The following is a 72,089-nucleotide window of genomic DNA, read 5'->3' as shown; positions in this document are numbered from 1 at the left end:
TGTCAATAAATCTCATAAAGTGAAGCATCAAGTATTGATATTATTCAGTGAATTGCCAGCATTTATCAAAGCTAGGCAAGATTACAGATACTTGAATTAATGAGAGTAGATATCACATTCTTGCCAACATTTCTTGATGCTAGATTATTTCATTTTAGCTATTTATTATCTCTCTGCAATTTCCTAAGAAATAGTAACATTGAGCATTCTTGGACATTCATATATCGCCTATTTTGAAGTGTATTTTTAAGTCTTTTGCCTTTTTTTAAACTAGATTGTTTTAAAAATTACTACTGATTTGTGGATGTTCTTTATATACTCTGGATGCAAACTGTTTGTCAGATGTACCCGTATGTTACAAGTATTTTCTTCTAGTCTAAGTCTTGCCCATTTATTTATTTAAAAAAATTTTTTTAAAGCCAAATTTTATTTCTACTTAAAAATACTCAAGAGAATTTAAAAAGGGCCAAAGGTCCAAAGATGTCCAAGTTTAACATAAGAGCATACTGAGGTAGTGTCTGTCAGTTTCTCCATTACCAAAGAAGCAGTTTGATCCTTGTTAATGAAACACCCCACTAATTCTTTCAGTTGGGTTGTTGTGATTTCATCTGACTCCCAGTATCTTTTATAAATGCTCATCAGCTCATGAACAATGGTAGCTGTAGTAACAGAAATCATCATGAAACATCTGCAGATTATACCTGAATATATTTCCTGCATTGTTCTTCAACCAGGCCTAGTGATTATCAATTGGAGTATCATTATGACGAGTGTCATCTGCAAAGACTGGTATTAAATGCAGCTCTTTCACAACAGAAACCAGCAAACAGCCTTCAAGATGAAACACCACTGCTCATTTATTTTTTAATAATTTTTTGATAAGAAATTTTAAATTTTAGTAAAATCCAATTGATCAATTTTCTTTCCATAATTGAGTTTAAATGCAGGGATGTAGATTCCAAGTAACTATACCATAAACAAGATGACAGTTTTTTCTTTCTCTCACTAATGTAGAAAATACATTCCACAATCACCAGTAACTTAAATTTCTCCTATCATGTTGTCTTCCTGTCTCAATATGTGGCTTCCATCCTATGGTTCATAAATGTATACAAGCAAAAGGAACCAACAAATCCAAGAGAAGGGAGCACATCTTCTCTTTGTGGATGCTTCCTTGGAGCAGAACCACCATTTACACTTATATCCAATTGGCCAGGAGTTGTTCAAATCCTTGTACAGAATACATGAGCAAAATAGTGAAGACCACCAGGATGGAAACCCAAAGTATCTCCCCAAGGGGGCCAGCATGGAGTTATTAAAGAAAAAATAGCCCTGGCCGGTTGGCTCAGTGGTAGAGCGTGGGCCTGGCGTGCAGAAGTCCCGGGTTGGATTCCCAGCCAGGGCACACAGGAGAAGTGCCCATCTGCTTCTCCACCCCTCCCCCTCTCCTTCCTATCTGTCTCTCTCTTCCCCTCCCGCAGCGAGGCTCCATTGGAGCAAAGATGACCCGGGCGCTGGGGATGGCTCCTTGGCCTCTGCCCCAGGTGCTAGAGTGGCTCTGGTTGTGACAGAGCGATGCCCCAGAGGGGCACAGCATCGCCCCCTGATGGGCAGAGCGTAGCCCCTGGTGGGCGTGCCAGGTGGATCCCGTTCGGGCGCATGCGGGAGTCTGTCTGACTGTCTCTCCCCATTTCCAGCTTCAGAAAAATACAAAAAAAAAAAAAAAAAGAAAAGAAAAAAAAAAGAAAAAATAATATTTAATGACACTTGTCAGAGATGGTGTGACCGAGTTTATTCAGTATTATAGTGCCGGGTATAGGGACCACTGCAATGGGATTTTACAGTGGGCAAGGGAGATTGGGCTTGACTCCAAATGCAGCAAGGACAAGTGGGACTTTATAGCTAAGGAGCAGGATGAAAATCAGTGAAAGGGAAATTACTAAGAGGAAACATAAGAAGGAAGGGGGATTTTGGTTACACCACCTGACAGGATTCTTTGCTGAAGACAGGAAAGGGTGATCAGATATCATGTTGGGGATGGTGGAAAAAGTCAGTGGTCCAACATTGAAGGTGGTCAGATATTACAGATAGGGCATTCCTGTTAAACTGACTTAGCAAGGTTCTTGCTAAAACTGGATTTTACAAGGAAGTATACCTATGGGTGAAGGAGAAAGTTCAAGACCCTGAATGAATTTTGATCAAGCAAGGAATCTTTGTCGGTACCAATTTCTATCAATAATTTGGGGGAATAAACACTTGTAACTTCACTATTAACTCTTTTTTTTAAAGAGCTTTATTGAGGTATATGTGATATACAAAGAACTGCACATATTGAATGTATAGAATCTGATGAGTTTAGACAAATGCAAACACCTGTGGTACTATCATGACACTCAAGGTAAGAGGCACGGCCAACACTTCCCAGAGTTTCCTTCTGCCCTTTTATTTTGTTTTATGTGTTCAGAGGGTCCTTGTGTTATGACAGTCTCTACATATGACGTTTTGAGTTTTTATGGGAGTGATCCCATAAAAACTTTAAAAAATTGAGACGTGAGTGATTCAGCTTACATTGTTAGCGTCGTACTTACAGACTACGTGGGCAAACTAGTTTGATGGCATGTGGCAGAAGATCACACAGTAACATGGCATATGAGTGAGGGAGTTGGTGTCCCCGAACATGCTTACCTACGCCATTTTGGACTGTTAAAAGCTCAAGTGTTCTGTTTGTGTTGCTTTGTTTGTCATTTCTTCTGTTACTACAGTACAGTGTGCAGTACAGCATTATTATGTCCTTTTCCTTTTTCTGTGGCTTAGTTATGTTTTTATGTTCTGTATTATAATCTTACATCTGTGTTGGGATAGGTAAATGACTTAGGCTAGGACGTGTTTCAACTTGCACCAAAATTCAGATTGCATCACTCTCATAGAAACCAAACTGTGTTGTAACCCAAGAACATCTTGTATGTGTTTTTTTGTGTCAAAAACACCTAACATGAGGCCTACTTTTTAAACAAATTTTGAGATGCACAGTTCCACATTGTTAACTATAGGCATTATGTTGTACAGCAAATCTCTAGAATTTATGTATTTAGCAAAACTTAAACACATTGAATAAAACACCTTATTTTTCCCTCCCCCTCAAAATCAGCCACTAGCAACCACTATGTATTCTCTGCTCTATCAGTTAAACTATTTTAGACATCTCATATTAATGAAATCATTCTGTATTTTTCCTTCCATGCCTAATTTCATTTACTTAGCATACTGTCCTCCACATTTGTCCATGTTGTTACAAATGGCAGCATTTTCATAAAGGTTGTGGAGAAATTTAAACCTTTGTACTCTGTTGGTGGGAATGTCAAATTTTGCAGTAACTATGAAAAACAATATGGATATTCCTCACAACATTAAAAATAGAACTATTTATGCCTGACCTGCAGTGGCACAGTGGGTAAAAGCATCGACCTGGAACACTGAGGTCGCTGGTTCAAAACTCTGGGCTTTCTTGGTCAAGACACATATGGGAGTTGATGCTTTCTGCTCCTCCCTCCCTTCTCTCTCTCTGTCTTGTCTCTCTAAAATGAATAAATTAAATCTAAAAATAAATAAATAAAAACAATAAAAATAGAACTATTTATGATTCACCAATCCCATTTCTGAGTCAATATATAAAAGAACTGAAGTCAGGACCTTGAAGAGATGTCTGCACTCTCGTGTTTATTGCAGCATTATTGACTAACCAAGCTATGCGAACAACCCATGTCTCCATCAACAGATAAATGAATAAAGATAATTTAGTATATACATAAAATAGAGTATTAGTAAGTTTTTAATTGTATTATGTGGATGGTGTTTGTGCAATCATCTTGTATTACCATATTTCTCTATTACCAGGAATTGTTTATTTTTATCTATTACCCTAGGGAACCTAGTCCTAAGAAAATATTTCACTTCCATGCACACAGAGGTTTGGCTGTAAGGTAATTACTGTATCTATATCCTTATTCTAAAGAATAATGAAACAGACTCAAAGATTTTGTTTTGTTCCTGATGACATGTTGGAATTCTAAAAACAGATCCTCAGATTTTAAAATATTTATTATTATTATTATTATTAATTTTAATGGGGTGACATTGATAAATCAGGGTACATATGTCCAGAGAAACATCTCTAGGTTATTTTGACATTTGATTATGGAGATTTTAAATTCTATACTCTTTCTCTTATTCTGTGTAGACCTTAGATTTACCCAAACATCTGTTTGTCTGTTTGTTAATGCTGTTCATTGTGAATGACGTTCTATAGTTTTGTGCCAATAGGTTTTACAACTATGGATTTATAGCCTGTTTAGTAGGATGTATATTTTTCTCAGGTGCTGAGTTGGTTCATTAAAATAAAGCATGAATTCCTCTTCTCATCAGTAAATAATTTGAGGTCTCAATTTCAAAGAAAACTCCTACACAAAAGTGTGCTGAATAATGTGCATATATGATATTATCCATGATTACTTACTGATTGTTGGACAGAAAATGAAAATGCATGTATATACCATGTAGAAAATATGGGTAATTAATGGAGAATCAGGGGAGAGATGTTTGTTATTTTTTTAAAAAGAGGACATCAGGGACTGTGAAAAGAGCACAGATTGGAGTCAAACAGATCTTGAATTTTAATCCCGAGCCTACTATTTATTGGCTTTGGGAACTTGAACACAATCTCTGGCAAACAAGAGGCACTGAGTGTTTGTTAGATATTTTTACTTTTTCAAAGATCTTGTGGGATATTTATAAATTTAGTGTACCATGGACTGTTGTAGTAATATAATGTTATAGTAATTAAATATATAGAAATGTAAAAAACAAAAATATAAAAGATATATAAAGTAATTAAAATAATTATTAAAATTAAAGTTATGCCATTTGGATAAAAATTAATGTAATGGGTGCAGATGTGATAAACAGACTCTGACTTACAAGCAGGGTCCAGTTAGTATGTGTGTGAAGTTATACCTAGATAAAAAATGGCTTGGTGTTATTTACATTAACTTTGTAAATTAATGTAAATAAGAACGTCTTTAAAAGTGGTTTGATGTAAACATTTCAGTAGATTGACATAGAGGGGATTCCCTGTGAGGAACTCCCAAAAGGGAGGTTTGAGGTAATAATCTTGTAGATTTACACCTGTTAGAAGGCGTTGGCCAGAAACAGTACTAAAGCTGAGGGGCCCCCTGCTGTAGTAGTTGCCCAGACTCCAACGTTGATGTGGACTGTCTCCATGCCGCTCTGAGCTCTGACCAAGGACAGCTGAGAGGAGCATGCTGATGGAGCCCCCTTAAGCTGTACCCAGGCACGCCAAAAAGATTTGTGAGTAATAAATTGCCTGTGTGATTATTGCAACTAACTCTGTGTCGGTTGTGTATTTCCTCTGGTGGCAGTTAGTGTTGGCACTTAATAGTAGCATCCTCATAGCCGCCTCAAGAGTAGTCTCGAAGAGGCTGCCAGCCCTGCTGATAAGCAGGAGTGTCCCACTGCACGGAGAAGTTGAATCATGAACACCTGATCGATGTAGAGTTTGGGCTCTCCTGGGACAAGGACCCTTGTATGGTTTGAGTGTACAACAATTTTTCAACTATACTGTAGTAATAATCACCTAAAATAATCTCTCTGACTAAAAGTTTTCAATTCCATCATCTAATTCAACATATACCCAGTGGCAAGTGAACTCTATCTAAATTATACTTAACATTTATTGAGTATTGACTCTATTTTCCAATTCTTTATTAATCCAGGAATAAAAAAACCTTACTAAATTCTCTGAAGAAGAAATGATGAGGAACAAATTGGCTGATCAAGTGCCAAGAGAAGAGAAATTGTTAACAAAAGTACAAATAGACAAATCATAAAAACTTGAAAAAATTTTGAAGGAAAAAAATGTCAAACTTCTTCCTATGCAAATCTAAAGAGAAAATAAATCAAATAAAAAGTTAAAAATACTAAATACCAAAGACTATCAATAACATGGCAGAATTTATGGGATAAATAATAAATAATGAGGTTGTAAACAAGATGAATGCATATAAACTTTGGGAGGATTATGTTTATCTCAACACAACCAAAAGTTGTTTTAGAACTCTCCATCATAAAAATTTTATTTATTCAACTAGAATTTTATTTTATTTTTATTTATTGATTTGAGAGAGAGAAACATCAATTTTTTTTCTTCCCCTTATTTACTCATTGATGCTTGTAGGTGCCCTTGATATTGGTTCTGATGCCAGTTCTAATGTGGTTCAAGTATGGTGTCATATAGAAAAGCATTTTCCTGGTCCCACACTTGGAGAAACTTAGACTTTTGCCATAAGATATAAAAAAAGAGGTTTTATACAGGTATTTAATGTCTTATTTCCTTCTGTCTCACCTAGGAAAACGTACAGTCTTGTCTTTCCATTCTGACTTCCACCACACGCGTGAAAATGGAAACAGAAATACTTCCCCCATTGTCTGAGTTTGAATTGGGTTTACCCTGGGGAGGGTTGGAAAAACTTGGTACAGTGGGCTCCTGGAATGTGCAAATGAGCCTGTAACATTTTAGCCTTCTAGCAAATTAAGCTAAATAGGGTGTTGCAGCTTCTTACTGAAGCAGACTTTCCAAGTTTTATAGAACATAATGTCCAACTTTTGTTTCTCTTTTCCCCATTAATATCTAACTACCTGCTTACATTGATACCCTGACTGGGGATCAAACCTACAACCTTGGTGTATAGGGTCAATGCTCTAACCAATTGAGCTACCTGGGCAGGGCTCAGCTAGAATTTTAATTTTACCATATAAAGCAAAGTAATTTTTTTTCTTTTTTTTCAAAGTAGCTTTTTTATTAGACTAACATTCAAATTGTCATATCATTCCACACACCAAATTAATTTAGACTAAACTGAAGTCTTTAGTCTTTTTTTTTCTCTAATTTTTAAAATTTTGGTAAAAAATGTAATACAATTTACTATATCTTAAACATTATTTTTAAGTGTACAGTTTAATGATTAATTACAATCATATTGTTGTGACCTGTCACCATCTATCTCCAGAATGCTTTAGTCTTGCATCTTCCCCATTAAACAATAGATCCCATTCTCCTTTCCCACCAGTCCCTGGCTGTCACCACTCTGTTTTGTCTCCATGAATTTGACTGCCGTAGGTACCTCATATAAGTGAGGTCATACAATATTCTTTTTCTCACTGAGTTATATTATCTAGCATAATCCTTAGGATTTCTTTATGTCATAACATGTTTCAGAATTAAGCTGAAAAATATTATGTGGTATGTAAATACCACATTTTGCTTTATATGGTCCATCACTGGACACTTGAGTTGCTTCTTAAGTGGTTCAACTTAAGACTTTTTTATTTTATGATGGTGCAAAAGTAAAATACATTCAGTAGAAACCATACTTCAAATTTTAAATTTTGACCTTTTCTGGTCTGGTGATATGTAGTATGATACTTTCTCCTGATGCCAATCATTATAAATAAGATTTGTGTTAGATGATTTTTCCCAACTGTAAGCTAATGTAGGTAGTATTTTGAGCTCCTTTAAGGTAGTCTAAATTATGATGTTTGGTAGGTTATGTGTATTAAATGCATTTTTGACTTAACAATATTTTCAACTTCAGATCGGCTTCTTGGGATATGACCCCTTCATAAATAGAGGAGTAATATCTCTATATTTTAGCTACTTTTATTAATGCAATTATGAACACAGGTATACAACATCCCTTTGAGACCTTGTTTCATTTTCTTTTTGGATACATTCCCAAAAATGAATTTTCTAGATCTTATGCTAATTCTGTATTTAAGTTTTGCAGGAACCATCATACTGTTTTCCATAGAGGTTGTACCATTTTATGTTCCCACCGCAATGCACAAGAATTTCAATCTCTTCACATCATTGCCAACACTTATTTTCTCTTTGTTTTTTGATAGTAGGTATCCTAATCGGTTCTCACTGAGTTTTTTGATTTGCATTTCCCTAGTGATTCATGATGTTGAATATGTTTGCATATACTTACTGGCTATTTGTATATCTTCTCTGAGGAAATGTCTAATTCCACTTCTTTGCTCATTTTTTAATAATTTGTTTTGTTGTTGTTGAGGTTTAGGATTCTATATACTTTGGGTATTAATCTATATCAGCATATAGTTTTTTTCATATCATGTGTTGCATTTTCACTTTGTTAATATGTTCTTTTGATGCAGTTTAATTTTGATGTGGCCAAATATATCTGTTGTTGACTGTGCTTTTGGCATCATAACCAAGAAATCATTATCAAGTTTAATAGTCTAATATCCTGACATTCCCCCCCCCCAATTTTCTTCTAAGACTTTCGTAATTTTAGCTCTTATATTTAGGTTTTTAATCCATTTTGTTAATTTTGGTACATGGTGTAAAGCAAGTGTCCAGCTTCACTTTTTTGCATGTAGATATACAATTTTACCAGTACTAATAGTTCCAAAGACTCTCCTTTGAATGTCTTAGCACTCTTTGCTAAGATCATTTGACCATATATTTGAGGGTTTGTTTAAGGCTCTCTATTCTATTTCATTGATCTATATATCTATCTTTATGCCAGTCTCACATTGTTTTGATTACTATAGATTTGTAGTAAGTTTTAAAATCATGAAGTGTGATTCTTCTAATTTTGTTCCTTTTTTTCTAATATTGCTTTGGCTATTCGAGGTTACTTGAAATTCCATATGAATTTTGGGATGGGCTTTCCTATTTCTGCAAAAAATATCATTGGGATTTTTGTAAGAATTGCATTGAGTCTGTAGATTGCCTTGCAGAGTACTGACATCTTAACAATATAAAATCTTCCAATTCATGATCTCAGGATGTGTTTTCATATAGTTATGTCTTGTTTAATTTTTTTCAGAAATGTTTTTATTTATATCATACAAGTTTTTCATTTCCTTATTAATTCCTGTGTATTTTACTCTTTTCAATGCTATTACACAAGGGAACAAAATTTTTGTTGCATCCACAAAAACACTTGTTCTTTTTGTTATGTAATTCTAGTGTGCTGATATCAAATCTGACATTAGTGTTTCTCTGTAAGCTACAGTTTATTTGCAATTCAAGATTTTAGGTTTTCATCTTATTGTAAAATTTTCAACAGTTTAACATAATGAAGTAGAATGTCTTCTTGGGCATCATCTTTGTGAAAATATAATAATTTATATAATGCAGTAAATACACTAATACACTAAAATATATGACTGCATAAGAATTTGTCTACAATTTTAAAATATAACATATTGAAACTAATTTTTTTAATTAATTTTAATGGGGTGACATTGATAAATCAAGGTACATATGTTCAGAGAAAACAGCTCTAGGTTATTATGCCATTTGCTTATGCTGCATTCCCATCACCCAGAATCCAATTGTCTTTCGTCACCTTCTAACTGGTTTTCTTTGTGCCCCTCCCCTCCCCCATCCCCCTCCCTCTCCTCGCCTCTACCCTGTAACCCCACACTCTTGTCCATGTCTCTGAGTCCCATTTTTATGTCCCTCTTATGTATGGAATCATACAGTTCTTAGTTTTTTCTGATTTACTTATTTCGCTTAGTATAATGTTACCAAGGTTCATCCCTGTTGTTATAAATGATCCGATGTCATCATTTCTTATGGCTGAGTAGTATTCCATAGTACATATGTACCAAAGCTTTTAATCCACTTGTCCTCTGACGGACACTAGGGCTGTTTCCAGATCTTTGCTATTGTGGAAAAATGCTGCCATAAACATGGGGGTGCATTTCTTCTTTTCATACAGTGCTATGGTGTTCTTGGGGTATATTCCTAACAGTGGGATAGCTGGGTCAAAAGGCAGTTTGATTTTTAATTATTATTTTTTTAATATTTTTCTGAAGCTGAAAACAGGAAGGCAGTCAGACAGACTCCTGCATGCGCCCGACCAGGATTCACCTGGCACGCCCACCAGGGGGCGATGCTCTGCCCATCCGGGGCATCGCTCTGTTGTGACCAGAGCCACTCTAGCGCCTGAGGCAGAGGCCATCCCCAATGCCTGGGCAATCTTTGCTCCAACGGAGCCTTGGCTGAAGGAGGGGAAGAGAGAGACAGAGAGGAAAGAGAGGGGAATGGCGGGGGGGGGGGAGAGAAGCAGATGGGCGCTTCTCCTGTGTGCCCTGCCCAGGAATCGAACCCGGGACTTCTGCACGCCAGGCTGAGCTCTACCACTGAGCCAACCGGCCAGGGTCCGATTTTTAATTTTTTGAGGAATCTCCATACTGTTTTCCACAGTGGCTGCACCAGTCTGCATTCCCACCAGCAGTGCAGGAGGGTTCCCTTTTCTCCACATCCTCACCAGCACTTATTCTGTGTTGTTTTGTTGATGAGCGCCATTCTGACTGGTGTGAGGTGATATCTCATTGTGGTTTTAATTTGCAATTCTCTAATGATTAGTGATGTTGAGCATTTTTTCATATGCCTATTGGCCATCTGTATATCCTCTTTGGAGAAGTGTCTATTCATTTCTTTTGCCGATTTTTTGATTGGATTGTTTGTCTTCCTGGTATTAAGTTTTAAAAGTTCTTTATACATTTTGGTTATTAACTCCTTATCAGACACATTGTCAAATATGTTCTCGCATTGTGTAGTTTGTCTTTTTATTCTGTTCTAATTGTCTTTAGCTGTGCAGAAGCTTTTTAGTTTGATATAGTCCCATTTGTTTATCCTGTCTTTTATTTCACTTGCCTGTGGAGACAAATTGGCAAATATATTGCTGCGAGAAATGTCAGAGAACTTACTGCCTATGTTTTCTTCTAAGATGCTTATGGTTTTAAGCTTACATTTAAGTCTTTTATCCATTTTGAGTTTATTTTTGTGAATGATGTAAGTTGGTGGTCTAGTTTCATTTTTTTGCAGGTAGCTTTCCAATTTTCCCAACACCATTTGTTGAAGAGGCTGTCTTTACTCCAATGTATGCTCTTACCTCCTTTGTCAAATATCAGTTGTTCATAAAGGTGTGGGTTTATTTCTGGGTTCTCAGTTCTGTCCTATTGATCTATATGCCTGTTCTTATGCCAGTACCAGGCTGTTTTGAGTACAATGGCCTTGTAGAATAACTTGATATCCGGAAGTGTGATACCTCCCACTATATTCTTCCTTTTCAAGATTGCTGAGGTTATTCGTGTTCTCTTTTGGTTCCATATAAATTTTTGGAATATGTGTTCTATACCTTTGAAGTATGTCATTGGTATTTTAATTGGTATTGCATTGAATTTATGAATTGCTTTGGGTAATATAGACATTTTAATGATGTTTATTCTTCCTAACCATGAGCACGGTATATGTTCTCACTTGTTTGTATCTTCCCTGATTTCTTTTATCAATGTTTTATAATTTTCTGAGTACAAGTCTTTAATCTCTCTGGTTAAATTTATTCCTAGGTACTTTATTTTTGGTTGTAATGGTAAAGGGGATTGATTCCTTATCTATTTCTGACAGTTCATTGTTAGTGTATAAAAATGCCTCTGATTTCTGAGTATTAATTTTATATCTTGCCACCTTGCTGAATTCATTTATCAGGTCTAGTAGTTTTTTTACTGCAACTTTAGGGTTTTCTATATACAATATCATATCATTTGCAAATAATGATAGTTTTACTTCTTCTTTTCCAATTTGGATGCCTTTTATTTCTTTTTCTTGTCTGATTGCTGTGGCTAGCACTTCCAGGACTATGTTGAATAAGAGTGGTGAAAGGGGGCACCCTTGCCTTATTCCTGATCTTAAGGGGATTGCTTTTAATTTTTTCCCATTGAATATGATGTTGGCTGTGGGTTTGTCATAGATGGCCTTTATCATGTTGAGGTATGTTCCCTGCATTCCCACTTTGCTGAGAGTTTTGATCATGAATGGGTGCTGGATTTTATCAGATGCTTTTTCTGCATCTATTGAAATTATCATGTGGTTTTTCTCCTTCCTTTTGTTTATGTGATGAATCACATTGATTGATTTGCGAATATTGTATCAGCCTTGCCTCCCAAGAATAAATCCCACTTGATCATGGTGTATGATTTTTTTCATATATTGCTGGATCCGGTTTGCTAATATTTTGTTGAGGATTTTAGCATCTAAGTTCATCAGGGATATTGGCCTATAATTTTCTTTCTTTGTGTTGTCTTTGCCTGGTTTTGGAATCAGAATTATGCTCGCCTCATAAAAGGAGCTTGGAAGTGTTCCTTCCTCTTGAATTTTTTGAAATAGTTTGAGAAGCATAGGAGTTAGTTCTTCTTTGAATATTTGGTAGAATTCACTTGTGAAGACATCAGGCCCACGACTTTTCTTTTTTGGGAGCTTTTGATAACTGTTTCAATCTCATTTATTGTAATTGGTCTGTTTAGGTTTTCTAATTCTTCCAGATTAATTTTTGGAAGATTATATTATATTTCAAGGAATTTTTCCATTTCATATAGGTTCTCTAGTTTTTTGGCGTACAGTTCTTCATAGTATTTTCTTACAATATTTTGTATTTCTGTTGTGTCAGTTGTTATTTCTCCACTCTCGTTTCTAATTTTATTTGAGTCCTCTCTCTTTTTTTCTTGGTGAGTCTCGTTAAAGGTTCCTTGATCCTGTTTACCTTTTCAAAGAACCAGCTCCTGGTTTCATTGATTCTCTATATTGTTTCTCTAGCCTCTATGTCATTTATTTCTGCTCTGATCTTTATTATTTCTTTTCTTCTACTAGCGCTGGGCTTTACTTGCTGTTCTTTTTCTAATTCTTTTAGATGTAGCGTCAAGTTATTTATTTGAGCTTTTTCTAGCTTCTTGAGGTATGCCTGTAATGCTTCCCTCTCAAGACTGCTTTTGCTGTGTTCCACAAATTTTGAGTTGATGTATGGTCATTATCGTTCATTTCTAGGAATTTTTTTTTTCTGAAGCTGGAAATGGGGAGAGACAGTCAGACAGACTCCCGCATGCGCCCGACCGGGATCCACTCGGCACACCCACCAGGGGCGACGCTCTGCCCATCAGGGGGCGATGCTCTGCCCCTCTGGGGCGTCGCTCTGCCGCAACCAGAGCCACTCTAGCACCTGGGGCAGAGGCCAAGGTGGAGAAGCAAATGGGTGCTTCTCTTATGTGCCCTGGCTGGGAATCGAACCCGGGTCCCCTGCATGCCAGACCGACGCTCTACCGCTGAGCCAACCGGCCAGGGCCCGTTTCTAGGAATTTTTAAATTTCTTCTGTGATCTCATTGTTTACCCATTCATTATTTAATAATGTGCTATTTAGTTTCCAAGTGTTTGAGTATTTTTCAGTTTTTCTGTTGTGGTTGATTTCTAGTTTTATGCCATTGTGATCAGAGAAAGTGCTCGATATGATTTCAATCTTCTTCAATTTGTTGAAACCGCTTTTGTGCCCTAACATGTGGTCTATTCTAGAGAATGTATCATGAGCACTTGCAAAGAATGTATATTCTGCTGCTTTAGGGTGAAAGGTTCTGAAGATATCTATTAAATCGAGTTGATCTATTATGTCCTTTAAGTCTGCTGTTTCTTTGTTAATTTTTTTTCTTGAGGATCTATCTAGTGATGTTAGTGGGGTATAGAAATCCCCTACTATTATAGTACTGCTGTTGATCTCTCCCTTTAAATCAATCAAAGTTTGCTTTATATATTTAGGTGCTCCTATATTAGGTGCATACATATTTATAATGGTTATATCTTCCTGTTGGATTGCTCCCTTTATCACTGTGTAGTGACCTTCTTTATCTCTTACTATAGTCTTTGTTTTAAAGTCCATTTTGTCTGATATAAGTATTGCTACCCCAGCTTTTTTTTCATTTCCATTTGCACAAAATATTTTTTTTTCCATCCTTTTACCTTCAGTCTATGTGCATCTTTTTTTTTTAAGGCGTGTCTTGTAGACAGCATATGTATGGGTCCCGTTTTCTTATCCACGCAGCTACCCTATGTCTTTTGATCGGATCATTTAATCCATTTACATTTAAGGTTATTATTCATATGTAGTTGTTTATTGCCATTTTATTCTTTTAAATTGTATTCCTCTTTTGCTGTATTCTTTTACTCCTTCGATCTGTTTACAACAGGCCCCTTAGCATTTCTTGCAGCCTTGGTTTGGTTGTAGTGAATTCCTTGAGGTTTTCTTTGTCTGGAAAGCTTTTTATTTCTCCTTCAATTTTAAACAATAGCCTTGCTGGATAAAGTCGTCTTGGTAGTAGGCTCTTGTTCTGCATTACTTTGAATATTTCTTGCCATTCTGGCCTCAAGTGTTTCTGTTGAGAAGTCAGAAGTCATCATTATGGGGGCTTCTTTGTAGCTGATAATCTTTCTTTCTCTAGTAGCTTTTAATATTTATGATGTGTCTTGGTGTTGATTTCTTTGCGTTTCCCTTTAATGGTGTTCTCTGTGCTTCCTGAATATGTGAGATGTTTTCCTGCCTTAATTGAGGGAAGTTTTCAGCTATGATATGCTTGAACAAAGTCTCTATCCTTTGTTCTTTCTCTTTTTCTTTAGGAACCCCTATGATGCGGATGTTATTTCTCTTCATGTTGTCACAGAGCTCTCTTAGAGTTTCCTCAGACTTTTTGAGTCTCTTTTCTTTTTTCTGCTCTGCTTCCGTGCCTTTAATTACCATGTCCTCTAACTTGCTGATTCAATTCTCAGCTTCATCCATCCTTCTTTTAATTTCTTCCATTGTGTTCTTGATTTCTGATATTGTATTTGTCATTTCTGACTGATTCTTTTTTATTATTTCAATGTCCGTTTTTATATCTGCTATCTCTTTATTTAGGTGTTCATAATGACCATCTATTGTTGTTCTAATATCTTTGAGCATCCTAAAAATTGTTATTTTAAGCTCTGCATCTGGTAATTTGATTATATCTGACTCATGCAGGTCGTTTTCTGGGTTTTTCTCTTGACTCATTTGTGTTGCATTTCTCTGCCTTCTCATCTTCTCTGTGTAAAAGACAGTCTTGGCCACTGGAGTCCACTGGGTGTGGCCTCTGTTTTCTAGGTATGGTCTGTCTGCAGGCCCACCACCCCCTCTGCTGTTGCTGTGTAGGGTGTTTAGGTATGGGTGTTGCTGGTGCCTTCTCACTGGGGCTGTTGCTGTGGTTTCTGCATTTCCTTCATGGGGAGTGGCTGGATCACGTGCTCAGGTATACAAGCCTTGGTGGCCTTGGCCTTCGCCCCGCCCCTGTGGTTGGCATATGTTCAGCCTTGAGGACAGGGGTGAGCACCTTTGCTCAACTATGGGTCTCTGCCTGATTCTGGGCTTTCGTCCTGCCCTTGCAGGAGGAGCTGGCTCATGGGACTGCTACAAGCCTTATCTCCACAGGCTGGGAAGGACTGCATGCCCATGCTCAGTAGCAGGACTTCGCCCATTCTGGGCTTTTGGCTCCACACCCGCGGGAGGAGCCGGTTCCCAAGTCAGGCCACAGGCCTCTGTTCCCTGGCAGGGCAAGGCTGTGCTCCTGCGCCCTTGCTCAAGGACCTGTCTCCACTTCTTCCAGCATTAGTGCCCTTCTCCTGCAGGCTGGATTACAGGCAGCCCCGCAGCTGGGCTTGACGACTTTTGTACGCCCCCTCCTCCCCAGCCAAGTAAGACTGAGCTCACACCTGGGCCCAGTGGTGGCCACCTGGTTTCCACCCTTGCTGACAGAACTGTGCTTCCACATCCCACTGCTGCCTGCACTCCGGTGAGCCCTCAGCTGTGTTGATGGGGGAGCTGCAGCTAAGCCCCTAACACTCACTACTGTTTTCCTGCTACTCCAGTCCTCTCCTCTCTCCCCGTTCCCTGGAGGCCTGGGTGAGTGGTTGTGAGAGAGGTATTTTGCGCGGTCCCTTTAAGAAGAATCCTGGGTCTGAGTAATCAGTCTCTTTCCCACAAACAGTATCCTGACTTGTTTCCAGCTAAATACTGCCCATACGCCTCTTCTAGACTCTGGGGCTGCAGGCTGGGGCTTTGTTCCTGGGATTCAGAACCCTCCCCTCTCTGCTAAACTCACTTTCTGCCACGTGAGTCTCTCCCGGCTGCCATTCACTCCGGGGAGCTGGGCAGCCCTCTCCACATTTCCGCTTTTCCTACCAGTCTCAGTGTGGCTTCTTCAATGTTCCTTGGTTGAAGAGTCCTCTTAGTTTAGTGCAGAGTTGGTTTTTCCAGATGATAGTTCTTAAAATTATTTTGTAATCCACTTTGGTTCTGGAAGGTGGGAGTTGTTACATCTGCCTACTCCAGTGTTATCTTGTCTTCTCCCTGAAACTAATTTTAATCATAAAATTTGCGCAAAACTTATTTAAATTCTATTCAGGCAAAAGTTTGTTTGTAGCTCTTGTGTTTTGTGTACTTGTTCAGGACAATCTCATTTGATGCTCCAGTGGTAGCATCACTAACAGCTCCAAGATTTTTGGGAAACTTATCAAGGTGACTGTTCAGGAAGTGAATCTTTTTTTGTTGTTGTTAATAATTTTATTTTTTTAATAGAGCGACATCAATAAATCAGGATACATATATTCAAAGATAACATGTCCAGGTTATCTTGTCTTTCAATTATGTTGCATACCCATCACCCAAAGTCAGATTGTCCTCTGTCACCTTCTATCTAGTTTTCTTTGTGCCCCTCCCCCTCCCCCTTTCCCTCTCCCTCTCCCCCTTCCCCCCGTAACCACCATATTCTTATCAATGTCTCTTAGTCTCACTTTTATGTCCCACCTACATATGGAATAATGCAGTTTCTGGTTTTTTCTGATTTACTTATTTCACTTCATATAATGTTATCAAGATCCCATCATTTTGCTGTAAATGATCCGATGTCATCATTTCTTTTTTTTTGTGGGTTTTTTTTTTTTGCATTTTTCCGAAGCTGGAAACGGGGAGAGACAGACAGACTCCCGCATGCGCCTGACCGGGATTCACTTGGCATGCCCACCAGGGGGCGATGCTCTGCCCACCAGGGGGCGATGCTCTGCCCTCCGGGGTGTCGCTCTGTTGTGACCAGAGCCACTCTAGTGCCTAGGGCAGAGGCCAAGGAGCCATCCCCAGCGCCCAGGCTATCTTTGTTCCAATGGAGCCTCGCTGCGGGAGGGGAAGAGAGAGACAGAGAGGAAGGAGAGGGGGAGGGGTGGAGAAGCAGATGGGCGCTCTCCTGTGTGCCCTGGCCGGGAATTGAACCCGGGACCCCTTGCACGCCAGGCAGATGCTCTACCACTGAGCCAACTGGCCAGGGCCCGATGTCATTATTTCTTATGGCTGAGTAGTATTCCATAGTGTATATGTGCCACATCTTCTTTATCCAGTCATCTACTGATGGGCTTTTTGGTTGTTTCCATGTCCTGGCCACTGTGAACAATGCTGCAATGAACATGGGGCTGCATGTGTCTTTACGTATCAATGTTTCTGAGTTTTGGGGGTATATACCCAGTAGAGGAATTGCTGGGTCATAAGGTAGTTCTATTTTCAGTTTTTTGAGGAACCACCATACTTTCTTTCAGGAAGTGAATATTAATGCTCATGTTACATCCAATGTCACAGAAAGCCAACAGCATCCTTTGAACCAGAAGTTCATAGTTTTCTGCTTTTTTGTTGCCAAGGAAGTTCTTTGTAAGTGCCACAAAAGACTGCCATGCTGCTTTCTCCTCCTTATTCATTTTCTTGGCAAATTCTTCGTCACATATGAGGGTTTGAATTTGAGGTCCATCGAATACACCTGCTTTTTTCTTCTTAAAAGACAAGGCAGGAAAAGCAGAAATAATATGTTGAAAGCATTCACTTTCTCTATTAAAAACCTGAACACACTGTTTCATTAAGCCAAGTTTGATGTAAAGTGGGGGAAAAATGATGCTGTCTCGATTAACTACAGGTTCATTCACAGTATTTTGAATCCCTAGTTCCAGAGCTTCATGTTTCGGCCACTTCTTCTTTGTCTAGTGTTTCTCCTGATCTCGGCTGTCCCACAAACACAAAAAGCAAGGATACTTTGTCAAACCTCTCTGTTGTCCTATGAGAAAATTTACCATTTTAAGATCCACACAAATGATCCAGTTATGCTCCTCATACTTCAGAAAGTCGAGGACAATTTTTATGTCATTATAATCTTCTTGCAGATGAATTGAATAACCAATTGGAACCGCTGCATAAACATTGCCATTGTGTGGGAGAACACATTTCAGACTCTGTTTAGAGCTGTCAAGAAATACCCACCATTCTGTTGGACTGTAAGTGGTAACACCTAGCTGGCTGAGAAGACTACTGATATCATGACAGTAAACAAAGTATTTGTCTTTGGAAGAAAAGTCCACAAAAATTTGTTCACACTTCCTGAAATGGGATACTTTAGCTGACCGGTGAAGTACATTCTTTTCTTGAAGCTTGGCGGCTAATAACTCAGCTGCTTTCTTTGATAGGCCCAAATCTCTTACTACGTCATTCAATTCAGGTTGGATAAACTGCTGAGGGGTTAATGACTGCTTGGCATCAGAAGAAGACCCTTCAGATTCTAAAACCATTTCCTCATGCATCTTATTAAAATACACTTGATCACCGTGTTCACTTTCTTCATCCTTAGAAGAAATAAAAGCATTGAAAACTGGAACCTGGAGTGTCTCAGAGTGTGGGATAGTTTGTATTGCTGAAGGAATATTAGGATACATGATCATATGATGTTTTTTCTTGCCAATGCCCTTTGTATGAATCAGAGAGAAATAATAGTCACTGCTGTTGTCCTTAGGTTCACGCCAAACCATGGGAATACCAAAAGGCATTCCTTTGCATTTTCCTTTTATCCAGTCACGAAGAATTTCCTCACAATTGTGACACACAATATGAGGAGCCCAATTTTCTTTTTGATCCCCAAGGGGAACTTGAAAATAGGCAATATATGCACATGTCACAAATGATGAAATATTACGCCTTTGATGTTGAAGTGTGTAACAACCACATATATAACAGAAGGTGTCGGGACTATTCTTACATTTATGCCTACTCAAAGAAGCCATGATTTAATCTTAAAACAAGAGGTTGTTTTTATCAGATAATAATTTTTTACATTTAAGAAAAACTACAATTATGTAAAAGTGATGTTTGTAAAACATTAATTGCCTTGTGGTTACGTTCAACCTAAGAGTTGTTGCCCTTTAACTCCATTTTAAAAACCAATGCATGCCATTAACTGTAATAAAAAAAATTAAAATTGCATAAAAACTAGAGCATGCACCAAAAAACAGATTTCAGATTTGGAATCAGCGATGCAGAAATACATAGAAAAAGTTCTAAAACCTCATGGAACAGAAAATGAAAAAAAAAATTGTTCCCTAGTGTTATAAATGGAATGTTGTTTACATTTTCTTTTCTTTTTTAAAATTTTTCTTTTCATATTGTTTATAGTTAGTATATAGAAATGCAACTGATTTTTGGGTGCTGATTTTGCATCCTACTACTTGACTAAGTTCATTATTAATTCAAACAGATTTTTGGTGAAATCTTTAGCGTTTTCTGCATTTAACATCATGTAATTTGTGAACAAAGATAAATTTACTTCTTTTCAATGCAAATGCCTTTTATTTATTTTTATTGCTTAATTCCTCTGGTTAGGGCTTCCAGTATTAAGTTTAATAGAAGTGGCAAAAGTGGTCATCCTTACCTTGTTCTTGATCATAGAGAAAAAACTTTATCTTTCACCACCAAATATATTGTTTACTGTGGGTTTATCAGATATGGTTTTTATTACATTGAGGTAATTTTCTTTATTCCTAGTTGTTGAATATTTTTATTATGCCAGGGGTATCAAATTTTGTCAAATAATTTTTCTCCGTCAATTGAGATGATTGTGTGGTTTTTCTCCTTTCATTTTGTTAATGTGGTGTATTACTTTGATCAATTATTTTTATGTTGAAACATCCTTGCAACCCACAAATAACTCCCACTTGAACTTGATGTATAATCCTTTTATTATGCTCCTGAATTCTGTTTGCTAATATGTTTTGGAGAATCTTTATTATATGCGGCTTAAGTGTCTGTTTGTCGCCGATAGCTTATTGGTTGCTTGTGTAACTGTACTAGCCAATGGGGTGAAGTTGCCACGGCTGAAAGCAAATTGAGCAGGTCAGGGGGAAGGTGAACAGTGGTTTGCATTGGCAATCATCTGCTTTTGAAACAATTTAAGGCTGAATGCAAATTGAGTGTGTCAGGGGGGAGGTGAACATTTGTTTGCATTGGCAATCATCTGTTTTATATAAAAACTACGTCTTAACATAATTTCTTTTAAGAATGCCTCCTAGAAAATACAGCACTGAAGAGGAGAGAAAAGGAGCTAAAGCTGCACAAAAACGGCTTTCTCGACAAAAAGAAACCACTGAGCAGAGAAAGACAAGGCTTGCTTCAGCCACAGAGCAAATGCGTCTTTCTCGGCAAAATGAGAGTGATGAGCATAGAGAAACAAGGCTTGCCTCAGGTGCAAGACAAAAAAGCCTGTCTTGACAAAATGAGTCCCTTGAACAAAGGCAGGAGAGAAATGCAAAAAAATGACAGAGTAATGCTGACCGAAACGCAAAAAGGATTAAAACAGTTTCAAACGGAGAAACTTTAATTTTTGAGCATTCCTTGAGCTAGCGGTGGCTCTTAAGAAATGTACCACCAGTGGTTTCCTTCATTGCACTCTACTTTAAGCAATTAAGCAAGTAGAAGGGGGAAACCCCGTGGCACACTAAGCAAAAGGGTGTCCTCGCTGCCTGCCCTGGGTAATTCAGTTTGAATTAGCAGACACCTTTGCACAAATCATTTTAATTACAATTTATAATATCTAGAACAGCGGTCATTTTGTATGACCGCTGGGCTTTCTAGTTTTTGTATAAATGTTTATAGGGGATATTAGTCTGTAGTTTTCTTTCTTGTTTTCTCTTTGTTTGATGCTAGCATTAAGGCAACGTTGATCATTCTCTGTCCAGTTTTTCAGTTTCACATTACATATGTACTATTGAATAATCAGAAAAATTTCAAGGGTTTTTATTTGAAGATGTCTGAAATTACTTTTATTCATAATTCTCTTTTTTATGAAACTCAGCCTTACATCTTCCTGCCACTTAGCTTCCCTGAAATTTATTATCTCTTCTTAATTAAGCCAGGCCTCTTTAAATTTTGTTTGTGTTCTCTGTTTCTCTGCCCACAATAAAAAATTACCCCCAGAAAGCTGAGGCAATTGTAGGATTTGCCTTATTGATTTTTGAGTCTCTTTTTAAAAATTCTAAAAAATGTTATTTCATATATATATATATATATATATATATATATATATATATATATATCCATTTGTTCATATTAGGTCCTATCTTTGTTACTTCATCATTGCTAAAATCACAAGTTTCATCCAATGTCTGGGTTTCTAATGCTAAAAAAGATCATTTAGTAAAATTGGTAGTTGTTCCACTATCTCAGTAGGAGTAATTTATGCTTATCATCAGAAAGAGGTCGAGCTAATGTTACAGAACAGAGGAAAGGCTGTGTTTGTTTATAGCAGTTGGTTTATTTCAGCTGGTCTGGATTGACTGAAAACTTATCTTCAGAGTTATTTTCTTGGTAAATGATGTAGAATCTATTAACTACAGATATATGATGTTATAAAACCCTGGATCTGTGAGTTGTTACAGACATGAAGTATCAGCCTATCTTCATTGCTTATTAATGATGATTTTTATCTAAGATTAACATCAGATTTTGGTGGAGACTGGGAGTAGGAAATTTTAGGGTTCAAAGATGAAGTCTAGTCACATAGCTAGAATAGATTTATATTAATAGTTTGACATGAGACCCCTACCATGGGAACATCTCAGGCTTCCTAGTACTGAAGTGCTTCACAAAACCCTGGTGGAGGTTTGAGATCTAGAGAACTGCATATCTTGTGTGATGTGACCCACAGTTGGGTAGACCAAAAAACCTACTCCTGAGAACACCAAATCCCTTTTAATGTATAGCCTTCTTCTGCTGTTACTGCACTATGTCCTTTATAATAAAGCTGTTTTGTATGAACTAAATTATATGAGTCGTTTCAACAATCAAACATTTAAGGTTATTTGTGTATAACTTGCATAGCTTTGCACACAGATGATCTATGGGGCTTCATTTCTTTCTTTCTTTTTTTTTAAAATAAATTTTTATTAATGTTAATGGGATGACATTAATAAATCAGGGTACATGTCTAGGTTATCTTGTCATTAAATTATGTTGCATACCCCTCGCCCAGAGTCAGATTGTTCTCCATCACCCTCTATCTAATTTTCTCTGTGCCCCTCCCCTTCCCCTAACTCTCTCCCTCCCTCCCTCCTGTGTCCTCCCTCCCCCCACCCCTGGTTACCACCACACTCTTGTCCATGTCTCTTAGTCTCGTTTTTATGTTCCACCAATGTATGGAATCATGTATTTCTTGTTTTTTCTGATTTACTTATTTCATTCCGTATAATGTTATCAAGATCCCACCATTTTGCTGTAAATGATCTGATGTCATCATTTCTTATGGCTGAGTAATATTCCATAGTGTATATGTGCCACATCTTCTTTATCCAGTCTTCTATTGAAGGGCTTTTTGGTTGTTTCCATGTCTTGGCCACTGTGAACAGTGCTGCAATGAACATAGGGCTACATGTGTCTTTACATATCAATGTTTCTGAGGTTTTGGGGTATATACCCAGTAGAGGGATTGCTGTGTCATAAGGTAGTTCTATTTGCAGTTTTTTGAGGAACCACCATACTTTCTTCCATAATGGTTGTACTACTTTACAGTTCCACCAACAGTGGATGAGAGTTCCCTTTTCTCCACAGCCTCTCCAACATTTGCTATTACCCGTCTTGTTGATAATAGCTAATCTAACAGGGGTGAGGTGGTATCTCATTGTAGTTTTGATTTGCATTTCTCTAATAACTAATCTCATTGTAGTTTTGATTTGCATTTCTCTAATAACTAATAAATCTGATAATTTTTTGTTCCATTTCTTTAAAAAATGTCATAGGAATTTTGATGGGAATTGCATTAAATTTATATATTGCTTTGGATAATATGGCCATTTTAATTATATTTATTCTTCCTATCGAAGAACAAGGAATATTTTTCCATCTCATTGTGTCTTTTTCTATTTCTCTTAGCAATGCCTTGTAGTTTTCGTTATATAGGTCCTTTACATTCTTTGTTATGTTTATTCTTAGGTATTTTATTTTTTTTGTTGCAATCGTGAAGAGGATTATTTTTTTGAGTTCGTTTTCTAATATTTCATTGTTGGCATATAGAAAGGCTATGGACTTTTGAATGTTAATTTTGTATCCTGCGACCTTACTGTATTGGTTTATTGTTTCTAGTAATCTTTTTGTGGAGTCCTTCGGGTTTTCGATGTATAGGATCATATCATCAGCAAAAAGTGATACCTTTACTTCTTCTTTTCCGATATGGATGCCTTTTATTTCTTTGTCTTGTCTGATTGCTCTGGCCAGAACTTCTAGCACCATGTTAAATAAGAGTGGAGAGAGTGGAAAACCCTGTCTTGTTCCTGATTTAAGGTGGAAACTCCTCAGTTTTATGCCATTTAATATGATGTTGGCTGATGGTTTATCATATATGGCCTTTATCATGTTGAGGTATTTTCCTTCTATACCCATTTTGTTGAGCGTCTTAAACATAAAATTGTGTTGTATTTTATCGAAAGCCTTTTCTGCATCTATTGATAAGATCATGTGGTTTTTGTTCTTTGTTTTGTTGATATGGTGTATTACGTTAACCGTTTTACGTATGTTGAACCATCCTTGAGATTCTGGGATGAATCCCACTTGATCATGATGTATTATTTTTTCAATATGTTGTTGTATTCGATTTGCCAGTATTTTGTTTAGTATTTTAGCATCTGTATTCATTAGAGATATTGGTCTGTAGTTTTCTTTTTTTGTGCCATCCTTGCCTGGTTTTGGTATGAGGGTTATGTTGGCCTCATAAAATGTGTTTGGAAGTATTGCTTCTTCTTCAATTTTTTGGAAGACTTTGAGTAGAATAGGAACCAAGTCTTCTTTTAATGTTTGATAGAATTCACTAGTATAACCGTTTGGGACTGGACTTTTATTTTGGGGGAGGTTTTTAATAGTTTTTTCCAGTTCCTCCCTGCTGATTGGTCTGTTTAGGCTTTCTGCTTCTTCATGACTCAGTCTAGGAAGGTTGTATTGTTCTAGGAATTTATCCATTTCTTCTAGATTGTTGTATTTGGTGGCATATAGTTTTTCATAGTATTCTACAATAATTCTTTGTATATCTATGATGTCTGTGGTGATCTCTCCTCTTTCATTTTGGATTTTATTTATTTGAGTCCTGTGCCTTTTTTCCTTGGTGAGTCTTGCCAAGGGTTTGTCAATTTTGTTGATCTTTTCAAAGAACCAGCTCCTTCTTTTATTGATTTTTTCTATAGTTTTTCTGTTCTCTATTTCATTTATTTCTGCTCTGATTTTTATTATCTCCTTTCTTCGGCTGGTTTTGGGTTGTCTTTGTTCTTCTTTTTCTAGTTCCTTAAGGTGTGAAGTTAAGTGGTTTACTTGGGCTCTCTCTTGTTTGTTCATATAGGCCTGAAGTGATATAAACTTTCCTCTTATTACTGCTTTTTCCTCATCCCAGAGATTCTGATATGTTGTATTTTCATTTTCATTTGTCTGTATATATCTTTTGATCTCTGCGCTTATTTCTTCTTTGACCCATTCATTTTTTAGAAGTATGTTGTTTAGTTTCCACAATTTTGTGGGTTTTCCCCCCTCTTTTTTACAGTTGAATTCTAGTTTCAAGGCTTTATGATCAGAGAATATGCTTGGTACAATTTCAATTTTTCTAAATTTGCTGATATTGTCTTTGTGGCCCAACATATGGTCAATTCTTGAGAATGTTCCATGTACACTAGAAAAAAATGTATACTCTGTCACTTTGGGATGAAGTGTCCTGTAGATGTCTAACATATCCAGGTGTTCTAGTATTTCATTTAAGGCCACTATATCTTTATTGATTCTCTGTTTGGATGACCAATCTAGAGCCGTCAGCGGTGTATTGAGGTTTCCAAGTATGATTGTATTTTTGTCAGTTTTTGTTTTAAGGTCAATAAGTAGCTGTCTTATATATTTTGGTGCTCCTTGGTTTGGTGCATATATATTAAGGATTGTTATGTCTTCTTGATTCAGTGTCCACTTAATCATTATGAAATGATCATTTTTGTCTCTGAGTACTTTTTCTGCCTTGTAGTCAGCATTATTAGATATAAGTATTGCTACACCTGCTTTTTTTTTTTGGGTGTTGTTTGCTTGGAGTATTGTTTTCCAGCCTTTCACTTTGAATTTGTTTTTATCCTTGTTGCTTAGATATGTTTCTTGTAGGCAGCATACAGTTGGATTTTCTTTTTTAATCCATTCTGCTACTCTGTGTCTTTTTATTGGTAAGTATAATCCATTTACATTTAGTGTAATTATTGACACTTGTGGGTTCCCTATTGCCATTTTATAAATTGCTTTCTGTTAGTTTTGTATCTTGTGTGATTCTTCTCTTTTGTTTTTCTATCATTTGTTTTTGTTTGTTTGTATTTCATACTTCTTTCCTCTGTTGCTACCTTTTTTAAGTCAAGTGTTTTTGTGGTGGTTTTTTCAAGGGTGGTTACCATTAAGTAATGAAAAGGGTACCTACCATATTCATTGTAGTACCCTATCTTATGAGTATTTCTGCGCTTTATCGTCCTTTGCTACTGTTAATCTTCATCCTTTCCCCCCTTTTTTTCTTTTGTTGTCACAGTTTAAATTTGGTTTTATTGTGTTCTTGGTGGAGCTGTTACTTGTGGTTTTGTTTTCTTTAGTTCTTTGAATCTGGTTGGAAAACCCCCTTTAGTATTTTCTGGAGTGGGGGCTTTCTGATGATAAATTCTCTCATCTTTTCTGTATTTGTGAATGTTTTTATATCTCCTTCGTACTTGAAGGATAGCTTTGATGGGTATAGTATTCTTGGCTGAAAGTTCCTCTCTTTCAGGGCTTTAAATATTGGGGTCCACTCTCTTCTAGCTTATAGAGTTTCTGCTGAGAAATCTGATGATAATCTAATAGGCCTTCCTTTATATGTTGTATTCTTCTTTTCCCTGACTGCCTTGAGAATTTTTTCTTTGTCATTGGTTTGTGTCATCTTCATTATGATGTGCCTTGGAGTGGGTTTGTTGGGGTTAAGAAAACTCGGTGTTCTGTTTGCTTCTTGAATTTGAGGCTTTAGTTCTTTCCACAGGCTTGGGAAGTTCTCATCTATTATTTGTTTGAGTATATTCTCCATTCCATTTTCTTTCTCTTCTCCCTCTGATGTACCTATTATTCTTATGTTATTCTTTCTGATGGAGTCAGACAATTCCTGCAGGGCTTTCTCGTTTTTTATTATTTTTGAGTCTTTCTTCTTCTCTCTGTTGTGCCTCAAGTTGCTTGTCTTCTATTTCACTAATCCTATCTTCTATCTGGGCTGTTCTATTAGCTAAGCTTGTTACCTTGTTTTTCAGCTCGTGAATTGAGTTTTTCATTTCTGTTTGATTTGTTTTTATAGTTTCAATTTCCTTGGTAATATATTCTTTGTGATCGTTGAATTGTTTTCTGATCTCCCTAAATTGCCTTTCTGTGTTTTCTTGTATATCTCTGAGTATTTTTAAGATTTCTATTTTAAATTTTCTGTCATTTGGCTCCAAGGCTTCCAATATGTTAAATCTTTTCTCCATAGATTTTTTCATATCTATTTGTGTTACCTCTCTATCTTTTGTATCCATAATATTCTATTTCCTTTTTCTTATTGGCATCTGAGGGTGGTCTTGTTGATAATATTAATTAGAATTAATAAAGAATAAAAAGGGAAAAAAAAGAAAAGACCCCACAAAAAAAACCGTAATAATTTATTATTTCCCCCTTTTTTCTTTTTCCTCTTCCCCTCCTCTCCTCTCCTTAGGGAAATATTGTGATGACCTGTGAATTATATTATGCTAAATGGAACAAAAACTGCCTAGAACGGAGGGCCTGATTTGGGGTGAAGAGTTCAAGGGGCAAAAAAGGGAGTAAGGACCTACTAAATGCAAAAAAAAAAAAAAAAAAAAAAAAAAAAAAAGGAGAAAATCTTAGACAAGCATAAAATGATTTGCTTGTAAGTGATGGTCGACTAAGAGATATAATGAGAGGGATAAGAGGGAAACAGAAAAAAGGAGAGAAAAAATAATAATAAAGAAGAAAAAAATAAAAATAAAAATAGTAAGTAAAAATCTGTTGTATTAAGTGGAGCGAAGACTAAATACAATGGAGACCTTAGGTTGGGAGGAATGCTAGTGAGTTAAAAAGCAATGTATAAAGTACCCAAAATGCCACAAAAACAAACAAAGGAAAACCAAAAAAAAAAAAAAACCAAAAAAAAACTTGAGTCCCAAATTAAATAATTTGTTCGTGATTGAGGATTGAATGGGATGAAAAGTAAAAGGATAAAAGAAGAAACGAATAGAAAGGAAAAAAAATAAGAAAAAGAGAGAAACGAAGGAAGAAAAAAGGAAAAGAAAAGAAAAAACAAAAGGGGAGAGAGTGAGAGTTAAGGGTTTTGAAGTGTAACCCTAAAGGAGAGTAAGGATGAAGAAAAGAAATAAAATGTAACACTCATGGGTAGTGTAGTTCAAGAAAAGGGAAGCATAAGATGGGCAGAGAATAAAAGGACCAAGGTGGAGGAAATAGAGATAATAATAAAGGCAATAAGATAGAAGAAAGAAACAACAACAACGAAGAATTAGTGGAACAAGTTATAAAGTCTGTGGATTTTTCTTGATTTTGAGAGGTTAACTTCTTCCTTTTTCTTTTCTCTCCCTCTTCCTGGTCAGTGACTCTGTACCCTAAGCTCTGCCCCTGTGTCATGCTTAGGTAGGGATTTGCAGTTGATGGGATTCTATGGCAATGTCATATAATTGGCTTTAGTCTCGCTGGTATTCAAGGCTTGTTGGCATTTGCAGGGTCCAACAATGAGAGAGTTTGCTTTCCTGGAGTCTCTCTCCTAATGTCCCCTTCCTGAATTAGCAGCCTGGTGATCCAGTTATGAGGCTGCCACTGCTTCTGTCTGGGGAGTAAGAGGCTCAAAGAGCTGGGAAATCCCCACTCTATCCCCACTCAGCGCAAAGCTCTGGGTAAGGCTCTGGCAGTCAGAGCCTCCAGCGTAATCAGGCGGGGCTGGGAGTCAATTGTTGTCAAGGTGACTGTTCAGCACCTAGCATTCAGTTGGACCACTCAACCCAGGCTTTCCACACTTTGTAGCCTGTTTTGGCTGGGAAGAATAGGCACTAGTCGCTGCTTGCTGTATAGATCTTAATATCTGCCAAGATATACTCTTGTTAGCGTATATCCCTGAATATGGAGGCTCTGTCAATCAGAAGTTGCCCCCGCCCCTTTAGCGAGAGGCACTGAGAAATATCACGCCTCTTGTCTTGGATCGCTGAACTGAGAGAGATCCTATCAATTAGAGCCCTGTGGGTGTGCAGATTTTGTGGGTTAAGCTAATTTCAGTGATTGGATCCGCAGCTGTGCTCCAGAAAGTATTTCAGGCTGCCTGTGCGCCCCTCCCCCAATGCTTGATTGTTAGCTTGAATGGCTGGGTGAGGTGCCCCGCCCACGGAGAGAATCTCCCAAGTAGGGTAGACAGACTTGGCGCCCCTCCCAGACCGCGGCACGGGGCGCGCACACGGTCTCTCAGGGCACACCGGTGGCTGCGGACTCTCACTCGCAGTGCGCGGGCTGCTGGGGCCACTGGTGGTGCAAGGGAGCTCGCTCTGCGACCGGACCGTGGCACAGGGGGCGCGCGCGCGGTTTCTCAGGGCACGCCAGTGGCCGCTCGCAGTGCCCAGGCTGCCGCTCCCCGAGTGTGGGCAGGCAGTTGCACGCATGGGTTGACTCACCACAGGCGTACTCCCTCCTCGGCTTGAATGAACGTCTGTGTGGTAGTTAGCTTCCTCCACACCGTCAATTCTGACCCGTCTCTCAGATTCAAGTGATAATAGTCCTTTCGCTTTCAGTGTGTGTGGAACTCTGGAATGCTCCGAGGATAAATTTTTCTGTGTCTAGTTGATAAATTTGTTGAGATTTTGGGGAGATCTGTTGGACGCGCTGCTCACGGCGCCATTTCTGTGACGTCACTCCATTTCTTTATTTCTCAAGATAAAAAAATTAAGTGGATTGAAATATCATTTATATACAGTAAAACACACCCATTTAAAGTATAGTTTGAAGCATTTTTTAAAATGTATACCATGCAACCACTGCCATATTTTGTGGTGTAGAACTTTCCCATGATTCGAAAACTCCCTCTTGCCCCTTTAATATTCCCCTTGTCAAATATTAATAGCAAATGGAGAAATGTAATGCCCATGGCTTGAGAAGTTTATAGTGATAAAGAGCTTGCACACTTCAGGGATAAGGATCTCAGTCACTGCACCAGTTGAGCTACATGGGCTCACAGAGATGCTGCTGTGAGGGTAAAAGCTGAAGGTGAGAGAAATCAAGAATGGGTAGGAGAAGGGGGAAATGGCAAGTATTAGCTGTGCCCTTAAGATCAACTGTGATATCACGAGAAACACAGCATCTGGACTCTTAGATTAACTTACTATACAATGTATAGGGATCAAGCAATGCACAGGGTACCAATGCACAGGTGAGCCACCCAGATCTCCCTTCAAGACCGAGGCACCCCATTTCTCAAGTTGTTGGGAACATTGGTCGTTAAAATTTCTCAGCTGAGTGCCTTTATGGGAGATATCCTCACCAAAGCAAGCTCCTTCACTAAAGGTCATGCATCTTCTCTAGGTACAAGGGTAGCCTGTACCAATAACTGTGCTTGTGGTGGAATAAGGCCTACCCTCCCTCGCCACATGGTGGTAGAACCCTAAAGAACCATCCTAGCTTCATGCAGAACTGACTGCTGTTGTTTTGTCACACTTCTCAACCCTTCCTTCCTTCACTTGACCATTGGTGTCTATCCCAACTGTATACCCAGTAAAATTTCTGAATACAATTCTATATCTTAGAGTTAGTTCCCCAGAAGCCTCATCTAAGACACCACTTCATTATGTGCTTTCCAGAAAGGGAAATCTTCTAATTCTCCTAACGTCTAACAAAAAGTTACTATAATTGCTAATCAGTGGGTAAATTAAAGATGGCCTAAGTAAATTAATCAATACCTACAGTCATTGATCAGAAGGCTCAATATGTCAATTGTCTTTGATCAAAATCCCAGCAGGCCTTTTTAAAACTGTAAATTGTTAGGTAATTCTAAAGTTTATATGGGTGAAAGAATAGAAACTTTTGAATCTCTCTTAAACTTTTTACTCTGGTCCAAGAATGGATTAGTTCTTCTAACTCCCAGGGAGGGAGGGGTAGCTGACAGAACTCATTAACTTTGAGTAGTCCTATCCTGAAATGTGGACAGAGTTTTGATTCATGGGGTGAATAACTCTCTTCTCTTATTACAAATATAGAGGACTGCCCTGCAAATAGCCTTCCACTATTCCCACAAGCAGTGATTTACCATGGAAAGAAATATGTACTGAACCTTCAAATGTCAAATATGTACAGAGATAATGTAGGTGGCCCTGGAGGCTCATTTTCAACCCTCTGCTTTCACCAGCTCAGCAGAGAGCTGGGTCAGTAGGCCTGAGTCAGCATTACCAAACAATCTAAAGACTAATCATTTATTTGACTCTGGAATGATTTTTGTTTTAGAGTCACATAAATGTTTCTTACTTTTCCTCCCTTAGAAGCAGAGCATTCTGGCAGCAGAAGGTTCATCTCAATGAAATTCTGGCCTTGATACCAGCAGTCCAGCCGTGGCTGGCCTAAGCACAGCTTTCTATGGAATAAGGGTAACTCAGAGGTTTGCCTATGGTTCTTTACTTACTAGCTTGTAGGTTCTGTCCTCCACAAGTCTCATTTTACACCTATTCTTTGTGGTACTAGTGGCCTATGTCCAGGCTTCTTTTTAGAACACTATGATTAAAAGACCCCAGTGGACAAGAGAATTTCCAGCACAGGCTACTTAAACCTCATCCAGGTTCCTCAAACTTAAATTTTCCATTGTTTGGTTAATTTTTAAAAACCTTGGAATATTATTTTCCAGGTGCTTGTTCTATGCACTTCTCTAAATGAGTTATAATATGGTTTTCAGGAAGAAAACAGGCCTGGTGTGGGAAGTAGAAAAGAATGTTCTGTAGGGGTGGATGAGAAAGAGGAAACTCTAGCTTGTTTACAAAGGTAACTAAAAGGGCATATACTATCAATAAGAGCAAGAATTCCCCTTTGGTTCTTCCCAGCATTCTCCTGGTATCAAGGACAGATTTAAGGCGAAACACATTGTGGGGCAAACAGCTGTGTTAGGCTTGCTGGTTGGTTTCCTGCTGCAAGCACTTATTGCAATTAGTGCATGAACACGTGACAGCACTATTGTAAGGATACAAGTGCTTCCCCTCAAGGGCACGAGATCAGATTGCACTCACACCATGGAGAGATGCAATTTGTTTCCTGATCCCCTGCCCTCCACTGTGAAAAGCAGGTTTTTCTTTGTTGTTGTTTTTTCTATCCCCTTTCTTCTTTTGGCTTGTCTGTCTTTGCGAGCCTCTGATAAATTGATATGTCTCACCGTTTTCCAGCTCCACAGTTCCTTTACTCTCAGCCTGAATTCAATGCAAATCTGAATCTGCATGGCCACAGCCACCAGCCTTACACAATATTGAAAGATTCCTGAGCTCAAATATCATCTCAGGCTAAGGCATGTCATGCTGAGACCTGCCTCTTGAAAATACAACATGAAGTTCTCTTTGGTGATGCAAGATTTAGCTGTAAATGGATTTGAGATTTTATATGTGAAACAGACACCTTGCTATTTTTCCTATGAAAGAACTTTGATTTCAGATTGTGGGGGGAAAAAACATTCAGCTGGCAGGCAATAGGCAGAAGCTCTGGTAAATAGAACACCCACTTTGTAGGTATCTATTACCGACTACTGGTGGAGGAGCACTGCTGAATCATGTTCAGACAGTGAGGTGACTTTTGGAAGGACCTGGAAAGAACTGTCTTCTGGATCCTGGAGCTCAAGTAAGTGATCATATTGTGAAATGATGGTTAGGGACAAGGGTATATCTCGCCTCCTGAAGCATGGTGATAATGGTTCTTTCAGTTGTAATTCCATAATGCCTCGCCAATCTTTTCAAGGCAGAATAGTGATATCTGGTATTTAGAAAGTTGACAGCAGTGAGGTGTTTCAAAAGAGAAGATCTGCTTTCATATTTTAATGTCGGATTGCTACTTAAAAGCTGGTCCTATATACCCTGGGTCTCTTCCCCAGTCTCTTTTCTAGAGACTCAAGTGAAATTTACAGCAATGCCAATGTTTTAGATCCAATATAAATGGTACAGTTATGAAATATAACTACTCATAAAAGTTTATTACTAATATTTTGATTACATATTTTAAAGTAGACTTTACAAAAGAACAGATTTGTTGAGGTATAACTGACATACAACCAACTGTATAAGTTTAAGGTAAATAATTTCCTTTACATATGTATACAGATGTGAAACTATCACTAATCAATAAAATAAACTTAACCATCACTCCCGAAAGTGATGGCAAAGCCAAGCACTTTTGTAATTGTTCCCTCCTCTTCATTTTCCCATCCTCAAGCAACCACTGAAATACTTTTACAAAGATTATTTGCAATTTCTGGAATTTTATAATCATATAATTACACAGTATGGACCATTTTTCTGTCTTCTTTAACATAGCATAATCATTTTGAGATTCACACATGAGTGTAAAATGTTTTATTCCTTTTTATTATTGTGAATCATATAGATGTGCCAAAACTTGTTTGTCTACTCATCCTAAATAAAATTTTGAATTATTTCCAGTTGTTGAATATTACAATAAAGCTATTGTTAACACTTGGATAAAAGTCTTAATATGGAGATGTGCTCTTATTTCATGTATAGCTTGCTTTTAAAAATGAGTATTAGTCTTTTATAGATTCAAGGTTTAAGTTACTGATTAAGTTACACCTATAAATAGGTGTGGTAAAGAAGGGAGATGCCAGAATAACTATATCTCACTTAGAGATTACTACATCGCTTTGGAAATTGTAATCTGCTTTTCTAAGAGATATGCCAACCTACCTCCATGCACTGGGATGTGAACAGTCTAATGGGCCAGTGTTGCTGATAATCATTTGTTATATCTGTAAGATACATAAAATAATAAAATAAAAATCACCATTACTTTAATTTTTTCACATTGGCTTTATATAGGCCAAATAGACCTCTCTTTTTTATTTTATTTTATTTTATTTATTTTTAAAAATTATTTAATTTAATTAATTGTGTTTACATAGATTCTATGGTCACCCCGAATGCATCCCCCCTATTCCCCTCAACATCTCACTTGCCCTCCTCCCTACAGCACCCTCCCCCCTTCCCTTCAGGTTTATCCCATCCTATCGTTCCCTTTCCCTCTGTCCTCTTTTCCTCTGGTCCCTTTGATCCTTCCTCTGTCTCAATTCCATTCCTTAGTTCTCATTATTCCTAGTATTCCTCAAATGAGTGAGGTCATATGATATTTTTAATTCTCTGCCTGGCTTATTTCACTCAACATAATAGTTTCTAGGTCCCTCAATATTGTTGCAAAAGGTAATATTTCCTTATTTTTCATAGCCCCATAGTATTCCATTGTATATATGTACCAAAGCCTTTTAATCCACTCGTCCACTGACGGACACTTGGGCTGTTTCCAAATCTTCGCTATTGTGAAGAATGCTGCCATAAACATGGGGGTGCATTTCATTTTTTCAGTCGGTGATATGGTGTTCTTGGGATATATTCCTAAAAGTGGGATGGCTGGGTCAAAGGGCAGTTCCATTTCTAATTTTTTGAGGACTCTCCATACTGTTTTCCACAGTGGCTGCACCAGTCTGCATTCCCACCAGCAGTGCAGGAGGGTTCCCCTTTCTCCACATCCTCGCCAGCACTTATTCTGTGTTGTTTTGTTAATGAGCGCCATTCTGACTAGTGTGAGGTGGTATCTCATTGTGGTTTTAATTTGCATTTCTCTAATGATTAGTGATGTTGAGCATTTTTTCATTTGTCTATAGGCCATCTGTATGTCCTCTTTGGAGAAGTGTCTATTCATTTGTTGTGCCCATTTTGATTGGATCGTATGTCTTTCTGGTGTTGAGATTTTCAAGTTCTTTATAAATTTTGGTTATTAATCTCTTATTAGATGTACTGTCGAATATGTTCTCCCATTGTGTGGTTTGTCTTTTTATTCTGTTCATATTGTCTTTAGCTGTGCAAAAGCTTTTTAGTTTGATATAGTTCTATTTGTTTATCCTGTCTTTTATTTCATTTGCCTGTGGAGATAAATCAGCAAAGATATTGCTGTGATAGATGTTGATGAGCTTACTGTCTAAGTTTTCTTCTAGGATGCTTATGGTTTTACAATTTACATTTAAGTCCTTTATCCATTTTGAGTTTATTTTTGTGCATGGTGTAAGTTGGTGGTCTAGTTTCATTTTTTTTTGCAGGTACCTGTCCAGTTATCCCAACACCATTTGTTAAAGTCTTTATTCCACTGTATGTTCTTACCTCCTTTGTCAAATATTAATTGTCCATAAAGATATGGGTTTATTTCTGGGTTCTCTGTTCTGTTCCATTGATCTATATGTCTGTTATGCCAGTACCAAGCTGTTTTCAGTACAATGGCCTTGTAGTATAACTTGATATCAGGAAGTGTGATACTTCCCACTTTATTCTTCTTTTTCAAGATTACTGAGGCCATTTGTGTTCTTTTTTGATTCCATATAAATTTTTGGAATATGTGTTCTATATCTTTGAAGTATGTCATTGGTATATTAATTGGTATTGTATTGAATTTATAAATTGCTTTGGGTAATACAGATATTTTAATGATGTTTATTCTTCCTAACCATGAGCACAGTATATGCTTCCACTTGTTTGTGTCTTCTTGATTTCTTTTATCAATGTTTTATAATTTTCTGAGTACAAGTCTTTAACCTCCTTGGTTAAATTTACTCCTAGGTACTTTATTTATTTTGTTGCAATAGTAAAGGGGATTGCTTCCTTAAATTCTCTTTCTGACAGTTCATTGTTTGTGTATAAAAATGTCTCTTATTTCTGGGTATTAATTTTATATCCTGCCACCTTGCTGAATTCATTTATCAGGTCCAGTAGTTTTTTGACTGAGACTTTAGGGTTTTCTATATACAGTATCATATCATCTGCAAATAATGATAGTTTTACTTCTTCTTTTCTAATTTGGATGCCTTTTCTTTCTTCTTCTTGTCTGATTGCTGTAGCTAAGACTTCCAGTACTATGTTGAATAAGAGTGGTGAAAGAGGGCACCCCTGCCTTGTTCCTGATTTTAGGGGAATTACTTTTAAAATTTGTCCATTAATTATAATGTTGGCTGTTGGTTTGTCATAGATGGCCTTTATCATGTTGAGGTATGTTCCCTGTATTCCCGCTTTGCTGAGAGTTTTGATCATGAATGGGTGCTGGATTTTATCAAATGCTTTTTCTGCATCTATTGAAATTATGATGTGGTTTTTCTCCTTCCTTTTGTTTATGTGGTGAATCGCATTAATTGATTTATGAATGTTGTACCATCCTTGCCTCCCCAGCATAAATCCCACTTGATCATGATGTATGATTTTTTTCATGTATTGCTGGATCTGGTTTGCTAATATATATTTTGTTGAGGATTTTAGCATCTAAATTCATCAGGGATATGGGGCTATAGTTTTCTTTCTTTGTGTTGTCTTTGCCTGGTTTTGGAATCAGAATTATGCTCGCCTCATAAAAGGAACTGGAAGGATCCTCTTGAATTTTTTGAAATAGCTTGAGAAGGATAGGAGTTAATTCTTCTTTGAATATTTGGTAGAATTCACCAGTGAAGCCATTGGGCCAAGGGCTTTTGTTTTTTGGGAGCTTTTTGATAACTGTTTCGATCTCTTTTGTTGTAATCGGTCTGTTTAGGTTTTCTGATTCTTCCAGATTGATTTATGGAAGAGTATATGTTTCGAGGAATTTGTCCATTTCAACTAGGTTGTTTAATTTTTTAGCATACAGTTCTTTATAGTATTTTCTTACTATATTTTGTATTTCTGTAGTGTCAGTTGTTATTTCTCCACTCTCATTTCTAATTTTATTTATTTGAATCTTTTCTCCTTTTTTCTTGGTGAGTCTGGTTAAAGGTTCATCAATCTTGTTTACCTTTTCAAAAAAACAGCTCTTGGTTTCATTGATTTTCCGTATTGTTTCTTTAGCACCTATGTCATTTATTTCCGCTCTGATCTTTATTATTTTCTTCCTTCTACTACCTCTGAGCATTACTTGCTGTTCTTTTTTTAGTTCTTTTAGATGCAGAGTTAGGTTGTTTATTTGAGCTTTTTCAGGCTTCTTAAGGAATGCTTGTAATGCTATGAACTTCCCTCTCAGGACTGCTTTTGCTGTGTCCCATAAATTTTGAGTTGTTGTTTGCTCATTATCATTTGTTTCTAGGATTTTTTTATTTCTTCTTTGATTTCATTGTTAACCCATTCACTATTTAATAACATGCTATTTAGTTTCCATGTGTTTGAGTATTTTTCATTTTTTCTGTTGTGGTTGATTTCTAGTTTCCTGCCATTGTGATCAGAGAAAGTGTTTGATATGATTCCAATCTTCTTAAATTTGTTAAGACTGCTTTTGTGTCCTAACATGTGGTCTATTCTAGAGAATGTACCATGAGCATTGAAAAAATGTATATTCAGCTGCCTTAGGGTGAAAGGTTCTAAAGATATCTATTAAATCGAGTTGATCTAGTGTGTCCTTTATATCTGCTGTTTCTTTGTTAATTTTCTTTCTTGAGGATCTATCTAGTGATGTTAGTGGGGTATTGAAATCTCCTACTATTATAGTATTGCTGTTGGTCTCGCCCTTTATATCCATCAAAGTCTGCTTTATATATTGATATTTAGGTGCTCCTATATTAGATGCGTAGATATTTATAATGATTATATCTTCCCATTAGATTGCTCCCTTTATCTTTATGTAGTGACCTTCTATATCTCTTACTATAGCCTTTGTTTTAAAGTCCATTTTGTCTGATATAAGTATTGCTACCCCAGCTTTTTTTTTCATTTCCATTTGCATGAAATATTTTTTTCCATCCTTTTACCTTCAGTCTATGTGCATCTTTTGTTTTAAGGTGTATTTCTTGTAGACAGCATATGTACAGGTCCTGTTTTCTTATCCACGTAGCTACCCTATGTCTTTTGATCGGATCATTTAATCCATTTACATTTAAGGTTATTATTGATATGTAGTTGTTTATTGCCATTTTATTCTTTAAAGCTGTATTTCTCTTTTGCTATATTCTTTTCCCACTTTGATCTATTTACAACAGGCCCCTTAACATTTCCTGCTGCATTGGTTTGGTTTTAATGAATTCCTTGAGTTTTGTTTTGTTTTTGTCTGGGAAGTTTTTTATTTCTCCTTCAATTTTAAACGATAGCTTTGCTGGATAAAGTAGTCTTGGTTGTAGGCTCTTGTTCTGCATTACTTTGAATATTTCTTGCCATTCCCTTCTGGCCTCAAGTGTTTCTGTTGAGAAGTTGGATGTCATCCTTATGGGGGTTCCTTTGTAGGTAATAATCTTCTTTTCTCTTGTAGCTTTTAATATTTTTATCACTTAGCTTTGGTATTTTACTTATGTTGTGCCTTGGTGTAGGTCTCTTTGGGTTTCTCTTTAATGGAGTTCTCTGTGCTTCTTGAACTTGTGAGACCCTTCCCTGGATCAATTTAGGGAAGTATTCAGCTATGATTTGGTTGAATAAAGTTTCTATCCCTTGTTCTTTCTCTTCTTTTTCAGGAACCCCTGTGATGTGGATGTTATTTCTCTTCGTGTTGTCACAGAGCTCTCTCAGAGTTCCTCAGACTTTTTGAGTCTATCTTCTTTTTTCTGCTCCGCTTTCATGCCTTTGTCCATCTTGTCCTCCAACTCGCTGATTCAATCCTTAGCTTCATCCATCCTGCTCTTAATTCCTTCCATTGTGGTCTTCATTTCTAATATTGTATTTGTCTTCTCCGACTGATTCTTTTTTACTATTTCAATGACCTTTTTTATACTTCCTATCTCTTTATTTAGGTGTTTCTAATGACCATCCATTGTTGTTCTAAGATCCCTAAGCATTCTAATAATCATTATTCTAAACTCTGCATCTGGCAGTTTGGTTATTTCCATATCACTCAGTTCCTTTTCTGGAGATTTCTCTTGTGGTTTCATTTGGATTGCACTTCTTTGTCTTCTCATTATGTCTGTGTGTTTGGGTGTGTTGTTTGTAGGGCTGGTTGAGTCTAGGTTTGGTGTTGTCTGCCTCCAATTTTCAGTTGTGTTATTTCTAGGTCTTCTTGGGTTGTATTCAGCTGTTGTTTTTAATCCATTGTCAGGTTTGGCTTTTCTAGTAGAGCCACTTTGAAGTCTTGATTTGTTTGTTTTCTTCTCAGTTATCTCGGTGGTAGTCTTGTTTACTGATCTCAGCAGGGGGCTTATTTGAAACTATACCCAGGAATGTGGTGGGTATAACCTGAGACTCTGAAGGCCTGATCTGCCAGTTACTCTCTCTGGGGGCTGGGTGCTTTCTCTGCTTCAGTAGGAGGAGGTGTATCTCAGATCTCCATGGAGACCTGAGTTACTGCCCCTCCTCCCCACTTCTTGTTTTCAGCTGTGTCTTCTTGTATTGATTGTAGCTGGAGAGATATCTTGAGATGGCTGACCCAGAACCACTTGTCTTGTGTTATGTGGAAGGATCAACACCTCCACCAGCTATGGCCGCCTCCAGCACTGGATAAGTCAGCTTCTCAGGTCCTCCCATGCATTCCTCTGCCAGCCACCGTCTGTCTCTCTCTCCCCCCTTTCCTTTTGGAAGATAAGCCAACCCTTTCAACACACCTCATTACCAGGTCTCCAGGCAAGTGGCCATGAGTGATATTTACTACTCTTTCCCTTGGAATGAGAACCCTTCTGGGCTCTCAGCCTCATACCCTCTTTGTTCCTATAAGCAGGGGACACTCACCACTCCTCAGAGCTCCCTACGAGGCTTAGTGTGGCTTTTTCTTTGCTCCTTGGTTTTTGAGAGCTGTTCTTGTAGTCCAGAGTTGTTTTTTCATGCTGATTGTTCCTAATTTAATTTGTAATCAAGTTTGGTGGTGTGAGCTGGGAGTCTGTGCATCTGCCTACTCTGCTGCCATCTTCAGGTCTCTTATTTTTTTTAAATATTTTATTTATTCATTTTAGAGAGGAAAGAGAGAGAGAGAAAGAGAGGGAAAGAGAGAGAAGAAGCAGGAAGCATCAACTCCCATATGTGCTTTGACAAGGCAAGCCCAGGATTTCGAACCAGTGACCTCAGTGTTCCAGCTCAACACTTTATTCACTGTGCCACCACAGGTCAGGGCTTCTCTTTTTTAAAAAAAAATAAGATTTTTTTAGTGTCTAGGACCATAGGAATTTCTTCCTTCAGATCTTGACTCATTTCTTTAGCACATGGCTCTAATTTTAATAAAGTTCTACATCTCCCTTCAATATATATTGTTTGACCACTTTTTTGGTTGTTGTTTTTATGTAATTTTAAAATTATTATTATTTTTCCTTATTGACCCTGTAGATCAACTCACATTTGTGACTATTAATTAGAGTAAGGTACCAGCATAAGCTGTTCAGTTAATATTTCAGCAGCTTTTCCTTTTTTATAAATAATATATAAAATTATTAATAAGATTTTTTAGTCCCACCACAATTTGGTGTCATCTTAATTGTTCAAGGCCATGAATTCAAAAAATATTTTCCTTACTTTAGTGCACATTTAGGTTTTCATGCTTGCCATTTTTTTTCTCTCCCCCAATTCATTCACTTAGAATATTTTTCTTGCTCCATTTGTTACACCTATTCTAGAAAATGTTCACTTAGTGTACTAGGTCACCAAGCAAAAGAGAGATACAAAGTGGAGTATGATTTATGGGAGAAAGGGGCTGGGAAGACCTTCTCTGATCAGAGCCCTTGGGGGGACATGGTCATTTTGTTGAGCACTGATAGAACTTATACTCTAAAAGAAGAGTGTCAACATTGTCCCTCTTTATGTTCTTGATCTAATTCCATGTATCTTGACAATTCTTCCCAATATCTCATAGTCTATATAACTTTCTTCTTGTCTTTTTTTTTGCAGGCATGATGAAGCCTAAATACTCTTTTTTTTCTGTGTATTGTGTGGACATTCTTTTCCTACAAATGATGACATCAACCTCCGGTAAGAACACCTACTTTGTTGTTACTGAATCACAGCTATGTAAGGAGCCTAGGGCAGATTTTCAGTGTCCAGTTCAGCATATAAAGAGCTTTAAAGTCATCATTGAATCCTAACATCAAGTTAAAAAGCTTTAAAAAAAAAAGTGAAAATCAGCAACTCTTTTTAGGTCCAACAGGGGAGTGAGGTCATAGGATAAAATTTTGTCCCCTAAATGGGAGAGTTAGACAAGTAGAGAGTTAGAGATTCAAAACCTCCAGACCAGAAACCTTTGTTGGAACCAGTGCCAGGACAGGAAGATCAAGGCCATGTATTCAAAAAATATTTTCCTTGCTTCAGTGCACATTTAGCTTTAATAATCTGTAATTACTAAATTGCTGCAGGCTTACCATGGACAAGTCATGAGAACTCACTTTTGTAAATTTTACCTCCAGGATTTTTACAGGGACCTCATAGTGGATATTGGAGAAAAACCCCTTATGTTTTAGGCAGAAGGAAGGGAAGAGTAACCATTTTGAAATATGGTCTTGGCCAGGGTCCCCAAACTTTTTACACAGAGAGCCAGTTCACTGTCCCTCAGACTATTCGAGGGCCGGGCTATAAAAAAAACTATGAACAAATCCCTATGCACACTGCACATATCTTATTTAAAAGTAAATAAACAAAATGGAAACAAATACAATATTTCAAATAAAGAACAAGTAAATTTAAATCAACAAATTGACCAGTATTTCAATGGGAACTATGCTCCTCTCACTGACCACCAATGAAGGAGGTGCCCCTTCTGGAAGTGCAGCGGGGGGCCGGATAAATGGCCTCAGGGGGCTGCATGTGGCCCATGGGCCGTAGTTTGGGGACCCCTGGTCTTGGCTCTAGCCTATTTGCTCAGTGGAGGGAGTGTCAGCCCGGTATGCAGATCTCCTGGGTTTGATCCCTGTCAGGGCATACATGAGAAGGACCATCTGCTTCTCTTCCCCTCCCTTTCTTCCTCCTCTTTCTCTTCTCCTCTCGCAGCCAGTGCCTTGAATGGTTTGAGTGTTGGCCCCAGACAGTAGCTGGATGGATCCCGGTTGGGGCACAGGTGGGAGTCTGTCTTATCTCCCCTCTTCTTACTTAAAAAAACAAAATAAAATAAATAAAAATAAAATAAATGAAATATGGTCTTGTTAACAAGGCCTACCTTCAATAGAGACTATTTTATCAGAGCCTAACCCAGTGGTTCTTAAAATTTTGAAGTCAGGGTGCATTTAAAATTCTACAAATAATTGTAGGCACACTATATACAAATTTCTGAGAAATATGTTATAATAATTAAGTCAAATATTAAAGAAAAAAATATAAATTCCAAGCGTGATTTTATGGTAATTAAACAAAATAAATATGACAAAATTAAATTTATTTTAATTTTATTTTAACTAAAAAACATTTATATGTTACATTTTTTGAGTTATACTTTTTAGAATTCATAAAAAAGGGGTTAAAAATTAAAGGCAAAAAATTATCTTTCTATATATATAGATACATTTTTTTTTTTTTAATAAATTTTTATTAATGTTAATGGGATGACATTAATAATTCAGGGTACATATATTCAAAGAAAACATGTCTAGGTTATCTTCTCATTAAATTATGTTGCATACCCCTCGCCCAGAGTCAGATTGTCCTCTGTCACCCTCTATCTAGTTTTCTCTGTGCCCCTCCCCCTCCCCCTTTCCCTCTCCCTCCCTCCCTCCTGCATCCTCCCTCCCCCCACCCCTGGTAACCACCACACTCTTGTCCATGTCTCTTAGTCTTGTTTTTATGTTCCACCAATATATGGAATCATGTAGTTCTTGTTTTTTTCTGATTTACTTATTTCACTCCGTATAATGTTATCAAGATCCCACCATTTTGCTATAAATGATATAGATACATTCTTAATAAGATTTAGTAAATTCAGCAGGTCCCAGCGCAGATGTGTTTTCATTCTTGTGTTTATAAGAAACATGAGCCTGATGTGTCCTAGCGATTTCTTCAATGTTTGGGCATATATTTGAAAGGCAAACTCTCATTTCCTCATCAATACATTGAAGAATTTCTCTCTTTATACTCTTTTTTTTTAAATTTTATTTATTTATTTTTTTACAGAGACAGAGTGAGTCAGAGAGAGGGATAGACAGGGACAGACAGACAGGAACGGAGAGAGATGAGAAGCATCAATCATTAGTTTTTCGTTGCACGTTGCAACACCTTAGTTGTTCATTGATTGCTTTCTCATATGTGCCTTGACCGTGGGCCTTCAGCAGACCAAGTAACCCCTTGTTAGGGCCAGCATCCTTGGGTTCAAGCTGGTGGGCTTTTGCTCAAACCAGATGAGCCCGCACTCAAGCTGGCGACCTCGAGGTCTCGAACCTGGGTCCTCCGCATCCCAGTCCGACGCGCTATCCACTGCACCACCTCCTGGTCAGGCTCTTTATACTCTTAATTATGTTGAGGATAGAAAATCCTAATTCACATAAATAGGATGTTGAAAATTGTAGTAAAATGTTCAAAGCTTTTTTAGATATTGCCACATATTCTTTTATAGAAATCCAAAACTTCAAAAGACAATTCCTTATGTTTAATTATCAATCCATGATCATTGGATATAGCTGCCAGTTCTTCTTCTGTTAATGTTAAACCAAAATCACTTGAAGCTTCCATGAATAGGTTTCTACTCCATCAGCCTTCAAGTCCTATTATATTTACACTTAACTTTTGCTCACTTCCAGAATTGGATTCTTTAATATCATGCTTCTTTTTGAGAAATCTATCCATTTTATTTTGGGTGTATTTATCTAAAAATAATATAATGATGTGTTAATAATAAATATAATAATGGTGTGTTAACAAAAAGAGTGCTATATCCGTAATGAAATGGTATAATAGAGTAACTATATTTATTTTTATATCTGGGCACATGCTGCGAACCAGCACAGCCAGTAATTCCAGGTCTCGAGTGGAAATGGTGCAGAATTAAGAAAATATAGGGTCAGGAGAGCCCTGTAATTGCTGCTGGCAAGAACAAAGCATGCCCAAAAACTACATCTTGTTTTATTTATAGGGCAAAGCAAGGCTATTAGCAAATCTTAACTTTATAACAAACAAAGGATAGAAGAAACTTGCCTCCAGTTTTTCCAGGGAACATGGCAGGTAGTATAAACAATCCAGCACCACAGCTGGGTCAAAAGGAAGTTCCATTTTTGTTTTTTTGAGGTAGCTCCATACTGCTTTCCACAGTGGCTGTATCAATCTGCATTCCCACCAACAGTGCATGAGGGTTCCCTTTTCTCTATACCCTCAGCAACAGTTGTTTGTTAATTTATTGATGATGGCTATTCTGACAGATGTGAGGTGATATCTCATTGTGGTTTTAATTATCTTTTCTCTAATGATTAGTGACTTTGAGCATCTTTTCATATGTCTATTGGACATCTGTATCTTCTCTTTAGAAAAGTGTTTTCTCAGGTCCTTTGACTATTTTTAAATTGGATTGTTTGGGGGTTTTATAAGTTCTTTATAAATTTTGGATATTAATTCCTTATCACATGTATTGGCAAATAAGTTCTTCCATTCAGTTGTTCCATTCAGGGTTGTCTTGTCATTTTGTTGATGGTTTCCTTTGCTGTGAAGAAACTTTTTAGTCTGATGTATTCCCATTTATCTTTTCTCTTGTTTCCCTTGCCTGAGGAGATATAACTGAAAAAATATTGGTATGAGAAATGGCTGAGATTTTACTGCCTGTGTTTTCTTTTAGGATTTTTATAGTTATGTTTCTAATATTTAAGTCTTGAATTAATTTGCATTTATTCTTTTGTATGGTGTAAGAGGTGGTCTAGTTTCATTTTTTTTGCACATACCCAATTTTTCCAATATCATTTATTGAACAGACTGTCTTTACCCCATTGTATTTTCTTGCCTGCTTTGTCAAATATTAACTAACTTCACTAGCTGTAATCTGTCCACTCATAGTCTCTGATTCTGTTTTGGAAGATTGTTTCTAAGAATTTATCCATTTAATCAATATTGTCCGATATGTTTGCATATAGTTATTTGTAATTATTATTTTCTTTTTATTTTGTTATTTATTTATTTTTATTATTAATTTTAATGGGGTGACATTGATAAATCAGGGAACATATGTTCAGAGAAAACATCTCTAGGTTATTTTGACATTTGATTATGCTGCATTCCCATCACCCAAAATCCAATTTTCTTCCGTCACCTTTTGTTTTTTTTTTGTGCCCCTCCCCTCCCCCAACCCTCTCCCTCTCCTTACCACCCCCCCCCATAACCAAAACACTCTTGTCCATGTCTCTCATTTTTATGTCCCACCTATGTATGGAATTATATAGTTCTTAGTTTTTTCTGATTTACTTAATTTCATCAGTATAATGTTATCAAGGTCCATCCATGTTGTTGTAAATGATCCGATGTCATTATTTCTTATGGCTGAGTACTATTCCATACTATATATGTACCAAAGCTTATTAATCCACTCGTCCACTGATAGACATTGGGCTGTTTCCAGATCTTCGCTATTGTGAACAATGCTGCCATAAACATGGGGGTGCATTTCTCCTTTTCAAACAGTGCTATGGTGTTCTTGGGGTATATTCCTAAAAGTGGAATAGCTGGGTCAAAGGCAGTTCGATTTTTAACTTTTTGAGGAATCTCCATACTGTTTTCCACAGTGGCTGCACCAGTCTGCATTCCCATCAGCAGTGCAGGAGGGTTCCCTTTTTTCCACATCCTCACCAGCACTTATTCTGTGTTGTTTTATTGATGAGCGCCATTCTGACTAGTGTGGGGTGATATCTCATTGTGGTTTTAATTTGCATTTCTCTAATGATTAGTGATGTTGAGCATTTTTTCATATGCCTATTGGCCATCTGTATGTCCTCTTTGGAGAAGTGTCTATTCATTTCTTTTTCCCAATTTTTGACTGGATTATTTGTCTTCCTGGTGTTGAGTTTTTCAAGTTCTTTATAAATTTTGGTTATTAACCCCTTATGAGACATATCATCAAATATGTTCCCCCATTGTGTAGTTTGTCTTTTTATTCTGTTCTTATTGTCTTTAGCTGTGCAAAAGCTTTTTAGTTTGATATAGTCCCATTTGTTTATCCCGTCTTTTATTTCACTTGCCCGTGGAGATAAATTGGCAAACATATTGCTACAAGAGATGTCAGAGAGCTTACTGCCTATGTTTTCTTCTAAGAGGCTTATGGTTTTACGGCTTATATTTAAGTCTTTTATCCATTTTGAGTTTATTTTTGTGAATGGTGTAAGTTGGTGGTCTAGTTTCATTTTTTTGCAGGTAGCCGTCTAATTTTCCCAACACCATTTGTTGAAGAGGCTGTCTACTCCATTGTATGCTCTTACCTCCTTTGTCAAAAATCAGTTGTCCATAGGCCCTGGCTGGTTGGCTCAGTGGTAGAGCGTCGGCCTGGCATGCAGAGGTCCTGGGTTCAATTCCTGGCCAGGGCACACAGGAGAAGCGCCCATTTGCTTCTCCACCCCTCCCCCTCTCCTTCCTCTCTGTCTCTCTCTTCCCCTCTCGCAGCCGAGGCTACATTGGAGCAAAGATGGCCCGGGCGCTGGGGATGGCTCCTTGGCCTCTGCCCCAGGTGCTAGAGTGGCTCTGGTCACAACAGAGCGACGCCCCGGAGGAGCAGAGCATTGCCCCCTGGTGGGCAGAGCGTTGCCCCCTGGTGGGCGTGCCGGGTGGATCCCGGTTGGGCGCATGCGGGAGTCTGTCTGACTATCTCTCCCCGTTTCAAACTTCAGAAAAATACAAAAAGAAAAATCAATTGTTCGTAAAGGTGTGGGTTTATTTCTGGGTTCTCTGTTCTGTTCCATTGATCTATTGTATATGCCTGTTCTTATGCCAGTACTAGGCTGTTTTGAGTACAATGGCCTTGTAGTATAACTTGATATCCAGAAGTGTGATACCTCCCACTTTATTCTTCCTTTTCAAGATTGCTGAGACTATTTGTGTTCTCTTTTGGTTCCATATAAATTTTTGGAATATGTGTTCTATACCTTTGAAGTATGTCATTGGTATTTTAATTGGTATTGCATTGAATTTATAAATTGCTTTGGGCAATATAGACATTTTAATGATGTTTATTATTCCTAATCATGAGCACAGTATATGCTTCCACTTGTTTATATCTTCCTTGATTTCTTTTATCAGTACTTTGTAATTTTCCGAGTACACGTCTTTAGTCTCCTTGGTTAAGTTTACTCCTAGGTACTTTATTTTTTTGGTTGTAATTGTGAAGGGGATTGTTTCCTTAATTTCTCTTTCTGACTGTTCATTGTTGGTGTATAAAAATGCCTCTGATTTTTGAGTATTGATTTTATGTCCTGCCACTTTGCTGAATTCATTTATCAGGTCCAGTAGTTTTTTGACTGAGACTTTAGGGTTTTCTATATACAATATCATATCATCTGCAAATAATGATAGTTTTACTTCTTCTTTTCCAACTTGAATGCCTTTTATTTCTTCTCCTTGTCTGATTGCTGTGGCTAGGACTTCCAGGACTATGTTAAATAAGAGTGGTGAAAGGGGGCACCCCTGCCTTGTTCCTGATCTTAAGGGTATTGCTTTTAATTTTTGCCCATTGAGTATGATGTTGGCTGTGGGTTTCTCAAAGATGGGTTTTTATCATGTTGAGGTATCACCTGAGCCTGTTGCTCCAGGAATGTCCCTTGTATGGTTTATATAATCCCTTCTGTTGTAATTGAGTCTTGATTGCTATTGGCCCATTGTGAGTGAGAGCAACACTCTGGCTGGCTGACTGTGAGTGGTCAAGGCTCACAGGCCTTGCCTTGACCAATGTATGTGAATTATTCTGCAGGTGTTACCCACAAGAAGCAGAATTTGCCTCACCTGGGTTTGGTGCCTGACAAGCCCTCCCTTTGGATATGCTGCTTGAGAAACTAATTGAATCCTGCTGTGATGTTGTCTGAAGCTGGCCACTAGATACGTTTTTTTCTGGGCCTCTTAGGAGGGAACCTGGTTCAGGCCAATGTAGATGCTGCCTGTGACTGGCCCTCAGCAACCTGTTTGAAGATACAAGCAAGCCATAGTCTGTGGGTGCCTCTGCTGGATTTAGGTACATGCAGAAGTACCAAGCTGCACATCAAGGCCAGCTTTTACCAGCATGGGGCCAGGAGGCAGGTCAATCAAAAACCAAAGACACCTTGAGATCTGCCTTTATCTGTCTCCATCTGCTGGCTGCTTGTTAGGCTCAGTCACTGAAAGAGCCTCTGGTAGAGTTTTGAGGATGAGGCTAATGGATCTCCTTCATGGGGAAGGTGCCTGTCAGTTTTCAGGAGATATGGTGGTATGGTCCCAACCCAGAGCCACAGATCTTGGTTTGTTCCAGATTTTTCCTCTGACTTCAGCAGGGTAAAACCACAAGGAATTGAGTTTGTGGGCCTTCAGAGCCTAGAGACTTGGTCTGCCAACATCCAGGACAGTGGTTCTACTGAATCTCCAATGAGAGAGATGCATCAATCAGATTCTAGTGAATGTAGGGTACATAGCTCACACGTCAAGGCCTGACCTCTGAGCCACTGTCACCCCCTGAGTCTGTCAGACCTCTACTCCCTGGCCAAGGCCACTGGCTCCTCAGTAGGGTATAATCTCTGCAGGGTGGGGCAAGAGAAATTTCTGAGGGTGAACAGTTGCTTTTTCCCAGGCTGATGCCACAGGAAGGGGAATGCTTCACCCAAGAAAGAGGAAAATTGCAGTATTGGTTAATGACTCAGCACAGGGGGCCTGGTGGCTGTCCTCAACTGTGTCTCTCCCCAGAGCCACAAACCGTAGACTCTCCTCATATGTCTCTAGTCCTCTCAGCACTCCCTCTACTGGATTCCAGGATAAGTGGCTGTGAATGAGATTTTGTGCATTTGCCCTTTAAGAGGGTGCCTGTGTCTCTGGACTCCTGTCTCTCTCTGGCAGACAGAAACCTTGCTGCTTGAGAACTGTAACTTCTAAAAAAGAATTTAAAATATTATAGAGATAAAAAACACTGTAGCAGAAATGAAGAACACTTTCATGGACTCACTAGTAGACTAGACACAAATGAAGAAAGCAACTCAAGAGTTTGAGGATATATCAGTGGAAACTTCCACAACTAAAAAACAAGTAGGAAAAAGGTTTTTTTTTTAAAGAGAAAATCCCATAATTGTGAGACAGCTATGAAAGGTGTGATATATGTGTAAAGTGAATAACAGAAGAGAAAGAGAAGGGAATAGAAGAAATATTTAAACAATAATGACAGACTTTCCCTAAATTAATGTTAGGCACTAAACCATAGGTCCAAAAAGGTAAAAAAAACTCTAAGCAGGATAAATACTAAAAAACTACATTGAAGCATATCATATTATACCTGCAGAAGATGAAAATAAAAAGAAAAAAATTTTGAAAAAAGCAAGTAAGGGGGAACTGAGCTCATAGAGCTTACAAGAAATGTTAAAAGAAGTTCTTCACAGAGAAGGAAAATAATACGAGTCACAAAATCACATCTCCATAAAGAAAAGAAGAGCAATAGGGAAGGAATAAACAAAGGCAACATAAAATTTTTTTTTCAAGAACTGAATAGTGTCCATTGATTTTCTTATTTATTTATTTTTATTGATTTGAGAGAAAGAGAGAGACAGGAAGGGAAAGAGAGAGAAAAAGATGAGAAGCATCAACTTGTAGTTGCTTCACTTTTAGTTTTTCATTGTTTGCTTCTGTTATGTGCCTTGACCAGGGACTCAAATTGAGCCAGAGACCATTTTCTCAAGCCAACAACCTTTGGTCTCCAGCCAGCAACTGTGGGATCATGTTGCTGATGATCAAGTCAGCAACCTTGCACTCAAGCTGGCAAGCCTGCTTTCAAACCAATGAGCCCATGCTCAAGCTGATGACCTCCAAGTTTTTAACTGGGGATCTCAGTGTTCTAGGTTGATGCTCTATCCACTGTGCCACCACCAGTCAGGCTATTATTTTTTATTCTTAATTGTTAAGATAATAGTTTGTTCTAAAGAATTATAGCAACAGTGTACTTAATTATTATAGTTTATGTATAACAGAAGTTAAAGACAGTGATGATGCAAAGGATTTTAGATATTAGGAATTCTTGGTTATTATAAGATACTTTGGCACCCATAAAATAGTATAGTGTTGGTTTTCAAAATACCTATTGAAAACAACTCCCCATTTTCCCCTCCTTTCAGCCACAAAAAAACTCTCATTCTACTCTCTATTTTTATGAGTTTGACTATGTTAGGTACTTCATATAAGTGGAATTATGCAGTATTTGTCCTGTGATGCTTTATTTAATTTAATATATTGTCTTCCAAGTTATCTTATGTTGTATGTAACATGTAAATACAACATGACTTTATTTTTAAAGGCTGGATAACATTTCTTGTTTTGTATATGAAACATTTTTCCTGTTGTAAAACTAAAACTCTTTATATTAAAAGTGGTTCCTTGTAAAAAACATATTGTTGGGTCTTGATTTTTGAATATTTCTGACAATTGGAGTACTTAGACCACTGATGTTTAAAGTAATTATTGATATAACATCTAACATATTTGTTACTGTTTTCTATTTGTTTCCCTTCTTCTTTGTTGTTATTCTTTTTTTTTGCCAAATGTGGTTTTATTTTTTATCAAGTATAAATTTTTATTTTGGTAAAATACATATAATATGACTTTATCTTATCTATTTTAAGTAAACTGTTCAGTAATATTAAATATACTTATAATATTGTGCAATCATCACCATCATTTTCTCTTGCACGAATTACATTTTTCATCCTTTTACTTTCAATTTATTTGAATCTTTGAATTTATAGTGAGTCTTTTGTAGATAACATATGGTATGGTGTGTTTTTATTCATTCTGCCAACTCTGTCTATTAATTGGAGATTTTAATCCATTTACATTTAAACTAATGACTTACTTCTGTCATTTTGTCATTTATTTTTTCTATTCTGTTAGCTTTATTGTTCTTTATTACCTTTATTATATTTTTTTGTCTAGTTGATCTTTTTTTGTATAAAAACAGTTCAATTCCTCCCTCATTTCCTATTTTACATAATCTGTAGTTATTTTAATTGTGGTTATCTCAGGGATTGCATTTACATCCCCAAAGTGTAACACTAATTTAAATATATAACAGCTTAACTTTAATATAAAAAATTCTCTTTCATTAACTGCTCTTACCTATCCATTTCAGTTGTTGGTACAAAATTACATCTTGATATATTGTGTCCCCTAAGACATAAACTAATAATTCTTTTAATTGCATTAGCCTCTTATATTATATAATATAAAAATGTAGACCTATAAACCCAAGTTACAATAATGGTAGCTCTTAGACTAATAACTTTTAAAAAATTGTTTTATCCTGAAGTTGCTGGCTTGAGTGTGGGTTCACCCACTTGAGCGCAAGGTCACCAGCTTGAGTGTGTGGTCATAGACATGACTCCATGGTCACTGACTTGAGCCCAAAGGTTGCTGTCTTGCAACCCAAGGTCACTGGCTCAGCTGGAAAGCCTGGTCAAGGCACATATGAGAAAGCAGTCAATGAATAACTAAAGTGGTGAAACTTTGAGTGGCTGCTTCTCATCTCTCTCTTTCTGTCTGTCTGTTCCTGTCTGTCTGTCTGTCCCTCTTTCCCTCTCTCAATAAATAAATAAATAAATAAATAAATAAATAAATAAATAACTCTTTTAGTCTGTTAAATCACATAGAAAACAAAAAGTGGAGTTAGGAATTATTGTTAAAATAATTATAGCTTTAGAATTGCTCATGTATTTACCTTTATTAGGTACTTCATTTCCTCATTTAGCTTCAGGTTACTGTATCTCTCCTGTGCATTTTTTTCTCTGTAAGGCAGATCCAGTGGTCACAAGCTCCCTTAGATTTTTTTATCTGGGAATGTCTTAATTTATCCCTCTCTTCTGCAGATATTGCTGGATATATGATTCTTAAATTAGCAGAAGCTTTTTTGTTTGTTTGTTTGTTTCCTTTCAGTACTTTCATATTAGTCTACTGACTCCTAGATTCCAAAATTCTCGTGAGAAATATACTTATAAGACCTCATATGTGATGAATTGCTTCTCTCATGCTGCTCCTAAGATTCTGATTTGTCTTTTGAAAGTTTGATTTTAAAGTGTCTATTTGTAGTTCTCTTTCAGTTCATCTTCATTAAAGTTTGTTGAATTTCATTATCTTTATATACATGTCTTTCATCACATTTGGGAAATTTTCAGCCAATATTATACTAAATATTCTCTCTGTCCCTTTTCTCCCTTTTCCTTTTGAGACTCCCAAAATAAATATATTGGTCTACTCAGTGATGTCCCACAAATGTGTTTAAGTTCTATTCACTTTTTAGAATCTTTCTTCTTTCTATTTCTGGACTTAAAATTTATTTTTATTTTCCTGACTTCAAGTTAACTGATTCTTTTTCTTTCTGTTTAAATCAGCCTTTAAATTCCTTTAGTGAATTTTTTCATTTCAGTTGTGTTTTTAAGCTAGAGAATTCCTTTTGGGTTTTTTTTTTAGGTATTTTTGTATATACATTTTTTTTTCTTTTCTTTCTCACTTCTTCCAATAGTTTTCTTGAGCATTTTTAAGACCATTGTTTTAAAGTCTTTTATTGTATATCTGTCATTGTGTATTTTTTTAATGTTTATTTTACTGACTTTAGAGAAAGGAAGGGAGAGAGCAAGAGAGAGGCAGGAATATCTTTTCCTGGATGTGCCCTGACTGGGGATCGAATTGGCAACCTCTGTGCTTCAGGACAATGCTCTAACTAACCAACCTATCTGGCTAGGGCTTGCCATTTGGTCTTTTTCAGGACAGTTTTTGTTTATTTATTTTGTTCTTGAAGTGTGACATATTTTTTTTTCCTGTTTCTTTGTATGTTTTGTGATTTTTAAAATTAAAACTGGACATTGGAGGTTAGTGTATTAACTCAAAATCTCATTCCCTTCCTTTTCTAGGATATGTTGGCTTTTTGTTATTGTTTTTGTTTTGTTTTGTTTTGTTTTGTTGCTGTAGGCTGCCTGTGTGCCAAGGATTAGCTTGAGGTGTAAAATTTCATGTCTCCTTAGGTCTTTTCTAAGCCTGTCCCTTTTCCTGAGCATGTGTAATCACTTTCTAATTTCCTCCATAGATGCACTTGTTTTTGAATGTTCCAATCTTTTTTTTTTTTTTTTTTTTTTCATCTTTCCGAAGCTGGAAACGGGGAGGCAGTCAGACAGACTCCCACATGTGCCTGACCGGGATCCACCCGGCATGCCCACCAGGGGGCGATGCTCTGCCCCTCTGGGGCGTCACTCTGTTGCATCCAGAGCCATTCTACTGCCTGAGGCAGAGAGCCATCCTCAGCACCCGGGCCATCTTTGCTCCAATGGAGCCTTGGCTGTGGAAGGGGAAGAGAGAGACAGAGAGGAGGGAGAGGGGGAGGGGTGGAGAAGCAGATGGGTGCTTCTCCTGTGTGCCCTGGCTGGGAATCAAACCCGGGACTCCTGCACGTCAGGCCGACACTCTACCGCTGAGCCAACCGGCCAGGGCCGAATGTTCCAATCTTTAATGAGTGGTAACCAAAAAGAGGAGAGGGAAAAATGAAGGATGAATAAAAGTATGCTAACCTTTGAATTCTTTGGATGTCACTTCAGTTAGAGAAAAGAGACTTGAAAAATAGGATAAGATACAATGGCCGCATGCCTCTTTGTCTTCTGATCTCTATGATTGGAAACAATAATCAGCATTCACAACACAGATCCCCAGTAATTGAAGGACTAGGGTTCCTTTTGGTCTACTCTGGTTCCCATAAGCTATGTGAAAGCTGCTCCCGGGAGAGGTGAACAGCTGCCTGCCTGCCAAGGGTCTGAGGGTGAGGGATGGATATGAGTATATGTTACTGTGACAGGAGCTAATGACCAAAATTAATGCAATTTACCATCCAAGCTTTCTTCTGGGAGTTTAAGGCCTTCAGTAGACTTCAGAGTTCCAAAATAGTTACCTTAGGCAGATTCTGCCAGAGCAACTGATGACCAAGTAGGGAGTCAGATTTCTGGTACTTTGGGCTCTGCCATCTTCCTAGGACACAGGTTAGTATATTTTAAAGAGATTAATATAGTAACATTGGTCTTTTCAAAAACAAAAATATTGATTGAAACAGAAGGGGACATATTCAGGACTGAAGATTTAGAATGGCTAGGTCAAGTGGGAAGAATACAGTGTGTCCTTCAATATATAGCAATGAAAATGTTGTTGGCTTCAAATGTATCTTCATTTTCTGTGTTTCTCTAAAGAAAAGTGGACAGTAACCATTCCTATGGGACACGTGGTGGCTACAGTAGGAGGACAGGCTGAGCTTAGCTGCCAGTTGTCTCCCCCACAAAGTGCAAAACACATGGAGGTGTCCTGGTTCAAGGGTGACTACTCCAAGCTTGTTCACCGATACAGCGATGGACGTGAAGTGAGTGGGGAAGCTGCTCCAGAATATGCAGGTCGCACTTACTTTGTGAAAGGGGCCATTGGAGAAGGCAAAGTGACTCTCAGACTTCGTAATATCAGCATTTCTGATAATGGACTGTACCAGTGTGCATTTAAGGATGGTGACTTCAGTGATGTGGCCAGCATGAACCTGAGTGTAACAGGTAAGGTTTAAGGTGGGACATTGCATATCAATGAACTTGGACCCCAGGAGCTGAAATATGTGGGAAATATATCATTTTCAAAATTTCTTGTCTTTTTTATATTTTACAAAATATTTCAAGTGTTATACATAGTGAGATAACACCCTCAATCTAATGCAAAAAATATACTATGTAGTAAATATGCAGAGTGACCAATGAGTATAATTTATAGCTTGGATATGGATTTGAGTATTATTCCTTCTTATATTTCAGAATATAAGATTTATGATACCCTTGTCCTTTCAACTTTCATTGCTGCCTCAATACAATAACTATTTTGATTTTTGCCTCAGCATTAGGCTTGGAGACACAGATCCATATTCAGGCTCCCCGCTCTGATGGGCTCATGGTGGAGTGTAACTCAGGAGGCTGGTTCCCACAGCCACAGATGGAGTGGAGAGACAACAAGGGAGAAGTAGTTCCACATTCATCAAAATCCTATTCACAGGATGGAGCTGGATTATTCCACATGAAGATGACTCTTGTCCTCAGAAACAAAGCACAGGGCAATATGACTTGCTACATTTTCAACCCTCTGTCAGGGGAAGGGAAACACATAAATATCATCTTAGCTGGTGAGTGTTTGTCAGGGTTTGGGTGTCTATAAAGCAATATATAGAGAAAATAAATGAGGTAATTAATGTTAAAAAGTTTTATACATTATATAGCACTATTTAAATGTGACTATAATTGTTACAGGTTTTGGTACTATAGATATTGTCAGGTACTGAGAGAACAGCTTCAGAGAAAAAACAAATTGGAAGGATACTAATAACCCATACCTGAAATACATATTACAGCTTTACAGGAACGGAGAGAGATGAGAAGCATCAATCATCAGTTTTTCGTTGCGACACCTTAGTTGTTCATTGATTGCTTTCTCACATGTGCCTTTGACCGTGGGCCTTAAGCAAACCAAGTAACCCCTTTCTCAAGCCAGTGACCTTGGGTCCAAGCTGGTGAGTTTTGCTCAAACCAGATGATCCCGCACTCAAGCTGGTGACCTTGGGGTCTCGAACCTGGGTCCTTCGCATCCCAGTCCAACGCTCTATCCACTGCGCCACCACCTGGTCAGGCTACATATTATAGCTTTAAAGGAAAGTTTATTATCTCATTAGATCCTCACAACATTGTCAATGCAAGAATGTCCAAACCTGTAAAGAATTTATATAAGTTTATTTGAGCCAAACTGAGGACATGCCTGGTAGCAAGATCTCAAGTGTTCAGAATGACAGTTTTGCAGTTCTTTTTATACATATGTAATTAAGGAGGGAACATAAGGAAGATTACATGGAGGGGGCAAAAGCAAGCTAGGCAAATCTCTATGATTAGATTACATGATAGTTAACAAGATTGTGTGATCGACTGAGGGTGGTTATACCTCCCAGGAGTCTGGAAAAGAAGGTTACTCTGGCATTTCAAAGGTCTTTTAACCTGGATACATAAGAACAATGTTTAAGGCTTGCTTAAGGTGAAAATAAAACTTTTGCTAAAGAAGCTATAGGCTTAAGATACTGCACAGTTAGGACCTTTTGATCAAATCACCCTGTAAGGTTACTTTTGGTTACAGGTTTATTACAGAGCCTCACTTTTATTCACAGTATTTATGTATAAGCTCAACAAGTTTCTAGCTCAGTGTTGTAAAGGATGTCATTACCTTCCTGACTACAGTTCTCTTATCTTAAAAATAAGTATAATCATATTTCATGGGTTTTAGTGGTATTTTGTAATACAAATTTTATTAGTAGAAGCAAAAATCTTTGCTTACTTGTAATAATCATTTAGTACTAACACATCTTTAAAACATCCTGAAAATTCAGGAAGAGAGATTATTATGACTATTTATAGGTAAAAGGATGTTGAGAGAACCCAGTCAAAGCAACAATATGTAAAATGTGGAACTAAAGTACAGGTTTTCTGATTGTTAGTTAATATATCACTCTTCAGAAACATGGTGGGTGGACATAAGATGTCAAACAGAAAAAGGCTATGTCCTATGTCCCATGTGTGACAGATACCTTTACCACCAATGCAGAGGAGTAAAGGTTAATTACAGGAGCAGAGTGGTAGGTTTTCAGATATCACTTTGGGTGTCCCTTTCTAGTCCTTTTTGAGGACTAGAAAATGGACTGGAAAAAGAAGAAGAAAAAGAATGTTACCTTAACTAGATAGGAGTTTATAACAATGATCTGTAAAGTAAGTATAGCAGAAAAGATAGTAAGAGTTGGTAAAATTCTATAAATATTTTATTTTATTTTATTTTTTACCGGTGTCAGACTATTATCAACCATCCAGCGTCCACAGCCAGGACGCCAGGCTAGCAGACACAAGCCTCTCTTCTCTCTGCCACCTGATGACACAGACGTGGCACTGCAACTATGTCTGCAATGCCTCCAGGGGCAACTCTATAAATATTTTAGATGAAATTCTGATGGGACTTGCTGGTGGATTGAATATGTGATGAAAGAGAAAGAGAGGAAGAATAATTCTAAAGTTAGGAGTCTGAGTCATGAGAGATAAATTTTCATCTACAGAGAAGGAGAATTTTGTAAGATGAGCCTATCTGGGAGATAAGATCATGCCTATAAGGCATGCGAATGGAAATACTGACTGGGAATTAGATATGTGCTAAAATTCTTGGGGGAGACTGGGCTCCAGACATAATGTGAATGCCTTCAACCTAGGAAGAATATTTACAATCATGACACTGAATAAGATCACAAAAAGAATGGGAATAGGAAAATAACAAAACAGAATCCTAGAACTGAATTTTGGAGCATACTTGTTAGGTGTCCTTTAGAGTTGAATAAGAGAAACTTGCAAAGTATCTGAGAAGTAATAAGAAGAGAGGTAGAAAAAACAAGCACAGCAAGAAAGAACAATATTTGAAACTGTTTTTTTGATATCATAAAGTTTCTATTAGAACCTCTTTTTAATCTTTCTAATGGTTTTTAGTATTTCACTAAAGATAGTTATTTTGTATGCAAACTAATAAGAACTATATAGATAAATTCAAATATTAGTTTCAGATAGGATTCAAATTGCATTAGGCTTTAAGATAATCATAATTGAAAAAAAGAGCCAAGTTGTTTCAATTAAATGAATAATATCTAAAATTGAATTATATAATTAATAAATGTCAAAGAAAAGGGATTTCATGGACTAGATCAGTGGTAGGCAAACCACGGCTCACGAGCCAGATATGGCTCAATCAGATTGAGGACGTTTTTAGCAAAAGCCAGCTTAGGAGTACCCTTATTAAGTTAATAACAATGTACTTACCTATATAGTTTAAGTTCAAAAAATTTGGCTCTGAAAAGAAATTTCAATCATTGTACTGTTGATATTTGGCTCTGTTGACTAATGAGTTTGCTGACTACTGGACTAGATGAATAATATTGTCATTATTTTTTACATTCTATATAATAAATAAAGCTCTCACACCTTTATGTAAGTCACAAATATCAAGTTTAAAAATTTTACATAAATATATGATCTGTAAAAACACTGCCTGGTATACTTAGCTTTTCCTAAAAAGCTATCCAAAAAATGTTGTAGCTAATATTTAAAAGTACCAACTATATAGTATAGGCAAATATGCAATGAAAAGACAAATATGTAAAATAGTTTCTTAATGAAAGACTAGAACCTGAAGCAAACACTTTTGAAGGAAAATACTATATTAGAAAGACTTTTTCAAAAAAAAAGGTCTATTTGTGTCCATTATCATTATACACTACGGGCTCTTTAGAGACAATTCGGAGGCTGCCTTACAGCCATTGAGTTTCTCAACTCCCAGCATGAGTTATGGTGTCCAGGGTTCTGCTTGGTTGTTTCCTTTATAATCAGGGAACATTTGTACTAGAATTATTGTAAGAGACAAGAGGAAGACTTCTTTCATTCCACCACAACCTCAGTTTAAATTCTATCCCACAAACAAACTCTGTTCCAGGCTCTGTACTTGAACTAAAACAGTTTCACTAATCTTTAGCCCTGACACAAATATAATAACAATTAATAATAATAATAATAATAATAATGAAAATGCAGGACCAGAAGGGGACTCTTCCTTATTAGCAGTTAAATTCTTAATCCAATAGTGGTGGATGTTATGGGTTTATTTAACTTCAAATTGCTCTGCCCTTTCTTTCAGATGCCCTGTTTCAGACTGTCCACATTTGGATGATGTTTATCATTTCAGTTTTCTTCGTGATTTTGCTTTTCATTGGTGTGCACATAGTCTGTAAATGTCTCAAAATAAAAGGTAATGCTTCAATAAGGGTGGAGTCATTTAGGGAATCTCTCTTAATGAGATGCTTAGGTTCATGGAGTGCTTAAGCAAAGCTGTATGACATTTGTCAACATATGCCAAACCTTACATAGAATGATTTAGGGTTTGTTTCCCATTTTAGAAGTGTTAAACTTTATACCTTTCAGTTAAGGATCCTTAGAGCAATGAGGGCAGTATAAATATCTCATGAACTGATCAAACCCACAGTTACTTCTGTGCCCCCAAAGGAATGCATTTTCTTTTAGATAAGAGTCTATTCAATCACAATGAAGTGGATCTAACCTCTGCTACAATCTAAATAATTTAGTGATAAGTTAATTTTGAGTCTTGTTCTAGGATACACTTAATTTGATCACAATCTTCCTGCCTGCACAGATTGCCATTAATTTTTAAGATACCACCTCCATTCAAGGACTTGAACAAAATGAACATGAAAAAGAAATGTCTTTCAACCATATTGTCCTTTGTAATCAGACTGTTCCCTCAGGGTTTATGGCTAAACTAAATGACTATATCATCTTTCTTTATAAATATATCACTGAATTATACAGGGGCCTATCAGGTACAAAGACATCAGACATTTTAAAGAACAGCTCTTTTTCCAAAATGTGACCAAGCAAAATAGCTCATATATAATTGAGTAAACTGCTAGATTGGAGATGTGAATTTGGAGATTGAGTAGACAATTAATGGAGATGAGTCAAAGGAGAAGATACAATCCATTGGGCTCATTTTCCTACCAGATCTATAAAATCTATAAAATCTGGTACCACACTTACTCAGTGCCTACTTTATGCTAGGGATTGTGATAACCATTTTACAGAATTTATCTATATTAATTCTAAAAGGTAATGCTATTAAGTCACCATTTTATTGATGGGATGTCATGGCTCACATAACTCTCAAATAACAAAGCCACGATTGGAATTCTCAAGCTCTAATCATTGTGCTTCCTTCCAGTATTTAGTTTCAGGTTTCTGTCTGCACACCTTAATGGAGTGGGAAGCTAGTAACTCATGAGTCAGCCTATTGCATAGTTATCCTGCAAAATTTTCTTCATTTTGAAAATCTAACCTACCTATACATGATATCTACCCATTTAAAACATGATTAGCATTTCCCCACTTCTCCATGAAAATCTTTTAATGAATTGAAATCTTGATTTTACTACAATTGAAGTTCTTTAGAAAGTACATGACTGTTCTGGTTATTTTCCTTTGGAAGGTTATATAAAGCAAAGAATAAATGGATACATATTTTAGGAATATATGGGAAAACATTTTAATCTTCTTTGTTTAGTGCCACAGGCCAGCCGTGATGAGTATATTCAGGTCCCAAGAGGGAACAATACTGAATTGAAGAAAATAGACATAAAGAATTAAAGACATATAAGATGGGGTCGGGAGGGCTTCACAGTTCCTGCTAGCAGTAAACAATACCGCCCTGGCAGATTGCAAAACATGGTTGCCACCGGAAACTGCATCCTTCTTTATTTACAGGGCAAAGTGGGCCATTAGCAAATCAATTGGGTTTCCAAGGCAACCCAAGAACTCCACCAAGTGTAGAAAACCCCCACCAATGCATAAACATACACAAAGAAGCCAATCTTTTCCTCCCAGGGAACATGGGGGGGGGGGGGAGATGAGCAAATACATGGAGGTGTGGGGAAGGGTTTAGCTTTTTACAACTTAGTGAGGTGGGGGGCTGGACAGCAGCCAGTTCCCAGTACCTCTGTCCCCCAGAAATAACTCTAAAAACCCTGTTTTGTTTTTTACAGACTTTATTTATTGATTTTAGAGAGAGGAGAGAGACAGAGAGAAGGGGGTTTGGGAGCAGGAAGCATCAACTCATAGTTGTTGCTTCTTATATATGTCTTGACCAGGCAAGCCTGGGTTTTGAACTGGCATCCTCAGCATTCCAGGTCGATGCTTTACCCACTGTGCCAGCACAGGTCAGGCTGTCTCAGACAGTTTAGCTTGTAGATATAGCCCTTTGACAGTGGGATTCATGCTGAAAGGTAAAAGTATGTTCAGAGTCTGTGAATGCAAGACAGTATTTTTCTTTCAGCCAACTCAGTGTCATCACATCTAGATCCGCACAGTCTCACATTATCAGAAATCTGATGAAAATGCCTACAGCTTCTCTCCAGTCTCCTCACCCCCTCCCCAAGACAGACTAATCTTGTGCTAGGTTAGGTGGTGAAAACTAGGAAAGAAAACTCAGCCCTATAGATCTCTGTAAGTCCATCTTACAAAATTTGCTACCATCCACAAACCAAAGTCACATCCTGAGCCTTTTCTGGGTTGAGTGGACATGAGTCAATGACTATGCTTTTTCTGATAATTGTCCTTAAGTCAGTGATGTCCCCGATTCCTGCATTCCCCATTTATTAATTCTAACTCTCTCTGTTCTAGTGTTCCGATGTGACATCATTCATCGTTTCAACACGATTTACGCTCAGTCGCTATGTTTTGGATGCTTTGGTGTGATAGTCATTATATATGGGATATACCGGAATAGAGGTAAATGGGTCAGTAGTGGGGGGACTCTCCCTTTTCCTGGAAATCTGTCACTTGCGAGGATTGTTTATCCGAAGCTGTGTGATTCTCTCATCATCACCAGAAAGATCAGTGGTTTGGGTGACATCTCAGAGAACCAAATTCCAACACTAATATTGTTGCGGGTATCAAGGACTTAAAGGTCCTATATGTGCTGTTTGTGTTCTCAACTACATTTAAGGACATAGTGCCTTCTGCTACAAGGAGGAAAAAGCATTTGTGCTCCAGAAAGTATGGTTGAGTTCAACCACTCTTTTACTTAGTGGGGCCACTGATTGTATACATTCATGACTGTAGGTCAGTGTCTCTTAACTATTTAAGGCTTAGAGTCTATATTGAATATACAATGTCAGACATAAATGTTTTCCATCTGAAAGTAATATTCACATATACCTCTTCAGCTTGCTTGCATGCAATTTCAAAAGGCATATGAAACATTGAAATTTTTCCTTGAATTTTTTCTCTTTGAAAAGCAGTTATTTCTTAGAGGTAAAGTTGATAGATTAATATAATATTAAAAAATATGATTTTGACACTTGACAATTCCTAATTATTTAGAGGATTCTAAGGAAATATATGTACAGGATTATTACTATCAAACAAGGCAAAAAAAGAAAAAGCTTTACTTGAGGCATTGCTTTCAAACCACAAAGAAGCATTTTAGAGAATTAAGGTGATCACCAGCAGGGCTCTCTCTGTTCCTTCAGTTTCCATCCTCTGCTCAATAGGCCTTAAACGGCAACATACATAGGCCTTTTTTTTTTCCAACTATTTCCACTGAAAATTTAAAACCCTGCCTTCAAACTTATCAAACCAGTGGATAAAAAGACCATATTTTTCAGCACTAGAGGAAAATTAATGTGTGTGTAAACAAATCAAACACACGAATAAAGTGTGGAGGAAGAACATTAACTACAAGTCAACTTTCCCTTGGATGTCTTAATTTCAACTAAGTCTCAGTTCTTACTCCTGAAGGTTCTTTAAGAACAAATATGAAAAGCCAAGAGACCAGGATACAGGCCAACTCAGCCATTGCAAGAGCTGTTTGAGGCAATAAAAATTACTTCTGATTACGAAGAGTTTTTCATGTTTAATGACCACATAGCTAAGGGGAGTAATTTTTTTCTTTTTTTGTGCAACAAGGGCAAGGCAAAGAGACAGACAGAAAGAGGGACAGTTAGGGACAGACAGGCAAGAAGGGGGAGAGATGAGAAGCATCAATTCATTGAGGTACCTTACTTGTTCATTGATTGCTTTCTCATATGTGCCTTGACTGGGGGGCTACAGCAGAGAGAGTGACCCCTTGCTCAAGCCAGAGACCTTGGGCCTAAGCCAGAAACCTTAGGCTTCAAGCCAGTGACCTTTGGGCTCAAGTCAGCGACCATGGGGTCATGTACACAATCCCACACTCAAGCCGGTGAGCCCATACTCAAGCAGGTGACCTTGGGGATTTGAACCTGGGTCCTCTGCATCCCAGTCAAATGCTCTATCCACTGTGCCACTGCTTGATCAGGCAAATTATATGATTCCATTTATGTGAAATGCTTAGAAAAATCAAATTAAAACCAAGATGAAATACCAACAAACTTTAAGCTAAAATTGGAGAGACTGATGGAGCCAAATATTGAAAAGCATGAGGAATAAATGTTTTCTTAACCCATTGCTGATGATGTACAAAATGATACAGACACTTTAGAAGTTTTCTATAAAGTTAAACATATACCTAACACATTATCTAGGTCAACTTCTGGGTATTTATTTAAAAAATTACTGCCTGACCAGGCAGTGCGCAGTGGATACAGCATTGGACTGGGGTGCAGAGGACCCAGGTTTGAATCCCTGAGGTTGCCTGGCTTAAGTGTGGGCTCATCAGTTTGAGCGTGGAGTTGTGGCTTGAGCGTGGGGTCGTAGACATGACCCCACGGTCACTGGCTGGAGCCCAAGGTTGCTGGCTTGAGCAAGGGGTCACTGGTTTGGTTGGAGGCCCCCGTTCAAGGCACATATGAAAAAGCAATCAATGGACAACTAAGGTGCCTCAGTGAAGAATTGATGCTTCTCATCTCTCTACCTTCCTACCTGTCTCTTCCTATCTGTCCCTCTTTCTCACTAAAAAAAAAAGAAATAAAAAAATTAATATTCAATAATAAGATAATAAAAGACTATTAAAAGTTCTATTCTTTATAGTTGCTATGAGTATTAATTGAATTAGTGAATTTTAAGTAGTAAAACAATGACTCCTAAAGAATAAATTATTACAAGTAAAGTTATATTAAATGTTGGCTCCTGAACTATCTCTCCCCACTACTTCACAGTTCAACCAGTTTTCTAATTTTTACACCTTTCTCAGTCTCTGTTTCAGATCCTTTGTTTTTTTTATACAATGACTGGATATTCGATATTGCAATGATGGCAATTACTCTGATGACATTTTACATTCTACTTATTTTGGTTTTGTACCGGACAGTAAGAGGTAAGTGAAAATAGTTAGTCATGACTCTAATCTACCATGTTACAGCACATATTTATTGTATATTCCATTACCTGTAAAGCCCCACTTTCTGCCTGGTTAATAGACTAAGATTCATCCTCTTTTCAGAGAGAAAACCAATTAAGTCCCAAACTATGTTTTGTTAAGTTATACATCGATATACCAAGGTTAAATCGTAGCCTCGCAAGTGTGTGATGAAAATGTGACTCGACTTCTGCTCTGACCTGCAGACTTCTTCTGCTCTGTCCTTTAACTAATAGCACACAAAATCATAGCTGTGCTTCTTGGATTTATCACTGCCCTCCTACAGCATGTAGGTTAATTTTTATGTTGACATCAATATCTCTAGAACCCAAAAAGAGTACAGTGCAGGTCTTTCCAAGCTCATGTTGTCCACATAGATTGATTTAGCCAGCTCTTTGTTATTCTATTCACTGGAGATTACTAAGACTTGATTTGACTTTGATATCATAAACTCTGTTCACCCTGCCTCCTTGAGTGAATTTTACTTTTTTTCACTTTTGTTCAACCAGGAATACCAAGTAATAAGTAGTAAGCTAAATATTCTATTTACTTTTTTGGCCAAATTTTAATATGAATGAAGCAAACAAGTCCTAAGATATATAATTTCCCCCTAAAAACTTCTTATAAATGAATTTAAATTCACAAAGTCATGAGTACTTCTCATTACCTTCTTGATACACTTTTTTTTTTTAAATTTTTATTTATTTATTCATTTTTAAAGAGGAGAGAGAGAGAGAGAGGGAGGAGAGAGAGAGGAGAGAGAGACAGAGAGAAGGGGGGAGGAGCTGGAAGCATCAACTCCCCTATGTGCCTTGACCAGGCAAGCCCAGGGTTTCGAACCGGCAACCTCAGCATTTCCAGGTCGACGCTTTATCCACTGCGCCACCATAGGTCAGGCGATACACTTTTCTTAATATAGTATTAAATAGACAGTGAGCATCTTATTTATATCACTAGATGTTAAGAAAACAAGAACAATATGTATGGGAATTCTAATGGTTGTGTTTTTAGCCCACGATTTTACCTATTCGAAATGATTTCACATAAGTAAGAGAAAAAAATAGTCAGGGACTTAAAGAAGTTCACCATTACCATACACTATATGAAAATTACTTAAGAAAAAATATCAAATGGAAATGAGAATATATTAAAAAAGATGAATAACTAATATATAAGAAATAAATAAAACAATGTAATCAATGAAATATTAATATAAAATAAATATAACCCTTGCCACAGCTTACTTAGTTAGAATGTTGTCCCAGTATACCTAGTACTAGTACCTAGGTTGCAAGTTTGATCCATAATCAGGGCACATAGAAGAATCAACAAATGAATGCATAAGTAAGTAAAAAAATAAATTGATGTTTTTGTTTTTTTATAAATTGATGTTCTTTTCCTCTCTCTCCCTTCCTCTTTCTAAAAATCAATTAATAAATAAAAAATTAAGATTAAAAATTAAAAAATAAATACATACATACATAGTGTTTTAATAGTTATCAATATAATGCTTATTTAAATAAAGGTAATAATTTATTAATAACCTAGTCACTGAACACTAATAGCTGCTAATATCACAGAAAGTGAGACAACCAGAGTTTATTCTGGAAGTAATAACAAAATATTTATGACATGTTCATGGCAAAAAAAGAAACATCTTGAGTCTGATTAAGCTCTATTTTAACCTTTAATTTGTAGGATATATAAGGAAAAGAATAACATATAGAAAAAATTGGCAGAGATGCAATCAGAGAAATGTAGACATGGAAAACACAGCACAAGAAATGACCCAAGTTCTTCAATAAGTGTTATAAGAAAATAAAATGAGAGAAATGAAATATTAGCTCTGTAATTTGGTAAGTAAAAGGCACATCAACCAATTAAACTTGTACATATATTTGGATGTCTATTTAAACCAATACACTATTAAACAAAAATGACAAAACTTTAGCCAAACTTATAAAAAATTAAAGGCCAAATAAATAAAATCAAATATTAAAGATGAAAAAGAACAACCAACACCATGGAAAAATGAAGAATCATTAAAGATATAATGAATAATTATGTGCCACCAAGTGGACAACTTAGAAGAGAAGGATAAATTTCTGGATGCACACAACCTTACAATAATAAACTAGAAAAAATAGAAAATTGAAACAGACTGATATCTAGCAATTAAATTGAAGCAGGGATCAAAATATTCCCACCAAATGTCCAAGACTAGACAGCTTTCTTTTTAATCTAGTCCAAAAAAATGAAAAGGAGAGAATGCTTCCAAACTCATTCTACAGAGCTACCAGTATTACCTTGATATCAAAATCACTTAAAGACGTTACAAAAACAGAACTTAAAGTCCAATACCCTTGATGAACATAGATGCAGAAATTCTCAACAAAATGGATTCAGCAATTAACTCTGGATTCAGCAATACAGTAAAAGGATTATACACCATGACCCAGTGAGATATAACCTAGGAATGCAAAGATGCTTTAAAAAATCCATAAATCAATCACTGTGATATATCACATCAACAAAATAAAAAACAAAAATCATATGATCATCTCAATAGTTGCAGAAAAAGCATTTGACAAAATTCAGCATTCTTAATATAATAATATGTTAATATATATTATATTTAAGTCTTTATTTTGAATTTATTTTTGTATATAGTATAAGAATGTGCCATTTCATTTTTTTGCATGTATATGTCTAGTTTTCCTAACACCATTATTGAAGAGAATGTCTTTACCCCATTGTATATTTTTGCATGCTTTGTTGTAAGTTAATTGATTATATACACGAGTATTTAATTCAGGGCTTTCCATTCTGTTTCACTAATATGTCTCTCTGTTTTTATGTCAGTACCATATACTTTTGGTTATTGTAGGTTTGTAGTATATTTTAAAATCTAGGAGCATGATGCTGTTCCTTTTGTTTATTTCTCAAGAGATTTTTGGCTATTTAGTGTTTTGTGACTTCATATAAGTTTTAGGATTAGTTGCTCTAGTCCTCAGTAGAATGACATTCGTATTTTAATAGAGACTGCATTAAATCTGTATGTTGATTTAAATAGTAAGGACATTTCAAAAATGTTAATCTTTCAAATTGATTGCCATGGTATGTTCTCTTATTTATTTGCACCTTCTTCAATGTGTTACAGTGTTCAGAATACAAGTCTTTCATCTCTTTGGTTAAATTTATTCCTAGGTGTTTTATGTTTTTAGATGCAATTGTAAATGAAATTGTTTTCTTAATTTCTCCTTCTGATCATTCATTATTTGTGTATAAATATTCAACTGATTTCTATATAATATATATAAGACCTGACACCATAGAACTCCTAGAGGAAAATATGTGCAGTAAACTCTTTGACATAGATCTTAGCAATATCTTTTTGCATATGTCTCTTCAGGCTCAGACAACAAAAGGAAAAATTAACAAATAAAACTACATCAAACTAAAATGCTTTTGCATCACAAAGAAAAGCATCAACAAAGTGAAAAGTAAAACAACCTACTGAACAGGAGAAGATATTCTCAAATATTGTATCCTGTAACACATTAATATATAAGGAACTCATACAGCTTAACATGCACACACTGACACAGACACACAAACCCAAATACTTAAAAGTGGGCAAAGGACATGAATAGACATTGCTCCAAAGAGGACATATGGATGGCCAACAGACATATGAAAAGATTCTCAATACCATTAATCATCAGGGAAATGCAAATCAAAACCACAATAATATATCACCTCACACTTGTCAGAATGGCTATTATAAAAAATCTACAAGTAGCAGTGCTAGTAAGAATGTAGAGGAAAGGAAACTCTCAAACACTGTTGGTGGGATTGTAAATTGGTATATTCACAATGTAAAACAGTATAAAGATTCCTCAAAAACCTAAAAATAGAACTTCCATATAACCCAGCAATACCACTTTTGGGTATTTATTTAAAAACAAAACAAAAACACATTCAAAAAAGATATATGTCTTGCCTAATTGCTCTGGCGCAAACTTCCAGAACTATGTTGAATGAGAGTGGAGAGTGGACAGTTTTGCCTCATTCCTGATTTTAGAGGAAAAGCCTTCATTTTTCACCATTTAGTATGATATTAGCTGATGGTTGGTCATATATAACCTTTATAATGTTGAGGCACTTTTCTTCTATTCCAATTTTATAGAGTGTTTTAAATATAAAGGGATGTTGTATCTTATCGAATGCCTTTTCTGCATCTATTGAAAGGGTCATATGATTTTTGTTCTTTGTTTTTTTGATGTAGTGTATTATGTTGATTGATTTCTGTATGTTGAACCATCCTTGTGCCCCTGGAATGTATCCAACCTGCGCATGATGTATTGTTTTTTTTTAATGTGTTGTATTCAATTTGCTAGTATTTTGTTTAGGATATTTGCATCTGCATTCATTAGAGATGCTGATCTGTATTTTTTTGTGTGTGTGTGTTGTCCTTGCCAGGTTTGGGTATGAAAGTTATGTTGCAGGGTACAAAATCAATATACAAAAGTCCACTGCTTCCCTATGTGCTGATGAAACATCAGAAAATGGCCATATTACCCAAAACAATATACAAATTTAATGTAACCCCCATCAAAATCCCAATGTCATTTTTTTGTGACAGAGACAGAGAGAGAGGGACAGGTAGGGACAGACAGACAGGAAGGGAGAGAGATGAGAAGCATCAATTCTTTGTTGCTGCTCCTTAATTGTTCACTGATTACTTTCTCATATGTGCCTTGCCTGGAGTGCTACAGCAGAGCTAGTGACCCCTTGCTCAAGCCAGAAACCTTGGGCTTCAAGCCAGTGACCTTTGGGCCCAAGCCAGTGACCATGGGGTCATGTCTATAATTCCATGCTCAAGCCAGTGACCCTGCACTCAAACTGGTGAGCCTGCACCTTGGGGTTTTGAACCTAGGTCTTCTGAGTCCCAGTTCGATGCTCTATCCACTGTGCCACTGCCTGGTCAGGTCCAATATAATTTTTTAAAGAAATAAATAGAACAAAAAATTACTAAGTTTGTATAGAACCATTAAAAATCCTGCATAGCCAAAGTAATCATGAGGAAAAAGAATGAAGCCAGAGGTATCACACTACCTGACTTCAAATTATACTACAATGTCATGATAATCAAAATAGCACGGTATTGGCAGAAAAACAGACATACAGACCAATGGAACAGAATTGATAGCCCAGAAATAAAACCACATATATATGGATAAATCATCTTTAATAAAGTAGCCAAAAACAGTAATGAAGAAAAGAATGCCTCTTCAATAAATAGTGCTGGAAAAATTGGAAAGCCACTTGTAAAAGAATGAAATTTGACTACACCTTGTTCCTCTGCACAAAAATTAATTCAAAATGGATCAAAGACCTAAATATAAGATCCAAACAATAAATTACATAGAAGAAAACATAGGTACTAAGCTCATGGACCTTGGCCAGAGAACAATTTATGAATTTGACTCCAAAAGCAAGGGAAGTCAAGGCAAAAATAAATAAATGGGACTATCAAAAACTAAAAAGCTCTGCACAGTGAAAGAAACTGACATCAAAACAAATAAGCCAAGTAAATGGGAGATGATATTCGCCAACAACAACTCTGATAAGGGGTTAATATCCCAAATATATACTGATATAAAGAACTCACAAAGTTCAGCAGTAAACAAGCAAATAATCCAATTAAAAAATGGGGAGAGGACCTGAACAGACACTTCTCCCAAGAGGACATACAAATGGCCAACAGATATACGAAAAGATGCTCATCTTCACTAGCTATTCGCGAAATGCAAATCAAAACTACAATGAGATACTACCTCACACCTGTTAGATTAGCTATTATCAACAAGACAGATAATAACAAGTGTTGGAGAGGCTGTGGAGGAAAAGGAACCTTCATTCACTGCTGATAGGAATGCAAGTTAGTACAACCATTATGGAAGAAGGTATGGTGGTTCCTCAAAAAATTAAGAATATAATTACTATATGACCCAGCAATCTCTTTACTGGGTATCTACCCGCCAAACTCAAAAACACTGGTACATAAAGATACATGCACCCCCATGTTCATCACAGCGTTATTCACGGTGGCCAAGACATGGAAACAACCAAAGTGTCCCTTGATAGAGAATTGGATAAAGCAGATGTTGTATATATATATATATATAATGGAATACTACTCAGCCATAAGAAATGATGACATAGTGACATTAAAGACAACGTGAATGGATCTTGAGAACATTATACTGAATAAAATAAGTAAATCAGAAAAAGCTAAGAACTATATAAATTCACACATAGGGGATATAAAACTGAGACTCATGGACATAGATAAAAGTGAAGTGGTTACCAGGGGGAGGGATTTGTGGGGAAGGGGGAGATGAGTGGGGGTAGGGGAGAGGGTGTAAATAGGAACAAATACAAGGTGAAGGATAATGATTTGACTTTGGGTGATGGGAATATAACATAATCCACAGTTCAAATGCTATAGAAATGTTTACCTGAGGCCTATGTACTTTTATTGATCAATGTGACCATGTTAAAGTTAATTTTCTAAATAAAATGAAAAAATTTTTAAAAAGGTATATGCATCCCTATGTTCAATGCAACATTTTTTACAATAACCAAGAATGAAAGCAACCTAAGTGTCCATTGATGGATGAATGGATAAAGAACCTGTGATACACACACACACACACACACACACACACACACAATAGAATATTATTCAGCAATAAAAAATGAAATCTTTCTATTTACAACAACATAGAAGGAACTAAAGAGTATTATGATGTTTCAGACATTGAAATTCAATTACCATAAGAGTTCACTTATATGTACAATCTAAAAAGACAGAACAAATAAATAAACAAAACAAGAGAGAAATAGACAGATAGACACAGAGTACAAGTGGATGGTTGCCACAGGGGAAAGAGATTGAAAGGATGGTTGCAAAAAAACCCCAAAAACCAACCAATATTAATATGAGATGGTAGCCAGTGTCTATTAAAACTATACAAGTGATTTTAAAAAGAGGGCAGAAAGAAATAATAAGTATTTATTAGCTTACCAGTGGACCAGGAGTTTGGCCATCTTTTAGCTGGGTGTTTATGTTTCTGGGTTTGTCATTGAATGAATGAATGAATTAATTAATTAATTAATTAATGTGAATGAAAATTTGATGTTTTTATATAATTAGAAATATGAGTACTAATTCTATCTCTGATGATACTAATAGATTTTTAATTTTTAGGTGTAATAATATTACTGTAACTATGTTAGAGAAAATTTATTTTAAAGAGGTATTATGTATGTACTGAAATATTTATTATTGAAATGCTATCATGATCAGGAATTGCTTCGAAATAGTTTGGAATGAATGTGAATTGGATAATTGTATACCTTAAAACAAACTGTCAAAAAGTTGATTTACAATATATTAAAACTGGTGATGGGCCCATAAATCATACTAATATTTCTATTTTGTATATGTTTAAAATAATAATAGAGATTCTTTGAGAAAGGGATAAGGAAAGGAAAAGGACCAAATAGAGTATTTAGAAAAATAAAAATAGTCACAAAAATTAAATATAAAATCAGTTGATAAATTGAACAACCTATCAGACAAAGCTTGACAAAGAACTAGTAAATTTTGAAAGAATATAAGGCTCTGGCCGGTTGGCTCAGCAGTAGAGTGTCGGCCTGGTGCGTGGGGGACCCGGGTTCGTTTCCCGGCCAGGGCACATAGGAGAAGCGCCCATTTGCTTCTCCACCCCCCACCTCCTTCCTCTCTGTCTCTCTCTTCCCGTCCTGCAGCCAAGGCTCCATTGGAGCAAAGATGGCCCGGGCGCTGGGGATGGCTCCTTGGCCTCTGCCCCAGGCGCTAGAGTGGCTCTGGTCGCAGCAGAGCGATGCCTCGGAGTGGCAGAGCATCGCCCCATGGTGGGCAGAGCGTCGCCCCTGGTGGGCATGCCGGGTGGATCCCAGTCGGGCGCATGCGGGAGTCTGTCTGACTGTCTCTCCCTGTTTCAAGCTTCAGAAAAATACAAAAAAAAAAAAAAAAGAAGAAAAGAAAGAATATAAAATAGTAAAATAGAAAAAATGAATAAATAAATACATATATACAAGAGGGTTTATGATATGTGCATTACAGAATGAGAAGTTCAACACACACCTAATTATATTTACAATTTTTTTTTTGTGACAGAGAGACAGAGAGAGGGACAGATAGGGACAGACAGACAGGAAGGAAGAGAGTTGAGAAGCATCAGTTTTTCATTGTGGCACCTTAGTTGTTCATTGATTGCTTTCTCATATGTGACTTGACTGGAGGAGGGCTACAGCAGAGAGAGTGGTCCCTTGCTCAAGCTAGTGACCTTGGGCTCAAGCCAGTGACCTTGAGCTTCAAGCCAATGACCTTTGGGCTCAAGCCAGTGACCATGAGGTTGTATCTATGATCCCATGCTCAAGCCAGTGACCCTGTGCTGAAGCTGGTGAGCCCATGCTCAAACTGGTAACCTTGGGGTTTTGAACCTGTGTCCTCCATGTCCC

General features: G+C 37.1%; 1 protein-coding gene and 1 non-coding gene across 2 annotated transcripts; one reads left to right on the top strand and one right to left on the bottom strand.

Moving 5' to 3' along the window:
- The first annotated feature begins 31,772 nt into the window (after window positions 1-31,772).
- LOC136397663 (putative selection and upkeep of intraepithelial T-cells protein 1 homolog) lies at window positions 31,773-66,613 on the top strand. Its single transcript, XM_066372171.1, has 8 exons — window positions 31,773-32,157; window positions 40,335-40,415; window positions 53,768-54,115; window positions 54,448-54,729; window positions 58,308-58,418; window positions 60,860-60,967; window positions 63,351-63,473; window positions 65,214-66,613. The coding sequence occupies exons 2-8, from the start codon at window positions 40,337-40,339 to the stop codon at window positions 65,318-65,320; spliced, it is 1,158 nt and encodes a 385-aa protein (XP_066228268.1). The 5' UTR covers window positions 31,773-32,157; window positions 40,335-40,336; the 3' UTR covers window positions 65,321-66,613.
- Window positions 56,423-56,558, bottom strand: LOC136401648 (small nucleolar RNA SNORA17). The gene has a single exon (XR_010750665.1). It is a non-coding gene; the product is annotated as a small nucleolar RNA SNORA17 (small nucleolar RNA).
- Window positions 66,614-72,089: the final 5,476 nt, after the last annotated feature.

This window comes from Saccopteryx leptura, chromosome 3 (assembly GCF_036850995.1).
Source record: "Saccopteryx leptura isolate mSacLep1 chromosome 3, mSacLep1_pri_phased_curated, whole genome shotgun sequence".
Taxonomy (NCBI): Eukaryota; Metazoa; Chordata; class Mammalia; order Chiroptera; family Emballonuridae; genus Saccopteryx; species Saccopteryx leptura.
Note: the sequence above shows the minus strand (reverse complement) of the source record. Positions and strands in the feature narration are given on the sequence as shown.

What these genes read in the sequence shown, in the direction of transcription:
- LOC136397663 (XM_066372171.1), top strand. Translation starts at nt 40,337, where the DNA reads ATGATGAAGCCTAAATACTCTTTTTTTTCTGTGTATTGTGTGGACATT. An exon ending in CATAAATATCATCTTAGCTG is followed by an intron (nt 54,730 to 58,307) that starts GTGAGTGTTTGT and finishes CCTTTCTTTCAG; the next exon opens with ATGCCCTGTTTCAGACTGTC. An exon ending in TGGGATATACCGGAATAGAG is followed by an intron (nt 60,968 to 63,350) that starts GTAAATGGGTCA and finishes CACCTTTCTCAG; the next exon opens with TCTCTGTTTCAGATCCTTTG.